We start from the raw sequence: 60,948 nt of genomic DNA, 5'->3' as shown, positions 1-60,948 counted from the left end.
ATTTCCGTATAAAATGGCGGTTTTTGAATTGTTTAAAATGGCGGCTATAACCGCCGTTTTTACCAGGATGTTGTGGCATCATTTTTGTTTAAAATGGCGGTTTTTAACCGCCATTTTTACCATTATAACCGCCATTTTTACTAGGTTATAATGGCATCTTGTGTGTTTAAAATGGCAGTTTCTAACTGCCGTTTTTACCAGGTTATAATGGCATCATTTTCGTTTAAAATGGCAGTTTTTAACTGCCGTTTTTACCAACGTATAATAGCATCATCTTCATTTAAAATGAGGGTTTCTAACCACCGTTTGTACCTAATTATGATGACAATTTTATGCTTTTTAAAATAAGATTGAAACCAATTTAAAGTGATATTTTCAAAACTCACTTAAAAATCTCGTAATAACCAAAAAAGGCATAACCATACATCAAACATCAAGTAGTTGTATATATGCAAATTAATAGAATATTGTTAAACACACCACAATTGAAGAATTACAATGGTGTATGTCACTGACTCCACAATACAAATTCATAGGTTTTAAGACAGTAGCTATTGAATCATAGTAGTGTGTTATTGTTAAACTTGATTGTCGTGTTAAAATCATGGTTTGTCTTTACTAAGAGAAGCTTGTGAATCTCTCTCAGAGGGGATATTTGGGTTATGTTCTTAATTGGCATCTCGTGATTGTGCTTTCTCTCATATGTAGTGACAAATGCTCTTGGATCATCTATTGCTCTCTCCACGTGCTTTCGAACATTACACTTCACATTTGTACATCTGTAGTAACTTCTGCAATATATGTCAGTTTATGTTATCAGAATAAAATTAATGAGAAAAGAAAAAGAACAAGATGCTAGTTAGTAGTCATATGAGTATGATTTTAAACTTTCTTGAGTCCTTAGTTTTAACTTACATTTTAGAAGCAAGAAGTAAAACTTGTAATCACCAACCTTTCAGGGATCATTTTATTAGCAAATTAATCTTTGGAGAGTATACGGTGAAGAGATGGTGGGAAATCTCACATCCACCATCTACATTACAGCCATACAGCAATACAAAGAAATGAAGAGATCATTAAAGCACTACAAAGCAGAACCGAAAATTCATTTTTTTTCAAAGATTTATTCTGATAGTGTATGCAACTTTAATTATTGGTACTAAAAAAAATCAATAAGTACAAACCGGGGATATGGATTGCCCTTCACCACCTTCAAGATTTATTCTGTTTGAGCATGTTATGCCTTTCCAATATTGGCCACACGGATCATCACCACTCGCTTGCCAACCTAGCTGTGAAGGTGAGTTCATAGATTGAAATAAAATCCTTAATAAAATCCTTATAGCTGCCGCTGCATCAAACATCAGAAAAGAGATTGATATTCATCTAATTGGTGGCCTATATATGATATGATAAAAGCTATGAATGTACTTATGTTAATGTACATATATATAGATTCTAATTGGTGGCCTATCTCTTATCAAATTTTCAAACCATTTCCCGTACTAATGAAAGTAACAACTAACAAGTATGGCATATTTATGCTTCCTATAATGGACCAATTTTTCCTTTAGTCTTGTAGGGGTATTAAGAGACGAGAAGGGAAGAAAATTAATGATCACAAGAATCTTATAATGTTAAATAGGAAGCATCCTTTTTGAGTGCTTAAAATACTATAAAGTTGATGGTGCTTAAAATACTATAAAATATTATAACGCATAAATTAAACAAGAGAATAAGGGTGGTCATTTGATTAAACAATTTATATGACATTCTTCATTTTAAAAATATCATGTAATAATTAAGGACATAATAATAACGGGACTCTATTATATGTTCATTTTTTTGTTTTTATATAATATTTAGGGCATAAAGATGCATATCAGTAATCCAATGAAAATAGTATTGCATGAGAATTTCAAAGAACTGATCAGCAGTGTAAACCTTATTAAGCATAGGGTTTATGTAATAATTCTGAATGAAGTCACTGTTGCCAGCACTAACAAGATGTGTAGCACCAGATATGATTGATGAAGCATTTGATTGTCCTGCTACTTTCACCAATATATTCTGACATTCTTTGTAGTGTTCCAATTGCTGGCTCAATGGAATTGCATCCTGCATCCAAAGGGGAAAAAAGGACTAAATTTGAAAACCACACACAGACACACACACACAAACATAATAGGAGACTTATATGGAGTTTATAGGAGCCTATTTGCTTTCTCAAGTAAATTTTTTTTTCATGCTTCACATTAATATTAACAGCACAATAATAAAAAGTTAAGTTTGCAGTTAAAGAAACCTTAATGAAGTAAGAGATTCTTGTTCTGTAGAGAATGATAGAAGCCATCAAGAGGGTCTTTTCTTCTTGTTCTCTCTGCAGCTAAGGGAAATGGAGGGCTCTCAAATGGTTCTGCTGCAATTTCAAACCCAATATACCTCTCTCAACCATGACAGATATATTTAGGAAAGACTGGACTACACTTTCAGAGTTCAATCATGCAAGAGGAAAAAATTACAACAGTAAAATACCTACCTCAACCCTTTTTTTCTCCATAAATAATATTGATGGAAGGGAGATTGTATAGTCTTTTCTCATGATCCTTCTCCCTCTATTTCCTTCACTCTTCTTCAACAGCCTTCTCTTTGGCAGCCTGATATTTAAAATCAACCTTTATTTTTATTTTCCCACACAGGAACAAGATACACACACTAAATTCATCAACTTGGAAGCATCAAATATCGAATTTTTATTTTCCTCAGTTTAGAAACAATGAGGAAGTAAATGATTTGGGGAATGAGAGAATAAAATTACAAAGATAGCACAGAAGAATAAAACTATTTTGCTTCTATACTTCTATTATGTGTACAAACTGACTAAATCTAACAACAGAAACATGTCAAATTTCAGCAGATGCTCTATACCTCTTCCTTGAGTCTATTCTCAACATGGAAACTAGACAATTGCTACATGCTGAACTAACACACTAGCCTCTGACTTGTTCTTGTTGCGGCACCAACTTGGATAGCAGATTCTACCCTTTTTGGAAAGCACTAAGGTTGACAATGGCGATTGCTCATACCATAGCAGAAGCTTTAATAGTTTCTGAGAAAAAGAAAATACAACAACAATAAATAAATAGTAATCAGTGTTGTTTAATGAGAGGTCTTCCTTATAGGAAGTTCCTAGCTCTCTAATTATATATAAATAGATTCAGATAGAGATATGCAGAAGTTGATATATATCGCAAAACACAAGAAACAGAAACAACACAGGTATCATTGTAATTTCAGTGATTATTTCCAATGCAGCAATTATATTTGAGATGACAATTTCATACAGTTCCAATAGAAACACCGGATTCAATATTTGAGGATCCATCCAAAGGATCAAATACAATGATGTATCTGCAAAATGGATAGGGAAATTGTTACTTGGAAATGGTGAATAATGGGTATTAGTTATTTCTAAAGCTCCAGAACTCACTTTCCCTGCTGTTTTGGCCTCACAAAAACAGCATCTTCAAGCTCTTCTGAAACAAGAAGGCATTGAAAAGAAAATAAATTGCAGTCATTTATATGTAATAGGTAGATTAGACTTGGAGCATTTGACAGTTACAGAGATAGAGAGACTTACAGTGAACAAGGAAAGATAGGGGAGAAAACTCTAACTTGCTGTCTTTACTTGTTCCAGTTTCGCTATCAACAACTCTCAATTTTTGCATGTGTGGCTTTGCCATACTGATTAGATAATCACATTCCTCTTTGATCTGCTCAGATTAAAAAGCTAAATTTCAGTATTTGAAAAGTGATGACAATACAATCCATCAAATTAATGCTCCTAAAAAACATGAACATCAACCAGGATTTAAACACAATGTCATTGCATCATGTAAAGCTCACACGCAAATTGTAAATACTAATTTAAATGCTACGATTAATCATCATGCAGCCAAAGAAAACAGAAACACAATTTGCACAATTTATTATCCTAATCTTTGAATTGAAAATATAACAAAAGAAAGGAGGATTCATCAACATGAGCTACCAGTAACTAGAGATCAAATCATAATACCACCAATTTTATTGAACAACATTCAAGGTATTACGCATTGTCACAAACAAGAAAAACAGCACTAGTGATAGGAAACAGAGCATATATCAATATAGTTAAGCTAGTTTGGATTTGTTATCAAATCAGTCCAAAATTATAAGTTAATATAACTAAATGATAAACATCAAAGCTAATTATAAGTCCAATTTCTAAGTTAATAACCCCCTGGCCAAAATCCTACCTAAAAACCCTACCTCGTAAAACCTAAGAATCTCGACGGAAGGAAAAGCTTGAAGCATAGTAGCTCGATGAAAGAGGCTGTAGTCGGAGGAGAACACCGCCGAAGGAGATCGTCACCGGAGGAGAATATCGTTGGAAGAGATCTTTGTTTCAACCTTGCTCTCACACAATGACATCGTTTCAGTTCGCGGCACGGTAGCTCAATCGAGTATATTGTAGCCGGAGGAGAACGCGTCGCCGGAGGAAAACGCGCCATCGGAGGAGAACATTGCCAGAGGAGATCGTCGCTGGAGAGATCGTCACTAGAGGAGACAACAAGGAGAGCGTCTCAGTTCATAGCACACAATCTCGATGGAGGAGTTTCTAGTCGATCAAGGGTGAACGCCGCTGAGAATGAAGACCGTTGCTGGAGCAGATCGTCGCCGGAACAGAGCACAGTGGTAGCATCATTTTTGGGTTTCAGTGGTGGCAGCGTTAGTTTTGGTGCGTAGTTTTAGGCTTTTCATCGTTGGAGAAGAGTTTTAGGCCATTTTAGTGTGAAGTTTCAAGGATTTTGTCATTGGAGAAGAGTTTTGGGCCTTTTATTTTTTTAAATCATGGATCTAGTTAACGGCGGCTTAAAACCGCCGAAATCACCAAAAACCGCCATTTTATGCAAATAAATTATGGCAACACCATAAAATGCCATAATACTCAAATATTATGGCAGTTTTTTAAAACCGCCATAATATAAATGCCGTTTTAAACAAGTTTTTTTGTAGTGTATTATGTCTGACAGAGAAAAACAATGGAGATTAGATTAATCTGTATGTTAATTTTTTTGGAGAACTAGAATGTCCGCTTTTAAAATCCTTAGGGAGTGATCTGGGTAATTCTTCTGTCAAAAATGTCGAAAAATAATTTAAAGACTGATTTGTCTGCCAAAATAAAACATTAAGAATTGATCTGTGTATTAATTTTTGTTGGAGACTAAAATATTTGCTTTTAAAATCTTTAAGGATTGATTTGAGTAATTAATCAAAATACTTTTTATTAGAATTTAAAAAAGTTAAGCTATTTGAACGTAACAAATATATAAGTACTTTTTAAATAAAATTAAATATTACGTTCTTAAGTAAAAAGAAAACGATTTTACATAACATGGTATTTTTGAAAAATTAATAAGTATAATTCTTTATTACATATTTACTTAGGGGCATAAAATAAAATAATGACATAATTTTTAATAAATTAAAGAATACATGGAATATTCTAATAATATTTTAACTAAAAATACTTTATTCTAATAATAATATGTAATATGTATGATACATTTGTATAGTGATTAGATTATTATGTCTTTTTAAATAAATATATTTTTTGCTTTATGAGAATATAGAAAATAAACTTATAACTTTATTATTATTTTGCAAGCTTTTTTTCTGGGCAAATGGCAGTATTAAGTCAGCTTGCATGAGATTTTACATGAGATTTTACATGATTAAACTAAACGAAAAAATGAGACATGAATCAACCAAAAGCATGTTTCTATATAATTCGAATCAACCCCATTCGAACTAAAAAGTTTAGTAATTCGAATCAACCCTATTCGAATTAGTGAGGGAATTTGCAGTCTTAGTAGTTTGAATCACATTGATTCAAACCATGCATGAGAAAGTTTGAATCACCCGATTTGAATTATGATGGGGAATTCGAATCCAGCTGATTCGAATTATATGGTGAGGAATTCGAATTATAGTTTGAATCTAGCTAATTCGAACTATGTGTATGTAATTCGAAAATGGCTGTTTTGAATTAAGACGTCCGGAGGTGTATAAATATGGTGTGAACGTGAATTGAGTTCATTTGAGTGAAACCAAATGGCTAGTGAGGAGAGCTTTGTAGTGTTGGTGTATTACAGAGGGTTGATTAAGAGAAAGACACGCTCCAGTGTGAAGTTTACTGATAAAGATCCTCTGAGTATTTTTTTTGAGACCAACGACGATATTCGATGACTTCTTGAATTCTATAATACAGAAACTTGGGCTGCAAGGCGTGAAACAGGTTCAGAAGCTATTCTATCGCATTTCGATCTCAATGCTTAGAGATGACGTGAAGTACAACTCTTTCGTTATAGGGAGTGACGAGGATTTGCAAGTCCTGTTCCATTGTCGTCACCAGTTTCCCGAGGTCAGGACACCTGAATTGTTGGCAAAGTTGGTTGATGTGGTATCTAGCTTGGTAGGTTCGAACCAGAATACCCAAACTTTAGGCACTGTAGCCAGTTCTAGCTCGAGACTCGTTGGTGCATGTTCGTCCATGCCCGTGAATACACCTAGAGACGAGCCTGTCGCATCCCCGTCGTTCGCCGTTGATCTCAACTGCAGTGGTGGCGGAGAGGTTGGTATCATGGATAGGGTGCCTATTTCTTTGCAGTGTGGGACACCGGCTGGGATCGGTGATGCATTGCTGGATGATGATGGCGACAATGATGTGGAGCCTGACCTCATTGCTGATGACAATGGCGATGACATTGCAGTGAGTAACGACTTACAACAAGATGGTATAAGCCGGCCATTTGCAAGTACGGAACGTACCTCTCGTCCAGACGCATACCCTGCTGCCGTCGCATGCTCGAGATACATCATTTGGGCTGCAAAAATAATGTACCAGAAAATAAAAATCACTTAAATCATTCACTAACAAAAGATCATTCACTAACAAAACCACTAACAAAACCACCAACAAAACCACTAACAATACCACTAATAAAACTACTAACAAAACCACTAGCATCATTCACTAACAAAACCACTAACAAAACCACTAACATCATTCACTAACAAAACCAATAACAAAACTACTAACATCATTCACCCCCTAAACCACTAAGAAAATCCCTAACAAAATCACTAACATCATTCACTATCAAAACAACTAACAAAACCCTTAAAATCATTCACTAACAATGCCATTAACATCATTCACTATCAAAAGCACTAACAAAAATATATAAAAATTTATAAAAAAAAAGTTATTCACTCCTATTTTAAAACAACAAGTTCGCACTAACCTCTTCGTTGATGATACCATCTATATGGGCTATTCCATCCAAACGATAAAGTCGATCCGGATTATTCCCCCATCAGCTAAATATTCTGCTCAAGCCTTTGTTGGAGTTGTTCTGGATCGTTTCCTCTGAGATTTGGTGGGATATGGATTTAGAATAGTGGTTCGAATGAGGTTAGTTCAAACTCCTTATATAGGCAAAACAGGGAGTAACTCGAAACAGTCTGTTTTAAATTACTATGTGCACGACAAATTGACTAGTTCGAACCTAACCCATTCAAATTAGAGTGTGATAGTGTGTATGTGTAATTCGAATAAATATGATTTAAATTACTATGAATGTGTAATTCGAATTGCACTAATTTAAACTATATAAAAAAAAGTGTTTTTAGTGAAACTTTGTAACGTCTTTTATTTTGATGGATTTGTGTATATATAGCTAATGTTTGGTTTATATGAATTATTTGTCCTTTTTTTCATCAACTGCTTTTGCTAGAAGCCAGTCAAGATGTTCTTCTAAAAAAAACGGCTTATTTTTAGATTCTTTTTAGAAACATAAACAAATTACTCAAAAAAAAAAGTAAATTTTGGGGAAATACCTTTTTTATTCTAGAAGCATAAAAAAGGAACCTCAATATTTTTTTATGTAAAATTTATTAGTCAATGATTAATTAAATTCTTGGGATATCATGTTAGCAGAAATTTAATGTGATTTTGTATTTTTTTTATATAACATTTTAAGTTATTGACTCTAAATAAGTTTAGTTTAATAGATTTATTTTTTAGAAATCTCTTGATTTTAAATTTTGTTAATATATATGCATATAAATAAAGTGATAAAAAAACAAATATTTTCTAACAATAATAATAATAATATAGATTGACTTTATTTGTAAAATTTTTTATGCAAGAAAAAATATATTTGATAAAATATCTTTTGGTCAAATTTAAATCTAAATCTTAATTAACGGGGAATAGCCAATCATCTAATTAATGTTGACCAAATAAAATTATAAACTTTTTTCAAATTAATTACTTTACTTAAATAGTTGATTTTTTTTTTTTTGGAAAGGACAAAGACAAAATTTAGACTATACCTTAATTTTATTTGTGGGTTTAAATACTTTAAATTCTTATTAAAATTTAACTATGTCGTATTTGTGGGTTAAAAATTTTTTTAATTTTAACCCTAATTGTATTCTCAAATTTTTCATCTTATCCTATCTGCAACAAAATATTTGTTTTTTCAATCGAACACAATATTTAATCATTCTATGTTTCATAAATATATTAATAAAGTAGAAAATATAAAATTAAGTCCCTATTAAAATTAAAAACAACAAAATTATAACAAAATTCTTGTTAAAATTACAAAAAAAAAGGATATAGGTTTTATCTTTATCAACTTCATTATATACATATAATTTTTTTAACAGCATACTTTAATTTATTTTGGGATTGAGTTAGATAGGTAGAATTTACAATCCTACCCACTGCTCAACCCAGTATGCTCAACTTGACGTGCTATAAGTCGGATTATCAACTATACCAGAATAGGTCAAGTTGGATTAGATATCTACTTATAAGACTAATATTGTCAGCTCTAACTAACCCAAGAAGGTCAAGGTAGGTTTGATAATAAGGCAAGAATTTACTTAATTTGTATCATAACGACATATATATATATATATTAAGGTAACCATTGGTAAAAATTTTTAATTTATTTATTTTAATAAATGAATAATAAAATATATTAAAAAATTAAATTTTAAGTTTTTATACAAATTTTTTAATTGAAAATCCTAAAATCCTTCTGACACATATTAGTTAAATCTATAATATAATGCATGATCTAAAATTTATTGGCAATTGATTGTGATTAATTTATGCAAAAATAATTAAGAATTTTTGATGAGGTACCTTTAGTAGGAGATTTATTCATAATAATGTAATAAATAATAATTCATAATTAGGGGTTAATCCTCAAATTCACCGATAAAAAATAATTCGCTCTTGAAATTTGTATACAAAAAATTTTAATAATTATATTAATTTCTAAAAGATATAACTATAAATTAAATTGATATTTTTGTTATTGATGATGATGTATTATGTTAACAGTCATATGACGTTATGACGTAACAGGTTATAAATGTCTCACAAATTAATTGTATCTTAATGTGATATGATACGTTAACTAATTATTTTTTGTGATATGTGACATTAACTGACTATGTTATTATGGCACATGTGATATTTAACGTAACACATTATGTCGTTATCCTCTAATAAACTATGTCGTTATGTCAAGTAATATTTAATATAATACATCATTATGATATTATATAACTGATAAAATGATCACTTGTTTTATAATTGTATTTTTTAAAATTTTTCGATGAACAATTTAAAAGTTGAATCTTTTAGGAACGAATTTAAGTATCAGCTGAATTTATTTAAGAGAGAAAAATTGTTTTGTAATAAATAGCTAGTACTAGTTATAAAATACTAGCACGAAAAGGAATAATTAACCATCTTCGATGAGTGTTTTATAGACTAATTAATCAATATATATTTGTAATGATTAAAGATTTCTACCTTATTAAATTATTAAATAAATTTATTGTTATTTTGACTTTTATATAAATAAAAAAAACTTAAAAAACTTGTATTTTACTATAAAAATTTTATTAAATAACGTCATATTAAAAAAATTCGTTAATAATATGTTTACTATTAGAATTATTGTTGAAATAAATCCGACGATATAAACTTCGTCAGTAATTATTCATCGATAGATTTTTTCATTTGCCGTTAATTACTGTTAAAAAATTTTTGCTGATAATTTTTATCGTCAGATTATTCCCCATTAAATCTAACAATAATATATTATTAATTACTAATTAAATTAATAATTACCTGCAGATTTAACCGATGGTAAACTTAAATTTTAATTTTTTAAAAAATTTGTTTAAAAGTTTAACATATAATTTTAAATATTTAAATTTAATAATTTTTAAATTAATAAGTAGGAAAACACAACACTAATTAATTAAAAAAATAATTAACTCAAATAATAATAAACTTAAAAATTTAACAACAATAAATAATAAGTCAATAATTAACTCAAAGAATAACAAGTTCAGACCAACACAGACAATTACTAACAATCAACTAATTAACTCAAAAAATAATCAACTCAAACAACACTAGAACATAAATCAGAACAATGTAATTGAGGATCTTACACTTACAGATTTATTTGGATGAGTAACACCAGTTCTTATTGCTCCTTTTGTGTTACCAATGTTCTCACTTGAAATGATATCAAACTGTATAATTATCACAAAATTTAAAACAAATTCATAAAAACAAAATTAAAAATTAAAATAATAAACACAGAATTTAAAACACAAAATCATCAAGGCAAAATCCAAAATCAGAATCATAAATAAAACTTCAAACACACTCATCAAAACAAAATAAAAAAAATCCTAAATCAAAATAGAATTAAAAAAACTTAAATCAAAACAGAATTATTAAAAAAATCATAAAAATAGAATTAAAAATTAGAATCATAAACACATAATTTCAAACATAAAATGATCAAAATAGAATTAAAAAACCTAAATAAAAAAAGAATTAAAAATTTTTTAAATTAAAACAGAATTAAAAAAAGTCCTAAATCAAAACAGAATTATTACAAAATCATAAAAACAAAATTAAAAATTAGAATAATAACCACCTAATTTGAAACACAAAATAAGAAAAAACGGAATTCAAAATTACAATCATAAATAAAATTTCAAACAAAAAATTATCAAAACAAAATTTAAAAAAAAAATAAATCAAAATAGAATTAAAAGAATCCTAAATCAAAATAAAATAAAATAATCCTAAATCGGATACCGTCTGGTGCGTGCTGCTGCTATGCTAGAGGACGACCACGACTGTTGGTGCGTGGAGGACAATGGTAACTGCTAGTGCGTGGCACCGTGGAGGAAGATAGAGTGAAAAGCACTTCGAGGATGGGAGAGGGAGAGAAAAGGGTCGCGCCATTGCGGGATGCGAGTTAGGGTGTTGTGGGGGCGATGTCGACGGCGAAAAAAAGGGAGGAGCTTCGTTGCTATGAGAGTTTGAGAGAGTAAGAGGAGATTCGACGCTGGAAAAGTTGGAATGTGGGTGTTTTGGCACTGTGAACAGTGAGACTGAAGAAGAGATCCTTTTGAGACTGTTGGTGGTGTCAACGCAGGCAAAGGTGGTTTGGGGGAGAGTGATGCGCAGAGAGAGAGAGAGAGAGAGAGAGAGAGAGGACGCATAATTCTAATTTAGGGCAAAATTTTCGGTGGATAAATCCAACAATAATGTATTGCACGTGATCAGAGTGATGCGGAGAGAGAGAGAGAGAGAGAGAGAGAGAGAGAGAGGACGCATAATTCTAATTTAGGGCAAAATTTTCGGTGGATAAATCCAACAATAATGTATTGCACGTGATCAAAATGCAATATTCCATTAATTGAGCTTTATCGGCGGATAAAGATAATTCTGATGGTAATGATCGCGCCAATTATTCTTATTTTCTCTCTAAATATTACTGACTATTTCACCGTCAAAAAATAAAATTCAATAGTAATTTTTTTGGCCAGCGAATTATTATCAAATTCGCTAGTAAATTCATTAATAATCTTGACGCTAAATTCGACAATAAATTTAATGGTATTCAACTATTTTTTTTGTAGTAATTAAAAATTGCTATTATTACTAAGAGAGATATACATATGATACCCGAACAACATAATTGTGCAGCTTAAAGCAAATAAAGAATTATTGTAGACATCGATTAAAGTGATATTAATATCTTGACTATTTATCCAAAAATTCTTCTTGATCTCACAAGCCCTCAAAAAGAATGTTTGCTCAAAATCCTTAAACCAAATTATATTCTGTTCATAGTTTAGCAAATACAAAAATTGAGTATATTCGCTCATTATTCATAATTTTAGTAAATTATTTCTCTCTAAAATTAATTATTGTTTTTAAATTAATACTAAAATATAATATTTTTGAAAAAAATGTTTGTGTTTGTTTATACAGTTAAAAGAAGTACTTTTTAATAAGCAGAAATAAGGTAGAAATAATAGAAAAAATTATATTTAGATATATTTACAAAGATACTTTTTATTAGAATAGAAATAGTTAATCTCTTTAAACATAACAAATATATAAGTACTTTTTTAATAAAAATAAATTACATTCATATTAAAAAACATATTTTACATAACATGGTACTTTTGAAAAATTAATAAGTATAATTATTTATTATATATTTACTTAGCTGCATAAAATAAAATAATTACATAATTTTTAATAAAGAATACATGTCACTTCTTTTAATAATATTTTAATTAAAAATACTTTATTTTAATAATATTATGTAATATATATGACACATATGAATGTATTGTGATTAGATTATTATGTCCTTTTAAATAAATATATTTGTCTTTCTAAAAAAAATTTATAATCATAATATTATTTTGCAAATTTTCTGTTTTTTCAAATTTATAATCCTAATATATACAAATTACGTACTCAAAAAATAAAGTAAGTAAAATGTTGGGAAAATACTACTTTCATTCTAGAAGCATAAAGAAACGTTACTCATATTTTTTAGGGCAATTTACGCTTATAAATTGTTTGAGCCCCAATATTACGCAAATACATTGTTTCAGTTTTATATACGCAAATGTATTGTTTCACTATTTTATGTAAACCGCTACTGGCAGTAGCGGTTTACAGGTGTGCATAAACCGCTACAACTAGCCGCGGTTTATGTGTGTGAGTGTGTGAGTGTAAACCGCTGTTGGCAGCAGCGGTTTACGTGTGTTTGTGTGTGTGAGTGTAAACCGCTATAGGCTATAGCAGTTTACGTGTAGTGTGCTGCCTATATAGTCAAATTATACAAAATTAAATAAAAATTAACTAAATTCCATACAAAACTAAGTTCCATACCAAAGAACATGTATTAATAGAAATAATTAAAAATTTTATATGAATAATGAGTACTAAAAATTCCGATACAAAAATATAACAATATGCATTAGAGAATGTAAAAAAAAAATTCTAAAAAAACATATTACTATGAACAAACAAAATAAATGTAAAATTGATTAAAAAAATCAAAACTTATAAAAACTGATAATTATTCTTGATTTTTTTATTACAAATAAAATCGAATGGCAAAATTAGCAAAAAAATAATATTTATATCTCCCTATTTTTATGTACTCGTGTATCTTTTTATTTTGTATATGTTTGATTAAAAATATTATTTATATACTAAAATAAATTATTAAAATTAATTATTATATATTTATATATAAATATATATTATTTAATTATTTTTAATATATATTTTATATTTATATTTTAACTTATTTTTATAATCGTGGATTTTAATATAGGCTTATGTATTGTACTCGGTGCAACATTTTTTTAATTAGACTTTTTTTGTTAAATATCAGAATTTTTTGTTTGTCTGTTTTTTTTTCTTTAAAGACAAACATGACTTCTATGTTTTAACTCTTGTTCACTGGAAATAACTAAGTGTAGTTTTTACGCTCTTTTCAATTATTAAAATGAAAAATAATTTAAAAAAATATTATTTTTTTGCTAATTTTGCCATTCGATTTTATTTGTAATAAAAAAATCAAGAATAATTATCAGTTTTTATAAGTTTTGATTTTTTTAATCAATTTTACATTTATTTTGTTTGTTCATAGTAATATGTTTTTTTAGAATTTTTTTTTTTACATTCTCTAATGCATATTGTTATATTTTTGTATCGGAATTTTTAGTACTCATTATTCATATAAAATTTTTAACTATTTCTATTAATACATGTTCTTTTGTATGGAACTTAGTTTTGTATGGAACTTAGTTAATTTTTATTTAATTTTGTATAATTTGACTATATAGGCAGCACACTACACGTAAACCGCTATAGCCTATAGCGGTTTACACTCACACACACAAACACACGTAAACCGCTGCTGCCAGCAGCGGTTTACACTCACACACTCACACACATAAACCGCGGCTAGTTGTAGCGGTTTATGCACACCTGTAAACCGCTACTGCTAGTAGCGGTTTACATAAAATAGTGAAACAATGCATTTGCGTATATAAAACTGAAACAATGTATTTGCGTAATATTGGGGCTCAAACAATTTATAAGCGTAAATTGCCCTATTTTTTATATTCCGTAAAATTTATTAGTCAATGATCAATTATATCCTTGGTATAATTAATTATCATGCTAGCAGAAATTAAAAGTGCCATTGCATTTTTCATATAACATTTTGAGTTATTGACTCTAAATAAGTTTAGTTTAATAGATTTAAGGAAGCAAATTCTAAATAATTTTGAAAATTATTTTAAAAGAAAATAAAATTTTTAATAAAAAATATTTTTTTTGTTCTTAATATTTATTTTTATTAGATTGGTTAAATTTTCTATTAATATTTTTTTCGTATTAACAAAATAAGCCTACATTATATATTAAACTGTTGATTTATTTGTTAAGAGTCAAATAGTATTAACAAATTCATTTCTATTAGAAGTTTCATTATCTTTTAGAAATAATTGTATTGTCAGGAGGTTTATTTTTTTGGTTATCTTTTTCAAATATATTGGCTAAATTTACTGTATAAAACTAAAAAATATTAGTAATTTTTAAATTATTTTTATTTATAAAATTAAATAAAAAATATATTAGTAATTAACGTGTCACATAAGTATTTTCTGGAGAGAGATTATTGATAGAGAAACTAATCACTTTCACAAAATTAAATATCAAAACTAAAATAAATATTTCTTTTATTGAGAATCTCGTAATTTTTAAAAAAAATTATTAAAAAATGAAATGTGTATTCACTCTAGATTTATTCTTTAGATATCTCTTTGATTTTAAATTTATTAATATGTATGTATATAAATAAAGTGATAAAAGAAAACTAATATTTTTTAATAATAATAATAACAATAATAATAATATAGATTTGATTTATTTATAATATTCTTTATAAAAGAGAAAATATGATAGGTAAAATATTTTTTAGTCAAATTTAAATTTAAATCTCAATTAACCCAGAGAATTAAATAGTCATAAATTTCTATTTAAATCTCTATTTAATTAATGTTGACCAGAATAAAATCATAAAATTTCCTGAACTAGTAATTACTTAAGGACATAGGTTAAAGTTGTTGTTAATAAAATTTTTTATTTTAATAAATGAATAATAAATATCTTGAAATTTTAAACTTTATACTTTTTTTAATCAAATTTTTTTAAATGAAAATCTTAAAATGTGCTCTTATAATCTATAAAGCACGGACACTTTGTTCAGTTATCGTGTGTGTCGGACACATTTTGGACATGACATTCACCGACACTCATCCGAGATGCGTGTCTGTTGTGTCCAACTGTATCTTAATAAAAAGTAAAAATTTTTTCTCCGGACACGCTTGGACACACCTAAATACCATTAAGTATCAGCGTGTCCAGACTTATTTTTAACATATATTCTTAAAATAAATTTAGATATAGTATATACTATTATTTATTAAAATAAAAAATTTTAAATACTTGATATAATTAAAATAAGACATTAAAAATAATCAAAAAAATTAATTTATATTTTAATATCAATAAAATATCAAAATATCATTACAATTTATTTAAAAAATATTTTATATTTTATATGTATATATACGTGTTTTTGTGTCTTATAAAATTTTAAATTCACGTGTCGGCGTGTATTGTATCGTGTTATGTCCTGTGACCGTATCAGTATCTGTGCATCATAGCTTATAACACATTAATTAAATCCATAATATAATGTATAATCTAAATTTTATTGGTAACTAGTTGTGATTAATTTATGCAATAGTAAGATAGATTTTTTTTCATGACATATTTTTAGTAGGAAGAGGTTTAGGGTTTGTTGGAGTGAATTTTTAAGATATTTTTTTTTGAATGATATTTTTTTTTTAAAATATACAAAAAAGTAAAAATAATTTTATATTTAGATATCTTATATAATTTTTTTTATTTATCAATTATGTTTGGATATAACAATATAAAAATATTTATTTATTTATTATGTGAAAAATATTTTTTTTAAAAAAAAGATTTTTTAAAAAAATATAAATTATAGTTTCTTTTAAAAAAGATATTTTTTATTTTTCTAATACTTTTAATTTTACTATTAAAAATTTATCAAATACGCTAAAAAATAAAAATATATTTTTTATTAAAAAATTTTATTTTATCAATTTAATAGCACCCAAACAAATACTTATTCATGATAATGTAATAAATAATGATTCAGATTTAAGAAGGATTAATCCTCAAATTTACGTGTGAAAAATAATTTATTCTTTAAATTAGTTCTTAATTAAAAGATTTTATTAGTCATATTAATTCCTATGAAATATAATCATAAGTCAAATCAATCTTTTAAAATTTAACATATTAATAATTTATGAAAATTTAAAGTATATTTTATTTTTACGGATGGCTATAGCGTTGATATTAACAAAACATTAAAAAAAATTAAAGTTATCACTTGTAAAGTTATTTCTTTATTTAATAATTCCATGGTAATATATAAAAGTACACAAGACCACACAAATTTCACATTCATGAGTCATAACAAATTATTATATTTCAAGATTTTTATTATTAAAATATAGGTAAACTAATATAGCATTAATTATTTCTAATGGTTTGCATCTAGGTACTAGTTTTCCTTTTCACCATCTATGACATAGTTTGCGTCTAACTTTGCACATGTACACCTGCCATTATTACACGCAGGAAATAGTGGATAACAAGCATTTATTAGATAATTGCAACCACCAGGGCAATCCTTTTGTTGAGGCACCACATTTGTTGGTGTTGTTGGGAGACCAAATCCTACAAAAAGAAATTTAAAAATTAAAAATAAAAGAGATAGTCGCATATAATATATTTGAAACATCATGGTAGAAAATTTAAAATGTTTTCACAAACACACAGAGGAAGAAAACAAATAGATGTGTCTGGAATTCTGGATTGGCTTTTAAAACGTTTCTCCTTTTTTTTTAAAGATTTTTTATTAAAAAAATAAAGTCGCTCACCAAATCTAATTATAAATAGGTTCATGATTTTTTGTAAATAAAGGGAATACATATAGATCTATTCGTAGATAGATCTATGTATCTTCTATTTACAAAAGTCACAAATTTAATTATATTTAATTTGATAAAGAATTTATTTATTTTTGTGATAAAAAATCAAAAATTTATTTATCTTTTTCTCTCTACGCTAGACTCCTGTGTTGTAGTCTCAATTTTGAGATTGAAAAAAAGTAATTAACAGAATTATTTTAAGAGACACAATCACAAAATATAAACAAAACTAGTAGGTTTCTAGTAAAATGATTCTTTAGATATCGAAAAAAAAACACATATAATAAGATGAAAAAAAAATACCATTGGTGACTACTAAAACGAGAAGAATCATTACAAATGAGATCTTGATTGTAATCTTCACCATCTTTCTTAATTGTTTGAATTAAAAAGTAAAGTCTAGGTTGGAGTCACAAATAAAATACTTTGTGTTTTGATGGCTTCCATTAAGGCCTTTTGATGCAAATTTATAGAGTTGGATGAATGCCAAAAATTAACAATAAATTATAATATATTATACATAAAATATTTAACTTTGAATTTGTTTTAACAAGTGTAATTATCCGTGTCATATACGTGATAAGATTGAAATTATAATTTTAAATTACTTTTTAAAATTAATTTAAATTATAATAATTTGATTAATAAAAAAAGTAACATGCTATGCATTGTTTGTTTTTTTTTAATCTAGTGTTAATTGGATTAACTCTAAAATAATTATTAATCGGTTTTAATAATCTACTTTCTTCAATAAATCAGATATATATATACTGAATGTGATCATAAATAATATAATAATAATTAAATCCACCAACAAATATATTGGCTATTATCACATTATAAAACAAATTAAATATAAAGGCTATTAATACTTATAAATCTATAAAATCGCACTGTCTTTGATTCGTGTAAGGGTTTACTTATCAAATAAACTTAAAATATGAACAAAAAATATTTATAAAATGGACCTAGCATCACTTAAAATAATCATAGAAAATAATCAACTTACTTTATTATCAATGAAAACCATTTCCATGTAAGTCGTCTTGTTTTTATTAAATTTGGATGGGACTTTCCATAACCTTATATTTTAATTTTTTAAATAATTATATATATATATATAAATAATTTTATACATATACATAAATAAAAAATATACAAATTATATTTTATTAAACTCCATGTTATCGGTTATTAAAAATATTTAAATCACATATATTAATTATTTTTTGTTATAATTATTTTGTTTTATATATATGATTATTTTTTATTCTACAATCGTTCAATAATTTTTTATTTTTTAAATCTATATATATTCCTCAATCCCGACTTCATTCATAGGCATATTAACAGTTTTTTTTCTAATAGTGATGTTTTAATTTTTTGTTTTTCTTTTTTTCACGTATCTTTCTTCTTGTTTTTTAAATAGTGATATTTTAATATTTCTTTTTTTAAATACATTTTTCTTAATAATTACATTACTAATTTAAAATATAAAATGAGAAAAAAAGGTGATACATATATCCAAGAAAGAAAATAAACTTAAAAATCAGAAAAAAATTATATTAAAAAATGTAAAAATAATATATTAAAAAAGAATAGTTGTAATATATAAATTGAGTTAACAATTTAAATTTTTCTAAAACTAATTTAATCAAATACCAATATTAGAAATAAATTACTTAAATAATATTTAATCTATTCTAGTTGTTAGACAAGTATAGATTAGAGTCATTTTCGTAATGACAACCAACTGAAACAATATCGTAAGTTCGAACATTTAGAATTCGTGCAAAATTCAGACCATTCCCTTGTTCTTTGAAAACCTTATGTATCCCTAATAGAGTTGAATCGCAATTTCTTTTATGAAAAAAGAGTTACGGAGGTGGCTTTGATGTGTTGAAAACCAAAATCCAGAAATCACTATTTATATTTGAGTGTAACCCATTAAACCCTAAAGGCCAAATAAAATAATATCTCTAATTTTATTCTCATTTAATTCTAAATCAAAAGTAATAATGACTTATTTAATTCAGCATTTATGATAATAAATGAGATGACAATTATATAAGTCATTTAATGTAAAATAGCTTAATTTGTGATTATAATTAATATATGTATTGCCTATAAATAGATTAAAAAATAATAATTTTGTAACAAAATAATCATTCAATTTGAATTAAAGTTAATTGATTGATAGAAATTATAATAAATTGTATGATATTTAAATAATTAACCAAATTAATTAGTTGATATAATTAATTTATTATAATAAATTGAATTTAATGAGTTAAAAGAAATAAATCGAAAAATACCATCAGAAACATGTCATGACAGTTTTATCATTAAGTACAAAAATTTAATTTTTATATAATAGAAGAGATATTTACAGATTATTATATTAAACACAGACTAAAAAAAATACACTAAACAAAATAAAAGAATCAATGGTAAAATAACCTAAAAATTACTTAAATTAAAAAAGAACCTGTGATAAATTATAATAAATCTATATATGAGAAGTAAAAGTAAAATAAACAATTAAAAATAAGGTAAAAAGAGCAATTAAAAAAAATAAAAGAAAATAGAAAAGATAATGTGTGGGTAGATAAAAAATGTATTACAATAGAAGATTAATATAATTAATTAATACAAAGGTTGAAAGAGAAAAATCAAAATACGATCTTATTAAAAAAAGTTCAAAAAAATATTTTAAAGAAAAACCTATTAATTAACTTTTATAAAAATATTACAAAAAATTTAATTTATTTTTAAATAAAATGATAATACCCTTAATAATTATTAATCAAAATAAATAAAAAAGAATTAATATAAATCAAAATCATAGAAAAATTTTAGCAAAATTAAGATAAAAAAATATAAAATTACAAATATTTTATCTGAAGTACAAAATAGAAAAAAAGAAAAGGGATAAATAAAATAATAAAAAAATAAATTGAATTAATTGAGTTTATTTATTTCATTGCTTTATATATTATTTATTAAATAATTTAATATTTATCTCGATGAAAATAAATAATAAAATTAGTTATAATTAATTTAATTTAATGAATCAAATAAATTTAAAATAATTTGATATTTACTCTAATTAAATTAAATATTTGAAGTTATGATTAATGTAATTTAATGAATCAAATAAAATATTAAATAATGAAATATTTATCCTAATCAAATCAAATTATATAATTGATTAGTTATAATTAATACAATTAAATAAATTAAATACATTAAATTAAAAAATAATTTAGTTAATTTGTGTCTTAAGAACACTTTTTAAAAATATTTACTTTTCAACAATTTTTATAAAATATTTTTTATAATAATTTTAACCTATGGTCTAAAGGCACAGTTATAATAATTCATTAAAAAGTACTTAATTAGTTAATACAAATAATTAGTATAATTGATTTAGTTCAATAAATTAAAAGAAATAAATGTAAAAGAAAGAGATAAAGAGAAAATGAAATTATAAAAATGTGTAGTCATTAAAAAATAATTAAAAAGTCTATTTTAATTTTTTATTTATTAATTATTAATTTATTATAATTAATTTCACAATATTTATTATACATTATTCATCTTACAAATTAATACAATCAATTAATTGATATCAATTATCTATAATTAATTATAATTGATATAACTCATTTTGCTATACTTTCTAAATAAATAATTAAAAATACACGTCTCAATTATTTGTTAAAGTAGAATAAAATAAAATTACATAAATTGAGTATATATAAATCTAAAACTTATAAAATTTTATTAACAACTCAAATAAATTAGTAATATAAAACTAAATTTAATATCTATTTTAAAAATAATTTCTGACCTTTTATTCTTTTAATTATAAATAATTTAAATAAAATAATACCCTATAACTTATTTTGTTATCTATTTTAAGTAATAACATTCTATTTTTTTAATTATTTGCTTGTTTTATTTATCATTTATGCTTTCTATCAATTATATTAATAAACAAATAAACTAAATTAACTTCGGTTATACTTGGACTATTCAACAATTCAACATAATCTTTTTAATTTGGGATTAACTACTAACGATAGAAAATAAAAAATTTAGAGTAATTCAATATTATGAACATTAATTATTATTGTGAAATAACCTAAAATTAGAATGCAATTTATTTTTAAAGAAATAATCAACTATTATTGTTAATTATGAAATAACGTAAAATCATAATACATTTTATTTTTAAAGTAACAGTCATCCATTAATATCTATAAATAAAAACTATCGTCAAAATGCTTTGATTAAAAATATGAGGGATTAATTACTATTTATTATTAATAATATATTGATTATATCAAAAAGTAAAAATATAATTATCCGCAAAGAATAAAACTACATACATAGTAAATTTAAAAAATAAATATCGTTAAGTAATTATTTTTTTAATAAATAGTAAAAAAATTAAATGTCATAAACTATAATCTTTCAAAAGTAACCCTTTTAAGTTGTTATGTTTTGCATGGTTTATTTGTATAAGTTGTTATGTTTTGCATGATTTATTTGTATATTATTTAAATTGACATTATTTTCATTATTTTTAATTATAATAATCATTTATCCTTAATAATTATTGTTAGAATTTAATAATTTTTCATGCCTTACAATAATTATCTATAAAAAAATATATATATCCTGCAAAAATTATTAAATTTATTCTTTTAGATCTATTTTCACATTAAAAAAAATTTTGTTCTGTCTTTTTTAATTGTTATTATGTTATTAGAATTGTTAAATAATATTAAAAAAGTTCTTTAAAAATAAACATAGCGATGACACCTTGAATAATTAATTCAATAGAATTAAATTTAAATGAATAAGATGATTCAATAAATTATAAAAATAATAGCATATTTATAAATATTAATAATAAAAATAGTCTCACTAATGTAAATAATCAATACAATAATTATATGAAAAATAACTAATTACATAATTGCATAATTTTCAAAATCCTATATAGTTAAATCTAATGGACAAATAAAAAATATCTATATGATAATGTCCTAATATTTTAGCATACTATAAATCATATTATAAACCACATACATGAACAATATATATATATATATGAATTGAAGTACACATGACAAAATAGAATATTATAAATCAAAATTATAGTAAGATTATTTAAAAATAACGTAAAGATGACACATTTTTTTTTGTATCAGAAGCTAAAAAAAAGTATGTGTCTAATAATAAGCAATTAAAATAAACAAAATTTTTAAAAAAATATAAAAAATAAAATGTATCAATAAAGATAAAAGAAACAAAAAAATAAATCACAAAAATTGTACCCTAAACACAAGAGAGAGAGAGAGAAAAAGAGAGAGAAAAGGAGGGAGGGAGGGAGAGAAAAGAGAGCAAATGAATAAAAAATATTTGATCTTGTATAAATAGATAGTATTGAAAAAAATAAACTAATTAAATTAATTCATATATTTCGTTATCATATTTATTATTTATTAAATAATTTGCAATTTACTCCGATCAAATCAAATAATTAATATAATTAATCAATTCATATAAATTATAATAAATGGTGAGATTTGAATGTCTAATTAAATTAATTAATTGATATAATAAAATTAATTATAATTAATTTATTTTAACAAATTAAATAAAATAAATTAAGAAACACCTCAAGAGCATGCCATATCAGTTCCTCACTAAGTGCAAAAATTTTATTTTTATATAATAGAATAGATAGATAAATAATAAAGATATTTTCTTAAATTAGTATAATTATGCATTATTCATTAAATATTAATTGTAATATTATAATATAATTATAATAAAGATATTTTTTAAAATAAATTTATTTAGAGGAATATAAATTGGTTATTAATAATCAGTGTCATTATCATATAATTATCATATTATTATTATTATTATTATTATTATTATTATTATTATTATTATTATTATTATTATTATTATTATTATTATTATTATTATTATTATTATTATTATTATTATTATTATTATTATCAGTATAAATAAAATTATTAAAAATATTTTTGATTGATAATTGATAAGTAGTTGAATAATGTATTAAAAATTGATTTTATATATAACTATAATAAAAATATTTTCCTAAATTAGTATAATTATGCATTATTACTTAAATACTAATTATAGTATAATTATAATATAGATATTTTTATAAACTAAACTTAGAACAGAAAACAGTGCATTCATTTTGGCGGGAAAAATGATTCATGAGAAATTGACACCTCACTTCTATTAGATAAAAAAAAAATCCAATTTTAATATATTAAGTAGATAAATAGATTATATTCTATTAATAGTTTAACAACTATCAAAATTGAGTATGTTCTCTCATTAAATCATTATTCATATTTTTAGCAAATTATCTTTTTTCAAAATTAATTATTTTTTAAAATTCATGCTAAAATATATTATTTCCCCAAATTATTTGCCGCTTTGGTAATTTTTTACAAATCCAATATTTGTCTTTTTTTATGAAAAATTTATAAGTCAATGATTAATTAATGATCATGTTAGCAATTGAATGTGATTTGTATTGTTTCCTCCAATGGCAGGAATTGAGATGCTTCTTTCATGGAAGTTGGAATTTGGTGCAGTAAAGTCACCAAGCACCTTCCTTGCATTGTTGTTGTTGGGTTCCGCTGCCATATCCTTTTCCTGTTCGAAAAATTCAGTTAGGTCCTCTTCAGAGTACTGTGCTTTAGCTGCTCTTAGCTTCCTCTTCAAGGTCCTTTCAGGTTCAGGATCAGCTTCAACAAGAATACCTTTTTCCTTGTTCCTGCTCATATGAGAGAGAAGAAAACAAAGAAAGTATGGAATCTTCTATGTCACAGTATAAAGATTTCTTTATGTGAGTAGAAGAGAAGAAGAATAAGAATGAGGAAAAAAAGAGAAAAAAAATTCGAACTCAGAGAGAGGGAGAGGGTTCGAATTTTTTATGAGTGAAGGAGAAGTGTTAGTAAATAAATAAAATAAATAGAAGGAGAGAGGGGGAGTTTTCGAAAATAACTAAAAGGAAAAGGAAAATATTTTTGTTTTTATTTTAAAATTTAGTTAGAATTCGAAAATTAAGAGAAGAGATAGAATAAAATTAAAATTTAAAATAATTAGTTAATTAAAAAGAATTTTTGAAAAAGAAGTTAATGATTTTCGAAAATTAGAGAGAGAAAAGTGGTTAGGTAGTTTTGAAAAAGATAAGAAATAGTAAAACAAACAAAAAGTCAATTAGTTAATTAAAAAAAGATTTGAAAATCAATTTTGAAAAGATAAGAAGTTAGAAAAGATATTTTGAAATTTAAGTTTGAAAAAGATATGATTTGAAAAAGATATGATTAAAAAAAGATATGATTGAAATTTATTTTGAAAAAGATTTGAAAGAAAAATTTAGAAAGATTTGATTTTGAAAATTAAAGTTAATGACTTGACTAACAAGAAACAAAAGATATGATTCTAGAATTTAAAGGTTGAACCTTTCTTAACAAGAAAGTAACAAACTTGAAATTTTTGAATCAATCACATTAATTTTTAGTAAAATTTTTGAAAATTTGAAATGAAATTAAGAAAAAGATTTTGAAAAATTTTGAAAAAGATTTTTTTGAAATTTTTTTCGAAAAACAAAGGAAAAAAATAAAAAATATTTGATTTTGAAAAAGATTTTGAAAAGATAAATTTTTGAAATTGAAATCTTCACTTGACTAACAAGAAACAACTTATTTTAAAATTTTTTGACTAAGTCAACCTAAAGATTTCGAAATTTATGAGAGAAATAAGGGAAAGATATTTTTTGATTTTTGAATTTTTAATGAGGAGAGAGAAAAACACAAAATGACTCAACACATAAAAATTTTAGATTAAAACAAATGATGCATGCAAGAACACTATGAATGTCAAGATGAACACCAAGAACACTTTGAAGATCATGATGTACATCAAGAACTTATTTTTGAAAGATTTTCAGGAAAAGAAAAACATGCAAGACACCAAACTTAAAGATTTTTCATGTTTAGACACTAAGAATTCAAAAATGCATATGAAAAACAACAAAAGACACAAAACAAAAAAATATGAAGATCAAACAAGGAGACTCGTTAAGAACAACTTGAAGATCATGAAGAATGCAATGCATGAGTTTTCGAAAAAAATTTAGAAAAATTAAAATTGCAATTGACACCAAACTTAAAAATTGACTCTAGACTCAAACAAGAAACACAATTTTTTTTGTTTTTATGATTTTATAAATTTTTTTAGATTTTTCGAAAATATCTTTCTGGAAAAATGAAAACAAAGAAAAATTTTTGAAAGGTTTTTGAAAACGTTTTGAAAAGAAAATAAAACAAGAAGAAAATGACCTAATTTGAGCAATAAGATGAACCGTCAGTTGTCCAAACTCGAACAATCCCCGGCAACGGCGCCAAAAACTTGGTGCACGAAATTGTGATCTCAATGGCGCCAACAACTTGGTACGCACAATTGTAATCTCAACTCTTTTTCACAACTTCACACAACTAACCAGCAAGTGCACTGGGTCGTCCAAGTAATAAACCTTACGTGAGTAAGGGTCGATCCCATGGAGATTGTCGGCTTGAAGCAAGCTATAGTCATCTTGTAAATCTCAGTCAGGCGGATTCAAATGGTTATAGAGTTTTGATAATTAAAATATAAATAAACATAAAATAAAGATAGATATACTTATGTAATTCATTGGTGGGAATTTCAGATAAGCGTATGGAGATGCGTCATTCCTTCTGAATCTTTGCTTTCCTACTGCCTTCGTCCAATCCTTCGCACTCCTTTCTATGGCAAGTTGTATGTTCGGGCATCACCATTGTCAATGGCTACCTCCCGTCCTCTCAGTGAAAATGATCTGGCTACGGGTTACGTAGGGCTAATCATCTGTCGGTTCTCACTTGTGTTGGAATAGGACCCAGCGATCCTTTTGCGTCTGTCACTACGCCCAACAATCATGAGTTTAAAGCTCGTCACAGTCATCCCATCCCAGATCCTACTCGGAATACCACAGACAAGGTTTAGACTTTCTGGATCTCAAGAATGCTGCCAATTGATTCTAGCTTATACCACGAAGACTCTGATCTCACGGAATGGAAGGCTCTGTTGTCAGGAGAGGCAACCATGCATCGCGAACCAGGAATCCAAGAGATATACATTCAAGCTTGCTTTCATGTAGAACGGAGTGTTTGTCAGGAACGCATTCACAAGTTGAAAATGGTGATGAGCGTCACATAATCATCACATTCATCATGTTCTTGTGTGTGAATGAATATCTTAGAATAAGAATAAGCATGAATTGAATAGAAAACAGTAGTAATTGCATTAATACTCGAGGAACAGTAGAGCTCCACACCTTAATCTATGGTGTGTAGAAACTCCACCGTTGAAAATACATAAGTGATGATGGTCCAGGCATGGCCGTGAGGCCAGCCTCTAATGTCTAAGGACTAAAAATGATCCAAAGATGTCAAAAGTCCAAGATCCCCCAGTACAATAGTAAAAAGTTATTAGGGTTACATAAATAAGTAAATGATGTAGAAATCCACTTCCGGGCCCACTTGGTGTGTACTTGGGTTGAGTATTAAAGCTTTCATGTGTAGAGAATTTTCTTGGAGTTAAACGCTAGTTTGCAGCCTGTTTTTGGTGTTTAACTCTAGCTTGTAACCTGTTTCTGGCGTTTAACACCAAAATAGGACAGGAAGTTGGCGTTTGAATGCCAGTTTGCGTCGTCAAAACTCGAGAAAAGTATGGACTATTATATATTGATGGAAAGCCCAGGATGTCTACTTTCCAACGCAATTAAGAACGCGCCATTTGGGTTTCTATAGCTCCAAAAAATTCATTTCGAGTGCAGGGAGGTCAGAATCCAATAGCATCAGCAGTCCTTTTTCAGCATCTGAATAAGATTTTTGCTCAGGTCCCTCAATTTCAGCCAGAAAATACCTGAAATCATAGAAAAACACAAAAACTCATAGTAAAGTCCAAAAATGTTAATTTTGATTAAATACTAATAAAAATATACTAAAAAGTAGCTACAACCTACAAAAAATACCTAAAAACAATGCCAAAAAGCGTATAAATTATCCGCTCATCAGCTTTATAACCGACAGATGAGAGTCATCAGTCATAAGACAGGCATACATCATGTGCATTTTGTATATTTTGCTTGGGTGTGCATTATTTTGGTTTGCTTAATTGCTTAACTTTGCTTATCTGTTACTTGTTCTATTTGCTGTAATTGTATCTCTGTCTATGTTTTCCTTGCTTGAATTGTATGTGTATATTTTCTGAGAAATCCCTCTTGGCAGAGGTATGAGGATGAGTTGTTCCACCAATGATTCGGATGGTTGAAGGAGATAGAGAGTAAAATATTAAGTTAAAGTTAGATTTAGAACTTGAATACCTTAGATAACTTACCTAATTTATGGCTTAGTTGGGTCTTTAAGCTGAAATCTTAGTGTCGAAATTCTCAGAATGCCTTTGGCTTTCCCGGGGACTTTTATATAACTATGTAGGCACTTTTACCATACTGAGAACCCTCGGTTCTCATTCCATATATATTCTGTTGTTTTTCAAATACAGGTCGAGAGGCACCTCGTTGAGCGTTTGGAGTTTCCTGGCAAGCGAAGTTTGGTTATTTTGCAATGTTGTATTTTGTATTTATGCTACGTATATATTTATATAGATTCTCCTTTGTATATATTTTATGTTTGTCCCTCCTAGAGGTGACTTGGAGAAACAGGTTTTTGTTATGTAGTTTAAGTTTTATTTTAGGTTTTATACATATATAATTATATAGTCTGGCTTGCTTTAGCTTCGCAGGTCAAGTTTGGAGCTTGATATTTGTGTTTTGAAATTCTGATATGTATAGTATATTTTTAGCCTTCTTTTGATCTCATCCATCCATTTTACGGTTAACCTTGTGAGTGTGACAAGATTTTCTATTTTCGCTTTTGTTTAGCTTATTCTTCAAGGCTCCTAAATATGAATTCTTTCTACTATATTTATGTACATATTTTACCTTTAGTGGTCGTAATACCCCACCACCTCTACTTTATGACTTAAGCATAAGGCTCTGCATGGTAGGGTGTTACTTTATGGTATCAGAGCAGTTCGTTCTTGTAGAGCCTAAGGGATGGACTGACTATGCTTTTGGGCATACTCTGGGTGTGTATATATGCTAATTAGGATATCTAATTGATATATGTGACATATTTGTTTATGAGCATGTATTTGGGACTTTGAAGCATTAGACTTGAGATTTTGAGATTGATCACCTTAATATCACTTGTTTGGTGTGAACAGGAACCAAATAATGACTCGTGGACGCGGACACGCTCGAGGTAGAGGCCAAAATATTAATGCGGAACCTAAAACCACTATGAATAATCCCATAGACTTTACGAATGCTCTGGAGAACATGGCAGCTGCTACGCAGGCAACGGTTGAGGCCCTTGGTAAGCAAGTTAATAATGAAAACAGGGGTAACGACAGAAATGAACCGATGACCTTAGCCACTTTTTTTAAGATAAATCCACCAACCATTAGAGGAACCACAAATCCAACAGAAGCTGACAATTAGTTTCAGGCGATAGAACGAGCTTTGCGAGCACAACAAGTGCCTGAAAATTAGTGTGTTGAGTTTGCTACTTATCATCTGATGGATGAAGCTCAGTATTGGTGGCAGGGAACCCGACGCCTTCTGCAGCAAGATAATGTTGCAATCCCTTGGGATGTATTCCAATCTGAGTTTTATAAGAAGTATTTTCCTAATTTAGTCAGGGCATCAAAGGAGCTTGAGTTATTATAGCTGAAGCAGGGTCCTATGTCAGTGATAGAGTATACCAATTGGTTTGAGAAACTATGCTGATTCTCTAGGATTTGTCAGGATGCTTCGGGGGATTTTGAAGAATGGAAATGCATAAAATATGAAGGTGGTCTGTGTAGTGACATCTTGAGTACAGTGGGACCGATGAAAAGTAGAATTTTCTCTGAATTAGTAAATAAGAGTAGAGTTGCGGAAGAATGTTCAAAAAAAGCTGCTATGGCAGAGAATGATCTCCGAGAATTCCACCGAAAGGAGTATAATTTGAATTTCGCACTAAGGGGCTAAGAATTCAAGAGAAGAGAATACGCACAATGATTCCCCCAAGGTCACAATAACTCCGGAACAAATGATGACCACCAAGGAAATGGTAGAGAGAAACAGACAATGGTTGTTTCAGATGATTCGAGTTGTCAGAAATGGGGGAGCTATCACCTGAACAGCCCATGCCATTATAGTTCGGGCTTATGTTACAAATGCAGAAAGCCAGGATATTTGGTCAGAGATTACCCACACAGGAGAAATCGGGATGTATCCAGATCCGATCCTCAGATCCAAGGTAATAAAGGAATTAGCAACCAAAGTTTAACCGCTTGAAATAATACCAAAGAATAACATTCATTAGTAACACATGGTTGAGTTGTGAAAAATAATGATTTTCCAGATATTAGTTAGCATAAATAAATAGGTAAGTTCTTAATAAGAAGCGATCAGAGTGAGGCAGCGGAAGCGCGAAGATATGGAGGACATAAGAACTATTAAGATGAGAAGGAGAAGTTGTGGGAGATAAGTCGATGTGGAGATTGGAAAAGGCCGAGAAACTATCCATTAGGTTGGAAAGGGAACTATTCTCGTGAACTCTTATAGTGAACGATATTTTCGAGGGCAAAAATTTTTGTTAGGATGGAAGGATGTAAATCCCAGATAATTAGTAAATAATTAACTAAAAAATTAATTATTAATAAATAAAATTAGGAAATTAAATTTTATAGTTTAATAAAGTAGAAATAATTAAAATATGAGTTTTGACACTAATTTTAAAGAATTTGGCCCAAAATTAAATCGAACCGATCGAACCGAACCCAAATCAGGCCCAAGAACCTAAGGCCCACCCTATAAACAGGCAGCGAGCTTCTTTTCCCTATTTCACTCGTGCAAACACATTGAGGAAATGGAATTAATGCTAAAACCCTAACCCTCGCCACCGAAAATTCAATCGTCCATTGAGGAAATTAGCATTTCTCTCCCAGTTCTCCTTCTTCTCAATTTCGTGATTTTAGGGTTTGGGTATTAGGAATTGAATGATTTTGATGGTTTAGGTGAACCCTAACAACGAATAATCACTAAGTTTTGTCCAATAGATCTGTGGGTAAGGTAAGGAACAACTGAACCCTTGTAAAATATTGAATTAGTGAACACTATGATGATTATAGTAATAGTGTGAATTAGATTGTGTTCTTGTTGATTTGGAGTTTAATTGGGCGGTTTGAAATGAAATCCGGCTGATTAAGTTTGAGGAATTGATGTTTGGAAGCTTGGAGTTTGTGAAAAGAGAGGTTTTTGAGGAGTTCCAAGTTTAGGGAGGAATCGGCCAAGGTATGGTTTTGGTTTCTCGTAGTTAATCTTTAATGTCACGTGAAAAGTTAGGCTAGAAGACCTTAAGATACGAATGAACTTAATGAATTTTTGATGGATTATATATATGGTATATGCTGTGTGGTTCAGTTTTTGTAAATAATTTGCTATTGGAGTTGGTTGTTTTTGAGAAAAGATTTAATATTGGAATTTATTTGATTTTGAAATAATTTCATATTGGAAATTATTTGAATGACTGAGAGGTGTTTTGTTTGGTGGTTGGGGCACTTGAAGGGTGGCAAGAGTTTTAGAGGAGATACTGCCAAAATTTCTATAAGAATTGGAGCTTTTACTTGAAGTGGTTATTTAGAAAGATTTTGATTTCTTCAGGATTTTATAATTTGATTTTGAGTTATTAAGAAAAGGATTATGTTTCGAGTTTGTTTCATTTAGGAAAGAATAAATTATGTTTTGAGTTTGAATTATTGATGAACGGAATGATGATGATTGAATTTGAAGGAATGATGATGAGATCTGATTTCAAAAGTATGATTTCTGAATGAATTGAATGACATTAAAAAAAAATAGATTTGAAAATGAAATTAAATTTGATTATGAGTTGAGACCTCGGGTAACAGGTAGTGGCGTTGTCCACTTGCTCCAGAAAAGAGACGAAGAAGAAGAATGGTGAAAACTGATTTTAATTATGAAATTGAATGATTATGACAAATGAGACATGATTGAGGATGATTGATGACAAGTGTGTCTGTGTTTTCTCTCTAGTTGTAAGGGTGACAGGGTACCTATTTCTTCTAATGGTGACAAGGCAAATAATCCCTCTAATGGTGACATGGCACGTATTCTCTCTAATGGTTTTAATGCACAACAGAGAGACTGTGTTCAGATTAGCTACCAGACATGTCGGGTTTGGCTTTATAACTGACAGATGAGACTCATCAGCCATAGGACATGCATACATCATGTGCATTTGTATGTTTTTCTTGGGTGTGCATTGTTTTGGTTTGCTCAATTGCTTAACTCTGCTTATCTGTTACTTGTTCTATTTGCTGTAATTTTATCTCTGTCTGTGTTTTTCTTGCTTGAATTGTATGTCTATATTTTCTGAAAAATCCCTCTCGGCGGAGGTATGAGGATGACTTGTTCCACCTGTGATTTGGAGGATTGAAGGAGGCAAAGACTGAAGTGTTAAGTTAAAGTTAGATTTAGAACTTGAATACCTTAGATAACTTAATTTCTGGTTTAGTTGGGTCTTTAAGCTGAAATATGAGTGTTGGAGTTCTAGGAATGCCTCTGGCTTTTTCGGGGCTTTTTATATTAACTATGTGGGCACATTTACCATACTAAGAACTCTCGGTTCTCATTCCATATATTCTGTTGTTTTTCATATACAAGTCGAGAGGCACCTCGCTGAGCGTTTGGAGTTTCCTGTGCAAGCGAAGTTTGGTTATTTTGTGACACTGTATTTTGTATTTATGCTATGTATATATGTATATAGATTCTCCTCTGTATATATTTTATGTTTGTCTCTCCTAGAGGTGACTTGAAGAAACAAGTTTTATTTTGTGTTGTATACATATATAATTATATACTCTAACTGGTCTTAGCTTCGTAGGTCGAGTCTGGAGCTTGATATTTGTGTTTTGAAATTCTGATCTGTATAATATGTTTTTAGCCTTCTTTAGATCTCATCCATCCATTTTATGGTTAACCTTGCGAATGTGACACGATTTTCTGTTTCCGCTTTTGTTTAGCTTATTCTTCAAGGCTTCTAAATATGAATTCTTTTTACTATATTTATGTACGTATTTTACTTTTAGAAGTCATAATACCTCGCCACCTCTGCTTTACGACTTAAGTGTAAGACTCTGCATGGTAAGATGTTACAAACGTGTCACGAAATAATTAGTTGATGGACGTGATATGATACATCAATCAATTATTTTGTTGTATGTGACATTAACCATCTTTGTCATTATGGCACGTGCGACACCTAAATTCACATATTATTTTCTAACAAGCTATGTCATTATGTCATGTGACAGTTAACATAAGTATATATTATCATGTTATTAATGAAACAATCGATTTGACTTACGATGATAGACCTAATATGATTAATAAAATTTTTTGACGAACAATTTAAAAATTGAATCTTTTTAAGAACAAATTTGAGTATTAACTAAATAATTTAGTTACAAGAGAAGAATTATTTCGTAATAAATAGCTACTGAATCACTAGTTGTAAACTGTTTAATTAGCACAAAAAAGAACAATCAGCTTCGATGAGAATTTCATACACTAATTAATCAATATATATATTTGTGGTGATTAAAAATTTTCATCATATCAAATAAATAAACAAATTCATTGTTATTTTAACTTTCATCCAAATTTAAAGGAGACTTATGAATTCTGTATTTAAAAATTGCTATTATTACTAAGAGGGATATGCTTGATGCATGAGTAAAGTAATTGTGCAACTTAAACCAAATAAAGAACCAACGTGGACATTGATCAAAGTGATATTAGTATCTTGATTATTTAACCAAAAACCTTCTTGATCTCACATGCCCTAAAAAGAATGTTTGCTCAAGGCCCTTTAACCAAATTAACCTATTTTTAATGATAGGGGTACAGATTATTGTTACTTACTTTTTCTTTCTATAACCTCGTTATATCAAGTCAATCTCTTGTGTGATGCTATTTCTTTTATTAAAAGATTTTTTTATTGTAATTACTTTTTTTTTGTGATATTATTTTTAGTAATGATCCTTCTTCGCTTGATTACTATAAGCAAAAAAATTTTCAAAAATAAACATATTAACAAATAAACTACCCTAATATCTAAGGCTATATTTTCTAAGAACAAGAAAAGATATGATACTAAGAATAAAATACAAAAGATAAAGATACAAAGTTTTGTATTTTTGTATTCTATTTAGTGATAAACTATAAAAAATAATGAAAATTCAGTTTATTCTCATTTTTTTTTCATCAAAAAATTTGAAATAAATATAATAATAAAAAATATAATTATAAAAAATTAACAAGAATAATGAAAGAAAAAATAAAAGATAAGTTGTGTTTTTTATTAGTGTTTTTGTGTCCTTCCTGCCAGGATAGACACAAAACACACTAATTCAGTGTCTCTGGATATAATGTCTCTATTTATGTCTCATCTGTCAAATACGATTTTGTGTATTTGTATTCTTGTTTCATTGTCCCGTCTGTGTAAACAAATGTAACCTAACTGTTTCAACAATTACTGGAAAATGTACAGTATTTTGGATTTGAATGTGAAATCCAAACATCTAAGGGATGGTTTTGACTTGCTCCTCGAAAGGGTGATTTTTCTGACGTCTTCATCTAGGCAAGGATACCTTAAATGGATTTCGATATTTAATTTAGCAAAAATTTTAGTAGACTTAAAGTGAAATTGTATTAAGAAAATACATGAATATTATGGTATTTATAGAGTAGAAAAGGTGACCTTGTTATCTCTTGAAGATAAATTGATCATATGTAATTATTTCTTTGTCGAGTAAAAAGTTATCTCATGTTTGGATTGATTATTATCTTAACAGTGATTGTCGAAGTAGTGGGGAAAGCATCTAATATGCTCTCCAAGTCAGATCATATATGGGATATATAGGGACCGTTTCTATATTAGTCCAACCTGTGTTGGTAAGGCCCCACAAAGTTGATTGATACTGTTGGGCCGAGTTTGTAGAGAATGATCCAATTGGAGAGTTGTTACCAAGTACATTATGGGCTTGGGCTATATATTTAGGCATAGGTATGAACATATCTTTTGTTTGAGTTAGATCCGCAAGATCGGAATTGAGATAAGTTGTTGAGTGAGAAACACATTATCTTTTAAATAAATATATTTTTCTTTCTAAAAATATATAGAATAAATTTATAACTTTAATATTGTATAAAAAAAATATTTAAGAGATAGGGATAGAATAAAAACTTTTTCAGTTAAGAACCAATAAAGAGAAGAGAGAGTAGAAAAAATTCCAATTAGGATTAAAGAAAAAAGAAATCAATCACTAAAATTTCTCATTATCATTACATTCTTACTATATCTATTTATATAGATCAATTACTAGTAAAATTATTCTAATTGAGTCATGAACCACTTTTTATTCCTTAAAATACATTCTTCTTAACGACAATATTGCCCTTAAGTTACGATTTTTTACAAGTGTTTCAATAAATTTGTCTTCAAAACGTTTACTATTTGAACATTCTACCTGTTGAGATTGAATCAACTAAAAACGATTAAAACTAACTTACAAATATAGTCTAATTTCTAACAAGTTGATAATAAAAATGTTTTTTGTTCTTAATGCTATGTGCATCCTTAACATTTTGAAGAATTTCAGAAATGGTTGCATATATATATACTTAAATGTTGATTAATAAATACTGGATTCTTAATCTCAGGATATAGTCCAACAACTCTAGGTGCATCCATGGATATAAACTCTTGAAAAGTGATGAGTGAAAATTTTCTTGAAAGAGACTCCAAAAATAAAATCAAGGTTCGTTAAAAAATACCCAACTGGATGTTGGTATATCTTCGACAAATAATAATAATAATAACGGTAAAATCTCCATTAGTTATCTTATTATTATTGATAATTTTTTAACCTATTTTATCAATCTTGTGACTGTCAGAAATAATCATTATTAATATCAATCTTATTAACAGTTGGTAAAACAGTTTTGCTGATAATTTTATTTTTATTTTTACGGATGGCTACAGCGTTGGTATTAAAAAAAATAAAAAAAATTGAGATTACCACTTGTAAATTTATTTCTTTATTTAATAATTACATGGTAATATATAAGTACACAAGAGTCCACACAAATTTTACATTCATGAGTAATAACTTTGCACCTGGCTATTAGTTTCCTTTTTCCCCATCTTTGACATAGTGGCGTTCTTGTTTTGTGCTTGCAATATTATTGTCTAACTTTGCACATGTACACATGCCATTAATACACTGAGGAAATAGTGGAAAACAAACACTTATTAGAAAATTGCAACCACCAGGGCAATCCTTTTGTTGAGGCACCACATTTGTTGGTGTTTTTGGATGACCAAATCCTACAAAAGAAAAAAAATATTTAAAAATTAAAAATAAAAAAAGATAGTCATAATATATAATTATATTCGGAACGTCATGGTAGAAAATTTAAAATGTTTCACAAACACATAGAGGATGGAAAAAATGGATGTGTCTGGAACTCTGGGTTAGCTTTTAAAACGTTTTTCCATTTTTTTATTGAAAAATTTTTATTAAAAAATAATTTTATTTTAAAAAACGATTTTTTAAATAAATATATGATTAGAAAACTTTTATATATTTTATAAAACAGATCCACATGTTAGTTTAAGTAAAAGTATCTTATTTATTATCGTTTTAGAGAGAGAAAAAAAATACAAACACTTTATATCAACTAAAATAAATTGAGTTGGTTTAAAGATGTAATGTTATATTAGGAGTAGATGATAGATAAACTTTTTAATTTTTATTTTAAAAATAAATAAAATCCCTCACCAAACTTAATTATAAATAGGTTCATCACTTTTTGTAAATAGAGGAAATACATATAGGTCCATTCGTAGAGAGACTAATATATCTTCTATTTACAAGGTCACAAATTTATTTATATTTTAATTTTTTAAAGAATTTATTTATTTTTGTGATAAAAAATAAAAAATTCATTGTCGTTTTTTCTCCTCACTAGACTCATTTCTTGGCCTCACTTTTGAGATTGAAGAAAAGTAATTAACAGAATTATTTTAACAGATATAATCATAAATTAAATATATATAAACAAGATTAATACGTATCTAGTAATATATATAATTATTTAGATATAAAAAAAAGAACGCATATAAGATGAAAAAGAAAATACCATTGGTGGCTACTAAAGCGAGAAGGATCATTACAAATGATATCTTAGTTGCAATCTTCATCATGTTTCCTAGTTTTTTGGATTAAAAAATAAAGACTAGGTTGAAGTCACAAGCAAAATATTTTGTGTTTTGATGGCTTCTATGAAGGCCTTTTGATGTAAATTTATAGAGTTGGATGAATGTCAAAAGATAGTAATAAATTATAATATATTATACATAAAATATTTGATTTTAAATTTGTTTTAATTATATTCTATTCGTGGTTTAACAACTATCAAAATTGAGTATGTTCTCTCATTATTCATAATAATAATAATAATAATAATAATAATAATAATAATAATAATAATAATAATAATATAGATTGGATTTATCTGTAATACTCTCTATATATAAGAGAATATATTTGATAAAATATCTTTTGGTCAAATTTAAATCTAAGTCTTAGTTAATCTAGAGAATAGTCAATCATCTAATTAATGTTGACAAAATAAAATCATATTGTTTCCAAACTAATAATTTTACTTAAATAGTTGAATTTTTTTTTGAAAAAAAGGAATAAATATAAGATTTAGACTTTATCATAATCTAACTAGTAGATTTAAATTATTACTAAAATTTAATTATATCTTATTGGTAGGTTGAGAATCTTTTAACTTTAATCGTAGTCACACCTTAATGTTTTCCACCGATCTTATTCAGCCCTACCTGCAACAAAATAAAATTTTTCAATCAACATAATATGTAATCATTCCACATTTCATACATATTAATAAAATAAAATATATAAAATTAAGTTTATATTAAAATTAAAAGTAACAAAATATAATGAAATTTTTGTTAAAATTACAAAAGGGAGAGAATGTGAGTTTAATCTCTATCAACTTCATTATATACGTATAATATTTTTTAACAATATACTTTAATTTAATTAGTACGGATGCGAATAAATCGGGTAGAGTTTCTAACCCAACCCGTATGCAGTTTAATCCATTATGCTCTCTCAACTTTATCAGAATAAGTTGGGTTGGATTGAGTACCATTTATAGGATTAGTATTACCAGTCCTATGCCAAAAGTGTTAAGGTGGATTCGATAATAATATAAGAGTTTAGCTAAATTGTATTATAATAAGAACATATAACTAACCATTAGTAGAAATTATTAATTTGTTTTTTTAATAAATAAATAATAAATATATTAAAAATTTAAATTAACTTTTCTAATTGAAAATTCTAAAATATGCCCTTATGACACATACTAGTTAGAATGTAAGATTTGAAATTTGTTGGTAATCAATTGTGACTAATTTATGCAGTAGTAATTAATTTTTTTAATATAGTACCTTTAGTAGGAGCCTCATTTATGACAATGTAACAAATAATAACTGAGAGTTAAGGGAGAATTAATCTTCAAATTTGTCCATGAAAAATAATTTATTTTTTAAATTAGTTTTTACAAAATTTTAATAGTCATATTAATTTTTTTGTCAGTTAGATAATAATGATAATGTTAAGAGTCTCGTGACACAATGACGTGACAGATTAACGTGTCACAAAATGATTAATTGAATATTAACGTGATATGACACATCAATCGATTATTTTGTTATATGTGACATTAACTGGCTATATCATTATGGCATGTGCGGCACTTAACGTAACACATTATTTTTTAATCAGTTATGTCATTATGTCTTGTGGCACTTAATATGAGTACATGCTATTATCTAACTAATGAAAAATCGATTTGACTTACGATAATAGGCCTAATATGACTAAATTTTTTGACTAGCGATTTAAAAATTGAATTTTTTTTTTTAAATGAATTTGAGTATTAACTAGATTTGGTTACAAGAGAGGAATTATTTTGTAATAAATAGCTAGTGAATCACTAGTTGTAAACTTCTTAGCACGAAAAAGAACAACCACCTTCGATGAGAGTTTCATACACTAATTAATCAATATATTTGTGGTGATGAAAAATTCCCACAGTATCAAATAAATAAACAAATTCATTGTTATTTTGACTTTCATCCAAATTCAAAGCGGACTTATGAATTCTGTATTTAAAAATTGCTACTATTACGAAGAGGGATATATATAATGAATGAGCAAGGTAATTGTGTAACTTAAACCAGATAAAGAACCAATGTAGACATTGCTACTATTAAGAGGAACTAGAGGGTCAAGTGCCGTCAAGGTAACAATGCTCTACTAGGGTTTTTTACCCTTAACAGAATTTGTGTGCCGCTAAGGTCAACATTTCAAAAATTTTCTCACGTTAATCATAAAAAAGTCTCTACCACATCAACAATTCAAAATATTCTACAAGTCGACGTTCTTCTATCACACAGGAGCATGGAGGCTAGGAGAAGGAACATCCAAGAAAGGTTACTGGAGAACAAAGATGATGGTAAGGTCTTGATACAATTGGAGGAAGAAGATATAAGGAGAGGAATTTCAAACTATATTAACAGTCTAATTGGCAAACTGTTTGTTGATAAACGATTCCCTACAGGAAAAATAGAGGGAGCGTTACGGGAAATATGGGGGCGTCCCGAGGGTTTTAGATTTATATAGATAGGACACAACTAATTTCACTTTTTCTTTGATAGAAAATGGGATGCGATGAGAGTAAAGAAGGGTTCACCATGGTTATTCAAAGATTACGCACTTCACGTCTAACAGTAGAAAGAGGGACTGAAGGTTGATGTACAGAGAATTAGTATCATCCTGATATGGGTCCAATTTTGGGGCATTCTTGAAGCCTTTAAAACCTTAGAAGTGGCTCATATATAAACTGGGAAGAGGATTGGGTAAAGTGATAAATGTAGGTATTTTTATGTTAAAGGGCGAAAAACCAGAATAATCAAGGCAAAAGTTGAAATAAAAGGAAAGAAAACTATCAGAGACAATTTTAGCGTGATTGGTCCAAATAAAAACAAAGTAGAGGTAGTTGTACGATATGAGAGGTTAGGCACAATCTGTACCTACTATGCACAAATAGGTGATGACCATAAATTATGTCCCAAGTTCATGGAAGATGCTAAAAAGGAGAGAATTAATGAAGATAAAATAGGAGAATGGGTGAGAGCCAATCAAGTTGGAATAAGGGTAGAATTGAAGGAGAAGGACAACACTGAAAAACAAACAAGGCCCCAAGCCAACCATTCAGTGACACGCAAGAAACCGATGCCAAATTGCCTTATAAAGGGTTTTGCTAGCCTCAGTTTCAAGGAGTCAATGAGGAGAGCAGCAGGAAATGGAGTACGAATCAATACTGGGCGCAATGAAGAAAAGGAGCTAGATAGAGGTGAAGAAATGTGACATTATTCAGTCTAATGCTGCTTGGGATGCAGGACGCGACTATTACCATAAATGCCTCAGAATCTAGTATTGAACTGTATTTTGTTTAATTTACTTGTATACCCTTTTAATTTTATTAACATCCCAATTTCGCCATTATCCTTTTTAATGCTAACCCTAATTTTACCCTAATTCACACTCACTCACCGCCACTTATCCCCTTAACCCTAACCTACCCCCAGCCACCACCCTCACACACAAATGTACACACACATGCAGAAGCAGAGAGAGGGGAGGAGAGGAAGGGACGTCACCACGACTAAGGCTTGCCGCCGTCGATATTGTAGCAGAGAGGGAGGAAGGATGCGCGAATAGAAGAGGGAGGAGGGAGCTTCCAAGTCGTCAGTATTTCTGCTCGGGGTTATTGCCGCCGTCGTGCCGCTGAGTGGAGAAAGAACCAAAGCTATCGTGCGCGGGAGAGGACGACGCGTGAACCAGAGATACAGAGAAAAAAGCTTTATCTTTGTCGTTGTTGCGTCCTACATCGTCGCCGCCGTGGAGCCGCTTCATTGCCATCATAGTTGCCATCGTTGGGGTTATGAATCACCGCTGTGAAGGTGCACAAGGAGAGGGATTTCGAAGAGAGAGAAAGGGAGCTCTAACAGAGCTCATCACCGAGTTGCACTACCATGCTTTGGGCCACTGCCGTCGTGGAGTCTACTGCTGGTAAGGGCGTTCTTCCTTTAATTTCCATTTCCTTTAACTTCTGGGAATATTGTTATTGTTGATTGCTATTATAGCCGCGTCGCTGCGTCTCTGGTCATCGAAAATCAACCACCAGAGCTTCTGGTCGCTGCCATCACTGAAAGTAGCTGCCAGAGCTGCCACTAAATTGGTTCAGAGGTCATTGCTGCTTCATTCTTTTGTTGCATTAAGTTTCCATGCTTGAAAACTCTTGCTATTACTACTCTGTTGCACGTTTATTGAGATTTCGCGACGATAATGTCCTAGGATTGAGTTGAGGTAATTTCATGTTGCGATTAAAGTTGTTATGGTTGATTTAGTTTTGGATAATGTGGTTGTGATCACTTGGGAATTTCTGCGGTTGCTGTCGCTGCTACAGATTAACATGAAAAGGGGGTTTATTGTGTTAAAATTGTTGTGGGCTTAATTCCTTGAGGTAGGGGATTCATTTACAAACTAAATACTTTAGATTATGAATGCCAATAAATTTTATCGAATAATTGGAAATAATTCATGATTGTCTGGAATGATTGATTGATGAGTTTGAGTTGGGTTTGTGACTGTGAAATTGACTGAATTTTATGAATGTATGTTTGATTTCTTGATTGTTTGAGAATGCTGAAAATTCTTATTTTTAGCTGGTTGTAATGAGAATTTATTTAGTTGTGGCTAGGAATGGTGATTGATTTGGAGTTATTGGTTAAATTGAAATATGTTAAATTGATTTTTGAAAAAAACTATTATTGTTAGTAATTGTTAAAAAAAATGATTGGTGGATTGTTGTGATTGAGGGAACCTTAATGGTTAAGAACTATTTTTTAGGGAGGTTATGTCGAAAATTTCATAAAAATGAAAAAAAAAATAAGGAAAAATATTAAGAATTAAAAGGAAAAAGAGAAGGAGATGAGGTATTAAAGAAGGATATAGGTTTTAGTTAAAGAGGTTAGGGTTAAACATTAGTAAGGATGTAATGATGTTTTAATAGAAGAACGAGGTTAAAATAATAATTTAATATCATTTGAATATATGAGGATAAAGAGATTAAATCGAGTTTGAATGGGAAAGAGGTAACTAAGGTTTAATAAAGTAAAGTCTAAGGGTTAAGGTTTAAGGTTTAAAGTTTAAAGGTTAAGAATTAAGGATTAAGGTTTAAAGATTTAAAGTTTAAGGGTTAAGAAATTAAGATTTAAGGATTACAGGTTAAGGAATTAAGGAATAAGGTTTAAAGGTTTAAGGAATTAAAGATTGAGGTTTGAGGAATAAAGATTGAGGAAAAGACTGAAAAAGATTGAATGATTTGAATTAAAGAATTTGATTTTTAGCACAATCTCATGAAAAAGGCAAAATATAATGCTCACTTGAGATATTATGCATGAGGCTCGGTGGGGATACTCATTTGAGACCTGAAGGATAAGACTTAGTGGGGCCGACGATACGTAATGCCCACTTGAGACTAGAAGGAAGGTTTCCCATGAGGACGGCAATACGGAATGTTCATGGATGGAATGTTAGCAGAGGTAGGGACGGCAATACATAGCACCTATCTCAGGACCACTGTCGGGTAACAGGCAACAAACCAACAAGTGAGCTCATGGCCTGTATAGGAATAGACATTTATCATATGCATTTGTATGAATTGTTTAGGTGTGCTGTCTATTGCTGTGTTAGGTTATCTGTGAAATTTCCTGCTATTTGACTTGTGTGAATTGTTTGTATGTTTGTATTATGTCCCTTGCCTGTGTTTGTTAGTTTATAAATGTGACTATTAACTGAGGTGATTGAGGACTGATATAACTGAGGATTGATTAATGTAACTGAAAATTGATCAAATAATGTAATTTGAGGGACAATAACTATGTTGTTTAAATTAGGACTCAAAGAATTTTTAAGAGTTTCATTAGGATAATCATTTTTGAGTTATAAGTTGATTATTTGTATTTTATCCTTTACTTTTATGTCATTTTCATCCTCTATTAAGAACGGGTGGTTAGTTCTCACCCGAAAATTTTCCACTATTTTAGTGACATAGGTTTTGAAGACTCGGTATGGATCCACACACGAATAGTAGAGTTTGTTTATGAGTTAAGTGCTTTCATAAAGTCCCCTCGTACTTGTCGCTTAAGATTTTATTTTGTTCAGAGGGATATGTGTTGTATCTAAGCTTTATTTGAAATTACTTTGATAACATTTACTATTATTACTAATTATGTGACTATTATTATTTGAAGATCTTTGATGAATGGTTTATTTGAACAAAATTTTCTGGTATTTTCACAAAACTGGAATGCGATATTGATATGAAGGCTTAGATATTAAGTAGTTAACATTAGGAAATGTTACGTAATGTTCTTGCTAGTGGAAATATCATGACTAAAGCAAGATATTTTACTAGATGGGACGTTACAATATGGTATCAAAGCAGTCCTTCCTGTAGAGCCTTGGGAGTGGACTGACTATGCTTTACTGCATACTCTGAGTGTCTATCATGCCTTAAGACTTGTCCTAGTGATGAGAGTTTATGTTTAACATGCATGGTTGTCTATTGATTAACGCTGTTAGTTTACCATTGCATACCTCATGGTAGGGGTGTTCAAAACTGATCCAAACTAAACAAAATCGACCAACCGAACCAAATAAATCGAAAACCAAACAAACCAAAAATTAAAAAAACCAAAAAATGATATTTTGCTGTTTTTTCTGCGATTCGGTTCGATTTTCGGTTTTAATAGTGAAAACCCTAACCAAACCGAACCGGTTACTTAAAAAACCCCAAAAACCAAACCCCCTAACCCCAACTCCCCAAGCAACCGCCACTCCCACACTAAGCAACCCTAGTCCCCACTCCCCAACTCTCTCCAGTTTCCGTCTCCCCTTAAGTCCTCAACCACTCCACAATGCCGAAAACTCCTCCTCCCACCCTCCATACTTCATAGAGCATTCGTCCTCTCAGCCACTGACATCGTCAAACAGCACCCTCTAGACGACCCTTCGTCGTCAGTTGTCACGCTTCCCTCTTCTCGGTTCTCGACGCGGTCCTTTCTCTTCCAACCTTCCTCATCGTGCTTCCCTCTCCTCGGCGGGGCTCTGTCTCTCCCTCCCTTCCTCGTCGTCCTCCACATTCAGCAACCGCCGTCTCCTCCATGCACCAGGAGCTGCGTCGTCCTCCATGAACAACATTCTTCGTTTCTTCCAGAACTTGAGAGGAGTCACCAACATTTGATTCCATTCAATTCACCCTTCATAAACCCTAATTTTCAACCAGGTAACGTTCCACCTAGTTTTTTTTCTTTTTCCCTTTAAGCATTCTCTTCTAATATCGAATCCTAGGGTTTATCACACATAGAATTTGACGATTTGATTCTTGTTGCATTGAAGAAATAATGTATTTTGGCTTTCAATATTTTTTCTAATAAAAGAATTGTTCAATTGGTTGTTTATTATACATCGATGCTAATGTGTGGGATTATGCCATGGTTAATCACTGTATTTTGTGTAGATTGTATAACAAAGAAAATTTCATAGCTTTGATGGTTATGCACTTATGCCTGTGATTTTGGTAATTTGACCTGAAACATTAATTAAAATAATTCAGTTAATCGCTCATTGTACTTTCTTTCTATTGTATTAATCTTATGAAATGTAACTTGGGGTTACTTTTGAAGCAAAAAATTTCCAGGAAGTTTTGTGTAATTTGTGAATCTATAATTGTATAATTATGTTTTTATGACTCTGGTTTTAGCTATGTTTGTCTTTGTTTGTGTCTCTCTTGGATTGTGAATTTGTGATGCTGTGACATGTCTTGTTTTGTTTGGCTAAAATTTCTATTATACCTTTTAAATAGTATTAGCTTCCTGATTTGATTAGTTTTGTTTATTCTAGTTTTAGTTTTATATGAGCTTGCTTGAATTTGATATATTTTGTGTTGAAAACTTGAATCCTTTCCTGATTGAATGTGCTAACTAGATTTGAAGGTGCATTTGAAGGTGCACATATATTAGAAGTTCTTATTGGATTTGTGAACATGAAAGGATATATTATTAGTTTAAATTTAGTCTGCATTTTATTTGATCTGCATTATCACCATTAAAAATAATTGTCTTGTTAACAAAGGTACCAATGTAAAGATAGCATTAAATCCGTGTTAATCACTGGTGCTATATTATTATTATTTTATTGTTGTTGTTGTTGTTGTTGTTGTTGTTGTTGTTATTTACCTTTTGATTTCAGGTTGGTTTGCTTAAAAATGTTTCGTTGTTTTGCAGGAGAGAACACCAAAACATGATTGTCTTTTGCAGAAAATTTATTTTTGTCTTTTATTGTATTGACTATTAAACTTTTAATGACTTTAATTGTCGTATTATAATTTCTTTTGTCGTTGAATTTCATTGTATTAAGACTTTTGTTAGTTATTGTGTTGTATGATTACATGTTATGGCTTTGTGAAATAGTATGACATAGTTTTTTGAATCAATTGAAAAAATCGAACAAACCAAACCGAATTTAATTGGTTTGGTTTGGATGATCTCGATTAAAAAATCGAACCAAACTGAACCGCAATTTATTTAAACGATTGGATCGGATGACTTTTCTCTAAAAAACCGAACCAAACTGTACTGCAAATACCTCTACCTCATGGTATTAAGTCTGGCCAACTTAACACTAATGATTTATGTATATGACGGGAACACTAATGAATTATCACAGACAAAATAGAAGTAATAGGTAATGCGAATCACAAGGTTTTGGGGCATGATGTAATACCCTACCATACAGAGCTTTACGCTTAAGTCGTAAAATAGAGGTGGTGTGGTATTACAACCTCTAAATTAATATATATATATATATATATATATATATATATATATATATATATATATATATATATATATATATGCTTGAAGGAATAGCTAAAGCGAATTCGTGAAAAGTTAAAAGCGCAACTCATAAAATAAGGATTACTTGCGCACGAAGAAAGTTAAGGTACATAAGCACATATATAGAAACCGAGAACAAAAGATCAAGGGTACAAAATATCGAGCTCCAAACTCAGCCTGCGAAGCTAAGGCTGGCCAGAGGATAATATATATATATATATATATATATATATATATATATATATATATATATATATATATATATATATATATATATATATATATATATATATATATATATAGGTAACCAGAACCCAAAATACATAAAAGTAACCCTAGCTCTCCTTAAACCTCTCTGAGGTGAAAAAGCAAAACATAAATATACATAAGGAGAGTTCTATACAGGAGCATATATCTAAACAAAACAAAATATAATATCCCCTAAAAGATCCACTTCGTTGCAGAGAACTCCAAATGCCTAGCGAGGTACCTTTTGACCTGCATCTGAAAAGCAACAATATCGTATAGAATGAGAATCGGGGGTTCTCAGCATGGTAAAGGTATCATATACATAAGATATAAGGTCCCGGGAAAGCTAGAGGCAATCTTAGAATTCCAACACTCAAATTATCAATCTTAAAGAACTAAAATAGCAACCATAAAATCAGGGTGGTTCTCTAAGGTTCTTAAATTTAAATCGAATTCTAACTAAAACCCTTAACTATTCCCTTTCCTCCACAATCCTCCAAAATCACCAGCGGAACAACACAGACAAACAAAACAGACAAAGTAAACACAAGTAAAATACAAGTAATGCAGGTAGCAAGTATAGCAGGTAAACATAATAATAACATAGGCAATCCTAATTAATTCACAATCAAATAAAGTACACATATGCATATAATGTATGTCTATCCTACTGGTCATGAGCTCATGTGCCAGTTACTTTTCTAGAACCCGATACACCCGGTAGCTAACCCGGATATCATCTCTCTATGCCTCCACACTCTTGGGATATAGTGTCCGTCATACTCTCGGCATATAGTGCTCGTCACACTCATGGGATATAGTGCTATCGCATTTCCTGGGACAAAGTGTTCCCACACTCTTGGGATATAGTGTCCGCCACGCTCTCGGGATATAGTGCCCGTCACACTCATGGGATATAGTGCCTGACACACTTCCCAAGGTATGGTGCTCCCACACTCTTGGGATATAGAGCCCGCCACGCTCTCGGGATATAGTGCCCGTCTCACTCATGGGATATAATACCCGACGCACCTTACAACAGAGAGAAACTCATGCATTCTCATCATCAACAATTCTCAATCTAGCCTCAATTATCACATTCATTCATAATCATTCGTTATCATTTCAAAACCATTCATCATAGCTATGGTATCACATATACTTCATGTATTCACATTTTTCATATATAAATCATCACTTTCCAACCTTACTTCACCCCCAAGATACCTCCTCTTCTATTGTTTCGTCTCATTACTAAGTCTACTACTAAGATCTACGGTTAAAAGAGTGAAAATAAAGGTTGAGAGGTTTAAAATCATGTTTAAAATACAAAAAATTCCTATTTTCTGAAAACAGGGGTCATGCATATGTGTGGGGGCGTGAAATTTTCCATGCTCGCGTACTCAAGCACCCTGCTCGCATACGCAAGATGCTCAACTAAAATAGGTTGGCTGCGTCGCGTGCAGTGGTCATGTACGCAAGTTATGCAGAACAGCAAAAATACTGAATGGTGTAGAATTTTTAGCTTTGCACACCAAACTTCCGACGCGCATAACTTTCTCGTTTCAAAATATTTTTCATCAGTTCTTCAAATGGCGTAAACTTCACAGACTCAATTTTCATTTGAGATAAGTTTGAAATAATTTGGGAGTCTGGAAGCCTAGTTATGGCTCGCCGAAGTTCGGCCAAAAAAAGATTTTCACAAAAAAACTCTAACCTCCATTTTCAACCATTCACCATTCAAAACCAACTTCCTATGCTCATAATCAACACTAAAACATATCATATCATAGAAACACAACCCCAAATCCTACCATAATCAATCTTACCTCAATTTCAAATAATCTTATACATGAACTTCTCAATTAAACCAATAAGATCATCAATAATTTATTACATATATATTCATTCCCATCATCCTCTTTATTCATTATTAAAATCATCATGCATCAATACATTCTCACCAAAACATCAATTGCCCAAATTCAAACTCAACCCAAATCAACAATTATCATCTAGGATACTAAACATTTAACACAATCATGCATTCTAACATATCCTATGGTCTTCTAGCCTAAGTTTTCACGAGATATTATATATTAAATACGAGAAATCAAAACCATACCTTGGTCGATTTCCCATTAAACCTGGAACACCTCACCTTGTACGGCATCACAAGTTTCTCAACCTTAGCTCTTCACCAACGAAACCCAGCCACCAAACTTAGTCTCTTAGCTTCCAATTTCTAAAATTGAGTCCAATCCACAACCAATTTCAATCTAACATCATAATATTTACTATAATCAACATAGAGTTTACTAATTCAATATTTCACAAAGGATTTGAGGGTGCTTACCTGACCCACAGCTCCAATGAGCTAAATCCAACAATACCCGCGAGTTAATTCAAACCTAAACACCGAATTCAAGCAAATTCCAACATAATTACACATTGAATTCGAAATTTGGGGAAGAGAAGACTGAAACTGAGAAGTGGATTCTATAACTAATCAAGAACTGGGCTTTGTAGAGCTCGACGCGCTGGTCACGTGGTCCTAAATGGTGCGGCGATTGGAGCTCCGGATTGAGAGTTGTCTTGATTTGAAATCAAGCAAGGATTTGAGTTCTCCCCTTTTGGCTTTTCCCCCTTTCCCCAGCGTGCTTCCCACTTTTACTGGGGAAAAAGAGCTATGCTCTTCATTTATTTGGTGATTTAGTTGGGCCTTGGGCCCAATATGGGTCCAGTTCGCCCAATTTGTCCCGTTCAGCCCAATCTTAGGCCAAATTCTTTAAAATTAGCTTTAAAATTCTTGTTTTAATTTTTTCTATCACGTTAAACTATAAAATTTCATTTTCTAATTTTCTAAAAAAATATTAATTTATGAGTTAATTATTTACTAATTACCCGGGTTTTACACGTGAGATGTTATTCTTTACGGGTGTAGCTCAATCTTGGATTATAATATTTGTTCGTGTCATGTAACTTAGTACAATATTTTCTCTTTTACCAGTTATGTTGGAATTTCTTGTTACATATTTCCCTTTTAGGATATGATGTGACTCTCTTCCAATCATACTTTACCATTCCTGTATATTTCTGCTTGATTGTGATTCTAACTATTCACTTGAATCGTTTGAAACGTCTATACTTGATATTGCTTATATTTCTCCTCATGGATTATGTTTTTCTTGATATGATGTTGAAATTGTTTTGGTACAACACCAATTCTTGAATCTTTGTAAATGTCAGGTATTCCTTTTAGCTAGAGGGTGTTGGCATGTGCACTTTAATTGTTTGTGTAATCGAGTTAGAAGTGGAGTTGATGACTTTTATTTGAGTTTGAATGCCCTAGATCTTTTGTCTCTTCTATTTTCTTCTCACACACTTTGATGAACATGACGATTCCTATTCTTTTGTAGTGTTGTCTTCCAATTGATACTTTCGATCATACTCATTCATATGGTGATTTCTAACTCGGTATAGCAGTTTGTGTTTTGTTCTTCATGATTTTCACTGTTAAGCTTTGAGAACGATGATAGGCCCAACCTATTGTCCCCTAATCCTAGTTGTTGACACACGTTCAAGATAGGAGAGTGAGCGTTTAGTGAGCTCTTATTGATTGTCGTTTACCATATATGATGACTGTATCATATATACTCAAATTTGATTTTTATCACTTTTTATTTTTGGTCGAGCGCAGCAAAGTTATTGGATTCAACCACACAAATTGTGTAGTTGTTTATGCTTTCAGCTATCTCTGAGCAGAATCACATAGTGCATCAGTTGTGGTGGTTATCAGTTCTCAGTCTCACTAATAAGAATAATAGGATTTTATTTTAGATCTACTTTTTTTGGTAGTGTTTTCTCTTGAATGAGGTATAGAAATTGAACCGTGAACATGCTTTTGTGTAGTTAAACGGCCAAGTGTATTGGAGATTAACTTCGAGGGTTCAGGAGCAAGATTTTGTCTACACATAGTTTTTCCAACTCAACTTTGCCATTTTTTCTCACATTGTGTTTTTGTTTGATTCGGTCTTCCGTCAGTTTGACAAGTTGTTTTGTTCATTTATTTTCAATTTTCTACATACGTATTTGCCATAATTTGCCACACTACTGTAATGGAAGAATTTATGTAACACCCTAATATTCAAATCCTTATGCTCGAGTCATAAGTCAATGATATTACGGTGGTACGACTCTCAGGTGGACTTTTTTTTAATATATAAACATAGGTAATTTCGAAAGGAGTATTAATCGAGAAGCCTGAAAAGAGTAGAAATAAAATCGCGAAGACGTATCACTCACGTTTCGACAACGAAAAGATAAAACGTGAAGCCGAAAGCGATATATGGACAAGGCATAAAGGAGATTAAGAGATAGATAACAGATAGATATATATATATAACATAAGTAAATAGCCACTAGTCGCGACCCGCGAAGTTTAGGCCGGCTAGGGTACAGTATGAAAGTAACTGACAACAGTACATCCTAATCTCTCCCAAAGGAAACATAAGAGCCTCTATAGGCGAGTTCCAAAAGAGTTCAACACATAATATAATCTTTTCAAAACAAAGGTGGAGAGATTCTAAGGAAAACACAAAGTAGAGAAAATAAATATCTTCGCCGTTTCTCAGACGAACCGCAGCTCACTTCTGAGCACCTGAACCTGTATCTGAAAAATAAGAGATATATACGGAATGAGAACCCCGGGCCCATGGGTTCCCAGTACGGTAAAAGTGCCAAATAAATACAATGCACTGCAATAAAACTCACTAAGCATCCTAAACTCCTTTTCACCAAGTATCCAGCCTAGATTCTCACTAATCCATAAATAGGCATCTGACGTAAGGGGATACTAAATTTAGTTCATGTTACACATGTTTCCCAACTCGCTGATTCTTCCACGAATCAGACTCAGAATCATAAGCAAAACCATCACCAGTTGTTCTGCCTCAGCAACTCTATATCAATACATCATACCCCCGCCTGGAGCTAGTGAAATCACATCACTGCGTCTACCCAGGGGGCTCAAATGATCTCATTCAAAAATCATCATCATCATGCAATCGCATTATCAATTCATCTCATCAAGAACAGCCCCCCAACATCCACCGACACCATCATGAGGGATCTCTCAGTTGTTCAAACACAAGCAATACAGACAAGTAATACACAAATAAGGTACAAGCAGAGTAAGTAGCACATAATCAGGTAACATAGCATATATGAGATAGAAATCCAAAACAAATAGGCAAACCCAAACAATTCAAACATATGCAAATGATGTATGCCTGTCCTATGGCTGATGATATCATCTGTCGGTTATATAGCCAACCCGACACGTCCTGGTAGCTAACCATGGACAGAAACACCCCTTGCGGAGCAAGTAGGTTTGAGCTACAACCCCCTTGCTACTACTCGCTCAGCCCAGAGCTAGTGGAACAACCACTACTGCGGGTACTACCCAGGCGGGTGTTTAACAGCTCAACCTGGAGCCAGTGGAACAACCACTACTGCGGCTACTACCCAGGCGTCACAATCTCTGACCTGGAGCAAGTGGGACGAACCACAACCCTTGCTACTACCCAGGTATCTTAAGCATTAACCCGGAGCAAGCGGGACGAACCACAAACCTTGCTACTACCCAGGTATCTTAAGCATTAACCCGGAGCAAGCGGGACGAACCACAAACCTTGCTACTACCCAGGTATCTTAAGCATTAACCCGGAGTAAGCGGGACGAACCACAACTCTTGCTACTGCCCAGGTATCTCAAACATATATTCATTCAATCTCAATTCATATTATCAATCCTCATTGTTATCAAATCTCAAACATTAACCTGGAGCAAGTGGGACGGACCCCAACCCTTACTACTACCCAGGTGTTAGAGTTACATTCATTCAACACTCCATAATTAACTCATTTATCATAAACATCATTTTCCGCCTCATACCCGGAGCAAGTGGAAAACGCCACTGCCTACTACCCGGGGTTACACATCACATTTCAACATCTTCCATTATTATCCATTTAACACATTCATTCATTAATCATATATGCAATTATTCTCAGCCATAATCAATAATGGCTTTGCCGTGACCCGGCAATAACTCAGCCATCCGGCTCATGGTCCAATCAAGAACCAGCCATTTATCAATAAATATAGCCCTTCGGCTCATGGCATTCACGGTACTCCCACCGTCATCCTCCATATCTCATATAATCATCATTGATCATCATTGATCATAACTTTTCCCCTTGCATCACTCGCAAGTTACCACATCCCCTAGCTCCTTTCTCATTGCTAGGCATATCATAATGATTTAATACATAAGGGGTGAGATCGGAGGCTTAGAAGTATGAGATTTGGCTTTTAAAACTCAAATATCAACTTTGGCATGAAAACAATGCCACGCGTACGCGTACTCCACGCGCACGCGTGGATGGCCTTAAAAACTCATCGACGCGCAAGCGTCATGCACGCTAACGCGTGGATTAAAAATTTGCCAAATCGACGCGCACGCGTCAACCACGCGTACGCGTGGATACTCTCGTGCCCCAGGCACAAAGCTGGCACAGTTCTGGCACAACTCTCTGGAAAATGGCTGGGCATTGGGGTGCAGCACTATCGGCGCGCCCGCGCACATCACGCGCACGCGTGGATGGCGCTTTTTGAAAGATCGGCACGTACGCGCCAAGTGCGCCCACGCGCAAGGGGTTATTCTGCTAAAAATTTCTAAGTTAAAAACTGCAGAATTCACAGATTTAGACCCCAATCTTCCAATGGACATAACTTCCTCATTTTAAATCATTTTTCATCCGTTCTTCAAACGGCATGACATCCCGGATCCCATTTTATTTCTAAATAGATTTGGCGCAAAACAGAGATCCGTAGTCCAAGTTATGTCTCACCAAAGTATGCCCAAAAACCATATTTTTCATAAAAACCACAAAGTGTCATTTCAAAACAAACCACTTCCAACCCTTTTCAAAATCAATCAAAACATGCCAATTTCATCCCTTTTCTTTGAAATCAATTGAAATATATCAAATTCAACGTCAAGCCTCCTCAACTCACACCTTGATACATTACCACAATTCACAAAACCGCCATATAACCATTTTTACCCATTTCAAACAAATGGCTAAATTACAAACACATCAACATGTCATACACCCTTCCTCGTCCCAATTTCCAACAATACTATTTCGATTCAACCATCATTATACATGATCAATATCATACTCACTATCACGTGGTTTCATCCCCAAATCAACCTCAATCATTCCTCAAACATATATCACAACATACATATCTCTCATGCATTATCATACCATCAAGGCATCAATAATCATGATCACATATATGACCATATAACATACCTCAACCAAAACCAAACATACCTCATCTATACAATTTCACCCAAAATTACCAATTTCCACACTTCAACTCCTCAAACCTCATTATTCAATAACCAACCCAATCATTCATACATTCATTATTTAAAACTCATCCAATCACTTGTGTCATCATACAATGCACACATCAACTTACCTTCCTTACCTCTTCTCGGCCTCCGGCCCAAAATTCACGGCCTCCGGCCCAATTTCACAATTTAAAAGCATAAACCACAAATCAATACTCATTACCCCATACATTCAATTCTCAATACACCAAACATACAAGGCCACACAATTCTCAACCCAATCATTAATTCACATTACATACCAACTATGCATATTAGCACCAACCATTTACATAATCCAAACTTAATCCTAGGGGCATCTAGCCTAGGAATTCTCATCACACCACACGGTACTTAAATGAAACTTAAACCGTACCTCTTGTAGCCAAATCAATTGAGCCTCTTCTTTGGGAGTCTCCACCAACCTTAGCTCCAAGCCTCACCAAAGCTCCTCAAGCAACACCAATCTCCCAATCGTGCACCAAAACCATCAAATGCACTAACATAACCAATATTACATACATACATCAACCTAGGGCTCATAAAGATGATAAATCACAAGGGTTTGAGCACTTCTTACCTCAGCCCATATGAAGTAGGGATAGAACCCACTTAGAATCCATGTTGGAGTATCCCTAAACACCCAAAATCACAAGATTTCAACACTAACTTCCCAAAAACGTGTAACAGTGGGGAATTTCGAAAACTGGGCAGAGATGAATGGAATACTCACCACAAAACTTAGATAGAATTGTAGAGGATGAGAAGAGCGACGCGTGGCTGCAAACGGCTCGTCAATCGGAGCTCCGTAGCTCAAGTTATGGTGGTTTGAAGATCAAAGAGAGTTAGGTTTTCTCTCTTCTCTTCTCTCTTCTTAATTCAGCGCCCCAACCCTTCTTTTTAGGGTAAAATGAGCTGAAATGCTCATAACTAATGTTTATATATGTTGGGTCTTGGGCCCACTTAGGCCCGGTTCACTTATTTTTGTCCGTTGGCCCAATTTTGGGCCAAAACCTTTAACATTAGCGCTCTAAATCGCACTTCAAATATTTCTACCTCCCCTAATTATAATTCCTCATTTCTTAATCTTATTTACTCATAATCAACTTTCTCAGCTGCAGTACCAGACAGGTCTCAGCTGGTACTGCCGGTCAAAATTCCACTGCGCACTTTTACGCAGAAAACTATGTCTTCCGACTCGGAAAAATTCACTGAATCCAAATATCATATTGAAATCATCAAATTCCAATTACCAAATCTTCCAACCATATTCGCTCCTACTTATTCATTATTTAATTAATTTCGGTTAGACCGGGTATTACAATTTAACTTGAACACTGTGAGGGGTCTGAATTATGTTAAAACTATTTTGGATTGTTGTGCACGTGAAGTATTGAAGGATTTTCTGTTATTATATTTTAACTTGTCTTGATTTTACTTTACTATTAAGGGAAGCTGTAACTGTAAAATCCACAAGATTAATGAATAATTAAATAATAAATTGATTATTAATCAAATAAATTAGAAAATTGAATTTTATAGTTTAATGAGGTAGAATTAATTAAAATATGAATTTTGAGACTTATTTCAAAGAATTTGACCCAAGATTGGGCCAAACGGCTCAAACCAGGCCGGAAGCCCAACCTAAAATTCACTAATACCATGAGATTCACGCTCATTTCTCCCCCCACCAAATGAAGAGCATGATGGGAATGCATGGAGGAGAAGAGAATTAAGAAACAAACCTAACCCTTCACTAAATTTCATATAACTTTCAATTCGGAGCTCCGATTGCTGCACCATTTGCGGTTACGCGTCCATCGCGTTGAACTCTACAAAGCCCAGTACTCAATTTGGTAAGAAAACCATGTTTTTATCCTTATACTCTCTTCTCCCAATTTCAAAATTTCAAGGTTGTGGGTGTTGAGATTTTTTACTCTTATATGTTTTAGGGTCCATTTAGCTTGAAGAATTAGCGGGTTTTTGTTGACTTGAGACACAGGTAAGGTAAGGATCTTCAAACCCTAGTGTATTTCTTGGTTAAATGTGGTTGAATATTAAGTTGTGTATATGAATGTAATAATGTGTATTAGGTAGTGAATATGTGATTGTGGAATGAAATTGAGGTGGTTGAAAGCTTGGGTTGTGCTTTGGTTGCTGAATTTTGGTGGTGGAGGCTTGTGAGCTTGCTTATTTGAGGTGTCTTTGGCATAGGGAGAAATCGGCCAAGGTATGGTTTTGATTTCTCGTATGTAATATATAATGTTTTGTGACAACTTGGGCTAGACAACCATAGGATAAGATGAATCATATGTTGGTGCACATTCGGTAGTGTTGGTTATTGAAATATGTGTTATTTTGTTGTGGGTATTAGCTATGTTGTTTATAAAAAGGGTGTGGTGAATGGTAGATGAAATAATGATTATTATGAATGACAATGATATATTGACGATTGAATATAAATGTGGTATTGAATGTGAATTTTTGGGGTTGGACTTGATGAATTTGTGGAAGGGGATATCATGATAGGGAAAATGAAGTGTTGAAGAGTGGTTTGGTATGTGTTAGTACTGTGTATAGTTGTGTAAGATTGGTAAGAAATTGTGATTTGGTAAAAATAGAGATTTGAGAATTTTTGAGAAAAATTGATTTTGACCAAACTTTGGCAATTCATAACCGGCTTCTAGACCCCTAATCTTATCCAAACTTGATCCATAACAAAATTGGGTCCGTGAAGTTTATGTCGTTCGAAGAACGAGCTAAAAATGATTTTTAATGAAGAAGTTATGTGCATCGGAAGTTTGGTATGTAAAATGGATTCTGTAGCACTTAACAAATTTTTACCTAACCTGCAGAACTCACATATGCGAACATGCATGCGACCGAACATTCTATTCTATTTTGGTTGTCTCGCGTACACAGAAGGGTACATGCGTACGTGAGAGGTAAAGACTGATATGTCCGCGTACACGGGCAAGTCCACGCAACGCGAGCAATCAGTTTGAGCAGGAGTCACGTACGCAAGTGAGGAAATTTACACCCCTGCGTACGTGCAACATGACATGCGTACGCGGGACCCTGTTTTCAGAAACATTGAGTTTTTGTGATTTTAACGTGATTTCAAACTTCTAAACCTCTATTTTTACTCTCTAAGACCCTAAAACTTAGTTTTAGTTATAGTAAGGGAGTTGAACCTTGGGAGGATAACAACTTGTGAGTGAAAAAAGATTGTGAAGGAGTGATGTAAGTTGAGAAGTACGGAAATGCTGAGCTTTGCGATGAAATGTTGAAAATAATGAATATGACATTATTAAGAATGATGAAATGTTGATGAGTTATAATTGATAATTAAATTGAGATTGAATGAATTCTTGAATGAGATACCCGAGCAGTAGCAAGGATTTTAGTTCGTTAGGCTTATTCCAGGTCAGTGTTTGTGATACCTAGGTAGTAGCAACAGTAATATTAGGAAAGGTTACGTAATATTCTTCCAGAAATAGTGTAATTCCATCTAATGCTTCTAATCTATCTCTTCATTTCCAGTTTTCTGCAAACCTCCCAATCACCAATATGGAAGAACCCTCATCATCACCTCTACCAACATGAGGGATCTCTCAAAGCAAACACATACAAAACAAACAGGGAAAACACAAATATGGAAAACATATACAGCAAGTAGATCAAGTAGTAGTTGATTATAGTTAAGCAAACAGGCAAGCCAAAAACAAAAGCATACTCATATGATGATTTCATCTGTCAGTTATATAGCCAAACCCGACATGTCTGGTAACTAATTCGAATATGGAACACCACAACACGGAATAGGTATTACTCGTCCACCCATGCCGTTATTTCACCCAACCCAGAGTAGGCATTACTCATTGACTCAGGCATGTGCCTCAAACCAAAACCCAAACAAGGATCACTCATCTATCATCAGGCCATGACTCGGATAGGAATTACTCGTTTACCCTCAAAATTGCATCTCAGATAGGAATTACTCATCTCTCCGTAAAATCATAACTCGGATAGGGATTACTTATCTAACCTCAAAACCATTACTCAACATCTCAACATTCATAGATATACTCATACATAATCCTCATCATCATTACCTCATTCAACAGCATTGGTTCATTATTAACTCAATTCTCCACTCCACAATCTCCTTCAATATCAATCTAACTTCTCCAGTATGTTCTCTATTATTCCCAAGCCTAAAAACTAGTTGTCGGGCCTTTAACAGGGTTTACAGAGATGAAAGAGCAAAGAGGATAAGAAAAATAAACATTTTCATCAAAACAAGACATTCGTGCGTACGCGCAAGTCCCTTTCTATGTGTACGCATGGTACGCGCACAAAAAACATTTGATTCTGAAAATGCAAATTGTTCGTACGCATGACCTTGCTTTTGTGCATATGAATGGTATACACATAACACTCGAACAAAGCTCTTTCCAGTCTGTAATGCCCCTCATGCGTACGCATGACCACAATTTCCTGCAACTTCTGTAGAATTCAGTTTTTTTAACCTTAAATTTCAAACGCGCATAACTTTTTCGTTAAAAATTATTTTCAGTCCGTTCTTCAAATGTTATAAACTTCACGAACCCAATTTTTATTCAAATAAGTTTTACAAGATTTAGAAGTCCAGAACCCAAGTTATTGTCCGCCAAAGTTGGTCAAAATAAGGTTTTTAGCAAAAGTTACAAATCCTCAAGTTTTTGAAAATTCTCAATTTAAAGCCAAGCCAACCATATCCAAATCAATACCAAAACACCTAAAAAAATGAATACCAAGCACTCCTCAATCATTTCTCAAACATCCAGACACATAAATCATTCAACTCTCACCTTATCAACTCATTCAACAATTTCTAATCCAACATAAATCACACCAATACTCATCAATAATCATCATCATACTTTAACATCATAACAACACTCCTTCATATACAACCTCATTTCATACTCTACATCATCCTATTTATTCAATCAATGAATTCATGTAATTCAGCCTATCTTAAGGTTACTAGCCTATGTTTCACACAACATTATATATTAAATATAAGAAACTGAAACCATATCTTAGCCGATTTCTCCCCAAGCCAAAACACCTCAAAACTTCCTCTTCACAAGCTTCCAAGTTCCAATTCACTAATTTGACTTCAATTCACATGAATTCAATCTAATTTCATACAATTTCATACACAAACATCAATTTCAATGCCTAAACTTCATAAAATTGAACAACTCAAAAAGGGATAAGAGTTTCTCACCTTTACTCACTGAGCACTTGAATGAAATCCAGCTATATATCACACTAGAGTATCCTAAACCATCAAAATTACAAAATTTCTCGATACCCAAAACCAAAAACGTTAAAGTGAAGAGAAATAAGGGTCGGGTGAGAAATTTTGATACCCAGCTATATATCTTAAAATTTAAGTTTACCGGTGAATTTACCATCGGTAACTATTAATATAGTTATTAGTAAATAATGTATTACCATCGAATTTATCGGGAGATAAATCCCACGGTAAAAGTTATCGACGAAAAATTTCTGACAGTAATTAGCGACAAATAAGAAAATTCGCCGAAAAATAATTACCAGTGAAGTTTATACTGTAAGATTTATTCTGACGGTACAAACTACCAGCAAATTTTTTTGGTAAATTTGACGGTATATGGAAATTTTCTTGTAGTGTATTAGAACTAAACTAAATAATATTTAAGTTATTCTAGACATTAGACACATATAGATTAGAGTTATTCTCGTAACAACAACCAACTGAAATAATGTCATCGACTTGAATATTTAGAATTCGTACAAAGTCAAACCATCCTCTTGTTAAATAAGCTTCGTCATCTGCTATCTATGTACCACGACAAGGTATAGAATAGCCACAATGAGAAACTAAATTGATCTTTATTCCTATCAATGGCATTACATTGACGCACGAGAAGACTGGTAGTTTTAAAAAAATCACAATATGTTATAAATTATTTTTTATTACGAAAAGTTTAAAAGAGAAAAATTCAAATGTAGTACCAATCTTTGAAATTGAATCTCTAAGCCTAATGCAATTCTTTAAAAACTGAACCTAAATTGAGGCAACTCAATCTCATTATATGTTATACTTTAAAGATTTTCTAGTAGATGTAGAAAGTATAGAAAAAATGATTAAAAGTGATTGCTCAATAAAAAATCGAGCTCCTCCTAAAAAAACTAAACTGAACAAAAGGAATGCACTAAAAATACTAACAGTGACTATATTAATTTAAATAAATGGGGATTTAATTTGAACCATTTGAAGATACTTTCTAATTATGTGTAAATAGTAAAATTGATATAACATCCACATTATAACAATAGCAATGGCAAACTAAATGACCTATTGAGTAGTTCGGTCCATTCACAAAAATTTGATTAATCTAATTTAAACTTTGATTAAAAAATAAAGAACTATACATGTATCCATTCTTCACACAAACTTTTTCATCTTTATTAGGGTGAATTTAAACTCGAGACAACTAAAACAAATTCGAGTTTCTTTGGAAAATGTCCAACTTGATGTTGGTATATCTTCGACAAATAATAATATCAGCATCATTAACTGTTGGTAAAATAGTTTGGCAGATTATTTTATTTGTATTATTACGGATAATTATAGCGTCAGTATTAACAAAAATAAAAAAATTGAAAGTACCACTTATAAACTTAATTATTTTTTTATTTAATAGTTCCATGGTAATATATAAGTATACAAGACATCACGAATTTTACATCCATGAGTAATAACAAATTATTAAATTCCAATATTTAGATATTTTATTTTAACATAGGTGGTAATGTTACATTATTTGTAACAGTATGCACGTAGGCACTAGTTTTGTTTTTCAGCATCTACAGCAATGTGGTGTTCTTCTATTGTGCTTAACTTTGCACATGTACAATGGCCATATAGACACGCAGGAAATAGTGGATCACAATATGGTTGTAGATATGCGCAATTTCCAGGGCAACCCTTTGTCTCAGGCACCACTTTTCTTGGTATTTTTGGGACATCAAATCCTACACAAAAATATTTAAAAAATAAAATAAAAAAGAGAGTCACACACATAATATATATATCTAGAACATCATAGTAAAAAATTTATAATGTTTTCACAAACACATAGAGGTCGAAGAAAAATAATTAACAGCATTGTTTTAAGAGACACAATCACAAAGTATATGCAAAATTAGTAGGTCTTAGATAATATAATTATTTAGATATAAAAAAAAAAAGAACACATATAA

General features: G+C 30.5%; 1 protein-coding gene and 1 long non-coding RNA gene across 13 annotated transcripts; both read right to left on the bottom strand.

Annotated features, from left to right (window-relative positions):
- Positions 1-422: 422 nt before the first annotated feature.
- Positions 423-4,862, bottom strand: LOC112716278 (uncharacterized). 12 transcript variants are annotated; one of them, XR_011866866.1, is made up of 10 exons: positions 4,312-4,862; positions 3,641-3,773; positions 3,491-3,536; positions 3,345-3,411; positions 2,929-3,109; positions 2,540-2,657; positions 2,306-2,386; positions 1,945-2,118; positions 916-1,351; positions 423-791 (listed from the first exon to the last, which is right to left on the bottom strand). XR_011866866.1 is itself a non-coding variant. In XM_025768150.3 (10 exons), exons 5-10 carry the CDS (start codon positions 2,952-2,954, stop codon positions 759-761), a joined length of 540 nt encoding a protein of 179 aa, XP_025623935.1. In that variant the 5' UTR covers positions 2,955-3,109; positions 3,345-3,411; positions 3,491-3,536; positions 3,641-3,773; positions 4,312-4,862; the 3' UTR covers positions 423-758. The 12 variants fall into 12 exon arrangements, 5 of the variants coding, with proteins under 5 accessions (XP_025623935.1, XP_072061383.1, XP_072061382.1 ...); XR_011866864.1 differs by having other exon boundaries at positions 1,185-1,351; XR_011866860.1 differs by having other exon boundaries at positions 916-1,292.
- Positions 4,863-17,064: 12,202 nt separating this feature from the next.
- On the bottom strand, positions 17,065-18,012 carry LOC112718341 (uncharacterized). The gene is made up of 2 exons (XR_003160770.3): positions 17,881-18,012; positions 17,065-17,323 (listed from the first exon to the last, which is right to left on the bottom strand). It is a non-coding gene; the product is annotated as an uncharacterized lncRNA (long non-coding RNA).
- Between the last annotated feature and the right edge of the window lie 42,936 nt (positions 18,013-60,948).

The sequence above is a fragment of the Arachis hypogaea genome, chromosome 10 (genome assembly GCF_003086295.3).
Source record: "Arachis hypogaea cultivar Tifrunner chromosome 10, arahy.Tifrunner.gnm2.J5K5, whole genome shotgun sequence".
In the NCBI taxonomy this organism is placed as follows: Eukaryota; Viridiplantae; Streptophyta; class Magnoliopsida; order Fabales; family Fabaceae; genus Arachis; species Arachis hypogaea.
The sequence above is the reverse complement of the archived record's forward strand: the minus strand, read 5'-3'. Positions and strand labels throughout refer to the sequence as shown.

Excerpts from the sequence above, each read along its gene's own strand:
- LOC112716278 (XM_025768150.3), bottom strand. The coding sequence starts at position 2,954 with ATGTTGAGAATAGACTCAAGGAAGAG. Across the intron at positions 2,658-2,928 it reads AGAATAGACTCAAGGAAGAG|GCTGCCAAAGAGAAGGCTGT; the intron begins GTATAGAGCATC and ends TTTAAATATCAG. Across the intron at positions 2,119-2,305 it reads GAATCTCTTACTTCATTAAG|GATGCAATTCCATTGAGCCA; the intron begins GTTTCTTTAACT and ends CTTTGGATGCAG.